The 72,089-nt window shown below is 37.2% G+C and overlaps 1 long non-coding RNA gene across 1 annotated transcript; it reads left to right on the plus strand.

Annotated features, from left to right (window-relative positions):
- Positions 1-19,885: 19,885 nt before the first annotated feature.
- On the plus strand, positions 19,886-33,493 carry LOC141959554 (uncharacterized). The gene is made up of 3 exons (XR_012633469.1): positions 19,886-19,979; positions 21,398-21,491; positions 32,730-33,493. It is a non-coding gene; the product is annotated as an uncharacterized LOC141959554 (long non-coding RNA).
- Positions 33,494-72,089: the final 38,596 nt, after the last annotated feature.

Below are 72,089 nucleotides of genomic sequence, written 5' to 3' on the forward strand. Positions count from 1 at the left end.
TCCTCCTTACCTTTTGAACAAAAGAAATCCAAAGTATTTTCTACAACTAATAATGTCATCTAAACAACATTGTCTCTTTTTATTTTTTTTTTTAATTCAGAAAAAAAAAAAAAAAAAGAAAACTAAGCACTTAAATAAAAAGGGCATAGTACCTTGAATTTGCCCTGTAGTTCTTAGATGCATTGGAGAAACCTGGAGAATGAAAAGACATGTTGGTCTGTTATTTAGAATAGGTGGAGTGACTTGCTATCCATAGTTTCTGTCCCTGCTTCTGCCAGAACCTGCCCGTGACCTTGGATAAAAGATTTCTTTCTATATTTCAGTATTCTGATCTGTAAAGCTAAAACCTCCCAGGTAGCAGGAACACAGAGAAATCAGCTAGGACTTAGGTGTCATTGCATTGACGTGAAATTGGATTCCTCAGGGGTTCCTGTCAATGGAAACAAGGTACAGCAGTTCATCCATTCTAAATTAAAATGTCATTGGTTTATCTTTATTAGTAGACTTTATTAACGGAAAGAAAATGCTCCCTAAGGAATAAAATATCATGTATTCTCCCTGAAGAGAAGTTATTAATCTTTTACTTTTTTATTGTGGAAACTGTGGTACTTAGCAGAGTGTGATCATGGTCTAGGTCTTGAATTTCCATGCACTGCGATAGCCACAAATATTAACAGTAATAACAACAGCATATTATACATGACATACCTTTTTTTTGTTGTTGTTGAGATTCCCTTCAGGTTATCATTTATTTCCTTATCCCATCATTATACCTTGGTGCACTGCCAGATTCAGAATCAGCACTACTAGAAAGAGACTAGGATTAAGTGCTAAATTATTTCACAGCCAGGTGAAATGTAGCCAACCTCTACAGCTTCAAACACAATAAAGGGTCAACATTAGCAGGCTCTACTCATGCAATTCTTTGTGGCCCCACATAAATCCTCTAGGTCCTTTGGGAAAAAAAAAAAAAAAAAAAAAAGGAAATTTTTGCATTCCTACAATCTTTTCTGAACTTGCATACCTTTTGGGTGTTGAAAAAACTGCCCAACATTTGGCAAGACCTTGTTCTATATGAACTACTGTTGTTTTTATTACTTCCATCTTCTGCAGGCAGAGGGCAAGGAACCCTTGTTGTCTTAGCTGCAGGGTCCAGAAGCGATCAATTTATGTATGGGAACCAAATCTCAAAAACTTCTTAGGACTGGGTGGGAAACTTTTTCCTGCTGGGACAGAGTTTACCATAAAAGCATACATAGTTCTGGCGTCTGCTTTCAAGTAACAGCAGTCTTTGTTTTTGCAATACTAGTCCAGAATGTCATTCTCTTAGACAAACTGAATTACTTGCCCTGCTTGCTGTGATCATAAATAGTTCTTTAGTTATCACAGTAATTCTCAGCCACTGAAGGTTGCTGTCTATTGCTAAATAAAAGGGGAATTTAAACATTCAGACTGTGATTGTCCACACTGCAGCATTAACAGCTCACTTCACCAGTTCTCAGTCTTCCTAGTTGCTCCCCAATCTGTTACAGATCAGGATGACTCTAAGAAATCTGTAGCACTTGGTTCCAAGGTGTGGATCAGTTCCTTTCCTTGTCATTATAAACTTCATCTGTGTGATCCCACAACACAGACGGTCATCTTGCTCTGCTTCCCCACAACTCAAGGATGACTTGCTCTTGCACTTGTGCACAGCAGCTCCACGGATGCTACAGAAGACACAAGAACGCCAGAGATTTCTTCCAAATATGAAATAATGTTGGAGGTGGACCCTAGAGAAAAGGGAACTTTTCATTAAATCTGTAGAAGTCTCTGTCATCTGATAAAAATCTTAATGTTTGAGGACGGGAATCTGTATTTGTACTATTTTAAATTGATGATATGGCTAGAGATGTCAATTTTTTTGGTGGGAAAGCAGATGATCTGAGTGATGCTGACATGTGCATCCCTCTTGTTTTCTGGAGGCCTTTATCTTTTAATTGACTATTTTTTGAAGTTGGAAGAATGGATGTCATAGAAAACTTTTTATCAAGTCACTGGATCTGGTGAGCTAAGGGAGGGATGATTTTTCTGTAGATTATATGTCCTGATATGGTAACCAAGGTGCCTTTGGTATGACTGAAGATTTTTTAGAAACTGGCATCAACTTGAGGCCAAATAAAAAGATACAGACTTCTATAATATGCCAAGAATACCGTTAAGTTCCTCACAAAGAAACATTTCAAATTGTTATTACGTATAGACAACATGATACTTAGGGGAAGTTTTTACCTTTCAGCCACCTTTGATAAATTTAACATGATGCCCTAAATTCTCAAGATCATCCATGGCCAAGCTGACTGTGGCTGCAGGAGAATGTTTAAATATTTGCAGTGCTTCAATGACCAGGTACTGTTTTTATAATACACGTATACTCAGGTCAATATGTTGGTTTATTATGCTGTTTCTTGTCTTGCTGATCCGTCATTTCATAATAAATTGCACACCAGGTGGTCTGGTTTTCCATGACACATATTTGCAGTACAATGCAGTAAACAGCTAAAAACTTATTTACCAAAAAAAAAATAAATAAATGTAGTTTCAGATTTAGTGAACCTGATTACATATTCCCAGTGAATTAATTTAATGTTTTCATCTTGGTAGCAGGGGAAGGGATGGAGGTGAGGAAATCAAAGGGGTTAATGTTACCACTTCTGAAATGAAAAGTTTTGAAGCACAGCACTTGCATTTGAAAGTTTATCTGGATTTGATTAAAATAATATGTAAGTATGCATGGAAAATATGAAAAATAGTAATTTCTTTCTGTACCACTCCTCCCCTTCTCTTCTGGTATTTAAACTAAAATCAGTTCTTTGAATAATCTTAATCTGAATGGAATGCTGCACTGTGGAATTAGCGAAAAGTATCACTCAGACTTTTGGAATGAAATCAGCCCTCGGCTCCCATCCCAGCCTGCACAGTGGCTCAGAACATAGTGGTGGTCAGGTTTCTTCTCAGCTCCACACCACTGAGAGCTCCCATTAAGGAAAGATACATGCTTGGCTTCTGTTGCCAGGCAAAAGCACCATCCACCAACCGCGGATGGGAATGAAGCCGCAGGTTCAATGTGTCCGTATCTTCTTACAAGTAATGCACAGTACCAGAATTATGGGATATTTTTGTCCCATCTTAATCTTCTGACAAGCATCTGCAGTGAAAATCAACATAACAATGGGTTTCCAGTGGTCAATTCCATGAAAGCTACAATCATGCCTTGTCCAAGGCTACACAAATTTAGGTTTGTATTCAGTCTAATTATCTGTGGGAGGTGACCCTGCTTAGCTGTTGAGATCTCATCTAGTCTCTGCTTGAATTACTCCTGGCTGTTTGTGTTGTGATTCTTTTAATATATATAGATATACATTTATTTTCTCCTGAGAAAAGACCTTGGGTAAGGGATTCACTACATACCTGCCAGCCTTGTGCTTCACTTCGTAACTATCCTATTGTGTATGACTTGACTTATTGCTGGACTTGACTGCTGCAGAAAATCAACCTGCATTTCTGATTATTCTGATTCCCAGTTTGTATAGTTACTGAATGTTGATTAAACAAGGGTATTTTTTGTATTTGTTTAGTACAAGGGAAATTATTCCCTGTAGACTGTAGCTACCCTTTCCTTCCACTTATAACTAGTAAAAGAACGGGTTATTCAGACCTTTTCTCTATCTACTTAATATATTAGAGATATTCATACACAGAAGTAAAACAATTCTTCAATATGTCTTTGTTAAAGCAATTGCTAGAATAGACTAAAAAGTTCTTCAGGCTGCTCTATGTGAGCCTACTGGTATGGGGCCAATAATTATTCATGAGGTAGGACACTGCATTGTGAGCAACATTTTCTGGAAATTTTTATCTGGAAGTCGTCATCTATCACTCATCAAACACATAAAACTTAATCTGTATTTGGCAGAAAATTAAGCAATTAATGGCAGGAGAAGGAAGAGAGAATTAAGCAAATGAATGACGACCCCTGAATTGAGTAAAGGTCCATCCAGGAACCTCTTCAACAGCACTTGCTATAAAGAAATGATCCTGATGGCGTTGTCCAAGAAAAAAATGTTTTCTCTGCTGTAATTAAGCATGTGGAAAGAAGTTCAACAACAAGCTGTTTACTCAGCATTGCAGTATGGTTAATTAACTCAATTTCATACAGTGCTGTGTTAAAGAGGTTCAGATCCAGTGTCATACACAACATGGTGGTCTTCCACCACTGGAGGACTGCAGAGTAACATTTTCAAAGAAAATGAGAATTGGATACTTGACCCAATTTGTGAGCTTTCAGAGTTTTCTGCCGTCTTTATAATCTTCTTACTCAAACATACAAATACAAAATGCATACTCTGCTGGTCAAAATCCAGATACGGGAATAAAATATTCTGGATTCTGTTCCCATTTTATTTTAACTTTTTATTGATCTTGCATAAATCATTCACTGTCTATATCCCATTTTCTCTGTCTCTAAAATGAGGAATATGATACTATAAGCTCTATGAAAGCTGCTGTTTAAAGGACACTTTTGGTTTTATTTGGTGCTACAGAATTCATTAAATACTCACATACACTTGAGCCATCTTGTGGCACCTTGTCTAGTAATGATTTATGACCATAGACATTAGAAATATTAGTCACGGTTCATAGGGGGAAGACAGAAGGAATCTTTACTATCGGATGGCTACTTCCATATCACCAGAGCAGTAGCATACTGAGTGTACCATATAGATCCCCTTGCATTTTTCTGAAATCCCACTTCAGTGGGGGCAGTCTGTACTTGGAGAACCTCAGAAAAAAAGGGACAGAAGATATAGAAGGAGAATCCTGTGAATTAATTCCTTCTGAAGGAGGATGACTTAAAATGGGTGGCTTCCTGTATATTTAATTGTAGCAAAGAGAAGCATGTGAAATAAAACTTGTACTTGGAAGTGGTGCCAGGCAGAAGAGAATTGAGAATGGTTTTAGCCATAAGTATTATACTTAGCAGAGGACAGAAGAGCTACTTTGGGGAATAGTTTTTCTTAGTTTATTCTAATAAAGTTGTTTATCATTAGGATAAAATTGCAGCCTGGACAAGAGAAGGATCTGAGGACACGTTTTTTGCACCCTTTCACAACCTAAAGAGGCCTACAGGACGACTGGGGAGGGACTTTTTACAAGGGCATATAGTGGTAGGACAAGAGATAATGGCTTTAAACCGAAAGAGGGTAGGTTCAGATTAAATGTAAGGAAAAACTTTTTTACTGTGAGGGGGGTGAGGCCCTGGCACAGGTTGCCCAGAGAAGCTGTGGCTGCCCCCTCCCTGGAAGGGTTCAAGGCCAGGCTGGACGGGGCTTTGGGCAACCTGGGCTAGTGGAAGGTGGCCCTGCCCGGGGCAGGAGAGTTGGAACTGGATGATCTTTAAGGTCCCTTCCAGCCCAAACCTTTCTATGGTTCTATGGTTCTTTTCCTCTTATCATATGGCACCTGATTCATGTGGGGGGAAAGATTTAGGGTTATTCAGTGCCTTGTCAGTGGGCTTCTGCTGATTTGGTACTTAAATTTCTCTTGAACCAAGTGGTGTCTTCCCATTAGTACTTACTGGACTTCTCTTGTAGCACCAACAATGAAACAGAAGTAACTTTGACAAAAGAAATTTAGAACGTTAAATGTCCAAAGTTAACTCTTACTTCTTCCTTCTCTTCTTCAGTTCCCACCATGTCACCTCCGTTTCTCTCCACATTTGCAGTTAGGGAAAACATTGTGCGCTCTCACATTTGATATTTTCCTGCCACTTTGCCTCGTGTCTCATCTCATGCTAGATAACAATACAAGGGGTTATAATTAACTACTCAGAAAAACATGAAAATCTAAAGAGGTAACTGTGGCATTTCTGCCTCTTAAATTACACCACCTTTTTCTGCTTGCAAAATATGGTTGAAATACAAAATATTTTACTTGTTTGTCAAGGGACAAGCGGCCATAAACGCGATAGCATAACTGAGAACAAACAGGACTCATTCTCTCCTTGTTATCTCTGCATGTGTTTCAATATTGGATAGGATTTATGATGTGCTGTGATTTCTCATTCACGAGGCTGTTTCAGGAGTAGGCCATAAGGCCAGATTTGTGATTTGTGTTTGTATGGAGGGTTGTGTTTGACTCAAATGGCAGCAACTGGAAAATCCCACTTCAACACATGTACTTTACTAGGCCTATTAAAAAAGGCTAATTTTTTTAAGTGTGCATGGTAGATGCAGAGCAGCAGACGTTACTCTTGCTGAGATATCTGTGATTATACGGAGCAAGGTGATAGTAAAGACGGTTCATTCAAACTCCATTGAGAACAACTCATCAGCTACATATCATCTAAAGTACTCTGTCTTCCCCATGAAAGTGGAAGGGATCCAAATAAGAGTGGGGGAGGCTCTGCTGAGATTTCTTTAATAACTTTATAGTAGAAGGAAGTAACATATGGAGCTAGAGTTTATTGCCAAGGAAGAAAAATAGCAGAAAAGAAAAATTCTGATGTCTTGAAGATCTTTGAAAATATACCAAAATACAGCCTTCAGGAACTCATTTTGTAGGTTAGAAATCATGGGCATGCACAGGATCCTGCCTTAGGACAGAAGGAAGGATTAACTGATCACCTGAGGTTCAGTTCAACCTTATCTTTTCCCTGTTGACAAGTCTTTATGTCAGTGGTGACTACTTCATGATGGTCAGGGGACCAGTGACTCGGAAGCTTCAAAAGGAGTATTGGTGGACAGATGGCCTCTGGCTTTAGCAGAAAGTTTCAAAGTTTTCACTAATAAGGGCTATTGGGATACAGACTTCATAGTCAGAAAAAAAGGACTGAGTTGAAACTGGAACAATGATCTGGACCATCACCTTGCCCCCAGCCAGGATGACCCGTAATCAGGTAGGGATGTATCAGTGGAGGCAAGGAAGGATATAAAGTGTCGAGGGTATGATTATTAAATATTAGGATTAAACATTTGAATTATCTGGGTTATCCGTCATATAACACAGACTGAACCCAGTATTGTCTAGACTTGATGTACTGGGAGGGGCAAGCCATATAATCTCTGCCTCAGTGTTCCTCTCTGTGAGGTAGGGATGAAATGACTTTCTTAATTACCCTTTTCTCAGAAAGTTAACTTTTACATATGTTGTTAAAAAACATAACAAAACAAACAGCTTACTAATAACCCTAGGCTGCACAGATTTATTGTGTGTCTAAAGAATTTGATGGGTGAAACTAAAAAACACCCCTAACAAATAATAGTGTTATTAATGGGGCTTCTCTAAGTATATTTTCTTGGCAATATAGGTATGCCAATAAAGGTTAATTAAAATAGCAATCATGATCGAATTAAATGGGGTGTATACTAATCTCATGCACTTGCATGAGAACCTAAAAAGCATATGACTTGAGGATGACAACCGAAAGCAGGGTATTTTTAGCTAGAATCAATAGAACTTTCTTCCACTCAATTAATTTCTGCATAATATGGAGATGAAACATTTGCTTTTCTTCCCATCATCTCTATAGGAGGAATGAGGCATAATAACAATATTTTTGGCACAAAAATATGTGTATGAAAATTTGAGGGTATTTCAGGAAAGCGAAATGCACCTGTGAAAGATACAGTGAAGTGTTAGTAATTTTTTTTTTTTTTAAATTTTATTCCCAGCGTCTTTCCAGCAGTATGTGTAGGATATACTGCATAAGCATATATATATATATATTTGCATGTCTGTGTGTGTGAACAGTGTACGTGTGTGTATGGACAGACACACTTGTAGTCCTTTTCAGAAGCAGGAAAACATATGAGGAATAATAATGGAAGATTGTTAAAACGGTCAGTGTTGCACTATATTCTGATCTTCTGTCCAACAATAAAAATAAGACTGCATTTGCTGTTTAAATCTTACTGAGTGTTACAAGAAATAATACAATGATGTGTAAGAATATACATTAAATAATCGTGCGTCATGCGTACCATCTGTGATGTGCACATTCTCCTTGGACGATATGAAAACTACCTTACAAAGAGCAGATTTGGCTGTACAATAGAAGCTCTTTTTGAAAGTATATGTTACATTTTCAGATGCTTCACTAGACAGCTGAGCATGACTTGTAGCAGCACAAGGTGCAGGATGGTATCCTTCTCCCTTGGACATCAGTGAGAGTTCACCCATTAATTTCATTGTGTGTAGAGCATCACTCATAGACATTTGGATGTCATTACACGTTTTTGGGGATGCAGGGCTATTGCTGACGTCTTTTACTAAACAAATTCAGGGTGAGACTTTTGTCATCTGCAGGTATCTCTTTTGGCAAAGAGGTGCTCAGAGTCTAAGGAGAGCAAAGAAAGGTGCAGAATAAAGATAGATAGATAGATAGATAGATAGATAGATAGATAGATAGATAGATAATCTGGTAAAGTGTGAAATGCTCGTCCTACTCACTCATCAAAACAAACAAACAAAGCCCCAAAAGAAAAGCTTTCAGCCCTCATCCTTGATGAAGAGAATGTAAGAACAATTCTAGAGAAGGGGAAAAATATATTCTTTTGTTATCAGATGATTCCACTCTTTGAAGACTGTTTATAATAATCCACTGAGAGTACTATATGGTTGTTAAGGATGTAAACTTATAACTTTAAATATCTGAAGTTCCAAACATTACAAATCTCTGAATAAGCACCCAATGCAAGGACCTTTTTCAGACATATTCTCCATATTCCAGCTGTACTGATAATAAATGAGCAGCATGTTTCAGATAGATTCAGATACTCCATCCCCACCTGTTGGCAGGAAATAACTATATCTGATATAAAATAACTTGAAGGCAAATGGTTAAGATGAGAAAACTTAGAGGATGCTTTTTGTGGCTTTTTTTTTTTTTAAATTATTTTTTTCCCTTGCTATAATAGTTTCCATGAGCTAAGTACTGATACCTCAAAATACCTGTGAACCTGCAGGGAAGGAAATGCAAATGAACTACCATGAAAACTGTTGTTTGCTCACATTAAGCTAACACAATATAAAGATGTGGTAGTATTTACTATAAAACATGGTTTGTTTTAATTTATAGACTTCTTTACATCCATACTCCTGTATCCCTAAGGGCCATAAAGCAAAACATGAACAGAAAATACAAAATGAATAAAATATATCTTGGCTTCATTTATGTCAAAATCACAATAAAATGAGGAGATATAATCAGCTTAGATGCTGTTTTGCTTTTATTTATAAAGTTTACAGTTTCAGTCTGTTTTAATTATCATCATAGTGGTTACTAAACGGTGGCAGCATGGATAAGGCTGTATCCCACCTTGACAGAGTAGTAACTAGTTCTAAATGGAGGACACTTATTTTAAAACTATTTCTATAAATCATTCCCAAAGTCTACCCTTTTTTGTGGCCTTGCTCATTATCTTTTTACAAATGCATTTCCCTTTAATTTCATGGGTCCTAGTGGATAATTCTTTGCAGCTGGATGAAAAGAACTGAAAATTTAATGTACGATGCTGTGTAAGGCCAACCAGTTTTGCTTCTATATGAATGGTCTAGAGAGCTGTGTCTTCCCTAGGGCAGACAAAATATGTTGAACTAGATTCAATTGTTGAAAAATGGTAACATTCATTTTTATCAACAAAATTGGTGCAGAATAGGAAAATGGAGAGGGAATATCACAAAGCACCCAAACCAATGCTGATATTACTGTTTTATCACTGCAACACATCTAAGACTTTTGCAATTTTTAGAAAAATCAGAAAACAAACAAACGAAAGTCTCTTCAGATTGGAATTGTTCTGTCTATAACTCTCTTAAGGACAATACAAATCTTGTTACAATTTGATTGAACGGCCATAGTTTGGTGCATTGTAATCTGCTCATAGGTTCACAGTATGTGGTTTATTGCTGCTTGCTGTGTTTCTGTGAAACAATGTCCAACAAAAAAAAAAAAAACACTACATCTTAATAACTTATATGTTGGAAGAAACTAAGCAGCATACTGAGATTTATACTGCTACAGAATGTAAAATGCTTTGTGATCAGGACAGAGTTGCACCTTCTCAGATAAAGTATTTAAAAAAAAAAAAAAAAAGGTATAAAAAGCCCTTTGATTCTTTAATTAACAAGCTAGACCTTGTGGTATGTAGGGGTGGTGGCAGAAGTTTTATCATTGTTTAACACTAGTTGAATGGATTAATAATAGATATACTAATAATGGACAGTACAATCTTATATTACTTATTGATTTTGGTCTTTCATAGCATAAACCTATTGAGGTTACTAAAGATGTTATTTTTGTTTGGTTTTTTGTTTGTTGGCTAATTATTAAGTTATTGCAGGCAAAGTAAATGACTATTCCTGGTCCCCAACCGTACTGTGTTTTCTTCCTTTAAAAATATTAACTAGGAAGCCAGTGTTAGTTCATAAGAATAGACAAATTTGATTAGTTATTCAAGGAAGAAATAATTTGATCACAAAAGTTTTTTCTATCAGTATAACAAACATACATGTTATCTACATGCTCTTTATAAGCATTTTGTGAAATATTAGGGGTTTACCCTTATTTGACAGATCATTACATATAAAAAAGAAGACAAATTGTTTCAGATAATTCAGGACAGACTAATTATCTGGACATACATAATAACCCACATCATTCGTGAAAAGATGTCTCTATTGCTAAAGTTCATCTGCTTGCCTTGGAACTGCTGGGTGAAGCTGGTGAAAGGGGAAACTGCCCAGATCTCTCCTTTGTCCCATGTACAGCATGGGCCTTGCAGTATCACAAACACAATGGCAAATTCAGTTATGTCAAGGCACTCAGTTTGCCCAGTTTTGGTTCGAAAAGAGTGAAGGTATGGATAAATTTAATTAGACTATTTTTTCAATTTTTAAGCCTAGTATTACTGTGCTGTACTGGTTTGGAGAATGTAATGTTTTTGGTTTTTTTTTTGTTTTTTTAATCATTTAACTGATCTAGTTCAGGGAATAAAAACCCCACTTTTTCTCATTGTCAGACCCAGCAGCCAACAACACAGAAGTCCTAATGCCTTATGTTTATAGATCAGCAAGCACAAAGAAGGAGAAATGTTCCATTCAAGTATACATCAGAAAGTTTGCTTAACAGAATGTTTTCCCTTCCTTGCATTATGTTTGGGTTCAGTGAGTAACCAAATATTTGCATTTGCATTGCTGATTTGGAGGAATTCAGTTCTAGCACGAAAGACTACGTTAAGAGCCTTTTTCAACAGTTCCATCACTAAATTTTTTTTTTTTTTTTTTTTTTAAACCTGACTGGTTTTGCGTAGTTGGACAGATTTTGAAACATCTAAACTTTACCCAGCAGTCTGTTGGACTAATAAGCTTACAGTTTTCTCATATGAAATATTTTACATGTGTTCAAGGACTTCAAATGACCTATAAGTTTTGCAGAAAGGTATTACAATATGCGGGATGGTGTGCTTCTGAATTTTTTTTTTTTTTTTTTTTTTTTGTAAGAGAGAGCATCAGAAATATCTGATTGTACAGTACAGATGTACGGCTAACATTTATCAATCTCTCTTTAATTAAGGGATTACTCAGCTCTTAGGAAAGGCCTAGTGAACCATCTCAAATCTCAGCTGGGCTGCACATAACAGTTTTAAGATAGCAAGGAAAATTTTAGAGGATCTCAAATATGCCTAGAACCATGAAAAGCCAAATGCATCTGATCCTGTATCAATATCTGTTCATGTTAGTTGAATTAGTTCACATTAGCTTTCAAAGCCATTTCATGTATCAACTCTGATCTCTTACAGACGAGAAATGAATAATAGTCCTTTGTGCTGTAAAATGCTCATTTCATATCTTTATTAGCTGTTATTTGCCACAGACTCACTTGGGGTCCTGTCCTTGATTATTACATTGATATATCAAATAGCTGGAATATGAAGTGGAATGACAGAAGTAAAAGCTTTCAGAATCATGAATTTGCTGTGGTTTTGTTTATACTTGATTCATAGTGTAAGAAATGAGGGTGTAAAAGCAGAGAGAAGGGTAAGAAGTTATGGAACTCCCTGCTTTAAAGCATTGTACCACAAAAGTTCAACAGGTCTAACCACTGAAAGGTAGGGATTAATTTTTTATAGGACAATTTTTTTTCTTATAATTATGATATTTAATAATACAAATAATATGATTGTAGAACAGAGCCCTAATATTTTTTTTTCTGGCACTGTTTACATTCTCTACATATAAAATAAATGATATTTGAAAAAGGCAAAATCTCCTTCATCTTGAAAAACCCTTCTTCCTCTAGAATTTAATAAAAATGAACCTTCAAAACCAAAACATCTAGAATTAACTTTTTAGATGAAGAGGCAAGACTTTAAGAAAACACGTCTCTTGACCTGAGACAATGTTTCTTTTTATACAGCCCAGGGTACTACTGGCTTTCTGGGCTGCAAGCACACATTTCTGTCTCATGTCCAATTTTTCATCTACCAACAACCCTGAGTCCTTCTCTGCAGGGCTGCTCTCAATCCATTCATCACCCAGTCCGTGCTGACACTGGCAATTGCCTCAATCCATGTGCAGGACCTTGCACTTGGCCTTGTTGAACCTCACAAGGTTCACAGAGGCCCACTTCTCCAGCCTGTCAAGGCCCCTCTGAAAGACATCCCTTCCCTCTAACGAGTCAAGTTCATCACTCAGCTTGGTGTCATCTACAAGCCTGTTGAGGGTGCACTCACTCCCTCTGTCTATGTCATTAACAAAGATATTGAACAGCACCAGTACAGACCCCTGAGGGACACCGCTTGTTAGTGACCTATTGCAGCCGTTGACTGCAACTCTTTGGGTTCAGCCATTCAGCCAATTCCTCATCCACCAAATAGTCCATCCATCAAACCCATATCTCTCCAATTTAGCAACAAGGATGTTGTGTAGAACCATGTCAAAGGCCTTGAAAGAGAACGAGATTTCAAATAAACACCCTGAGACATTTAGAGAGCTGGAAGGCTTAGAGAATTCAGGGGATTTTGGATATGTACCTGGGTTAAGAGTAGTTATAGGCGACTTCAGCCCAAAAATCTTAAAAAGCTTTCCTAGCATTAATGAAAGCATCCTTGCACGGTGTTGAAGGGAGTACATTTTCTTATATTTATTTTACAAATAGGGAAGACAAAAAGACTGATTGTAATTTTGCAATAAGCCAAGTATCCTCAACTCCCACTGATTTCAAGGGAGAAGACTGCAGAATTGAGCTTGAAGAATCAGAGGTACAAAAGACCTCTAGGCTGGATTTTTTTCAGGTGTTTATAGCCTTCCATTTATGAAGCACTTTTGAGTGTCTGTCCCCAGTTGTTAGTGATAAAACATTTTTAGAATGTCTCATTTAAAGGACTTGCCTACAGGAATGTGGCCAGCTTTTAATAAAGGGGAAACTGAAGCTGGATTTCTCAGTTGCTCCCTATGCTCCTAGCTTCAACAGCATCCTTTTTATGCTTTCTTTTTTTTTCCTCACCAAGTCAAACCTTTTGCATGACCCTAGAAAAATACCCATAGAGAGGTGATCAAAGAACAGTGAGAATAGCAGCATGTTTGGTTTTTTGTTTTTTTGTTTGTTTTTTTTTTTTTAATTCCATGTCTGCATGCTGGTTTGAAAACAATGTGAAAATGTGTCAACAGAATCTGTTTGATGGGAGCAATGAGTAGCATAAAATGGATTGAGAAGATATGTATTCATCAAAAGGCTGTTGAGAAGAATTTTTTGTTCCGTTGAGGAATCCTTATTTTCTGAAACTGAAAAATAAGGAGACACAACTGTTATTGATGGAGATTGCATTTCTGTCTTTAATTGAATGTTCTTGGTGGTTTTGTGGATATGAATTTTACTAGCCCAAAGAGATGCTAGAAGCTAAAATTATTTCTATAATACTTAAATAGCACTTAGTTGCATGTATTTGATGGGGTTTAAGTTTAGATTTAAGATTGTGCTTTAAACCTCACTATTCTGCAGTATTATGGGGTATGCAAAGTAAATAACTCTGGATCTCTAACACTTACCCACATCGTGTGTTTTAATTTATAAACTGATCAAATAATTCTACAGTCTGTATGCAGTTTTGACTTTATTCATGTCTTCTCCCAGTTGTTTGCATTGCCCCAGATGATGGATTAGTTTTAAATATTTATGATGTATTATGATGCTACTGAGAAGCCTGGCTGGGGTAAGATCCCCAGAGTCAGGTTTGTGTGCCATGTTCCTCTCTGCTGTGATTCTGTGACAAGGTGGTAGGCTCATTCACTTGGAGACCTCTCTGAGTGTGCAGATTAAATGACACTTAATGGATCTTAATAAAAAAATCAAAGCATGGGAAATTTTGCTTACAGTGATTAGTTTAGCTTACTCCCACTGAAGTACCTTGACATTTTTGCATGCTGCTGTGCATCCTGTAAGACTGAACAGCCACATTGGTAGCAATGAGATAGGTGCACTCAGTGCAGGAATTTCTCACACAGAAAGAATCCTGTGTATTGTGTTTGTGTGGCAAGGTTTTGATAGCAGGGGGGTGCAGGGGGTGCAGGGGTGGCTGCTGCGAGGAGGTGCTGAAGCTTCCCCCATGTCCGACAGAGCCAACGCCGGCCGGCTCCAGGATGGACCCAGCACTGGCCAAGGCCGAGCCCGTCAGCGAGGGTGGCAGCGCCTCCGGGAGAATGTATTTAAGGAAGATAAAGGGAAAACTGGAACAGTAACAGAGAGAGGAGTGCGAATGTGTGAGAGCAGCATCTCCGCAGCCCCGGTCAGTGCAGGAGGAGGGCAGGAGGTGCTCCAGGCCCGGAGCAGAGGTTCCCCTGCAGCCCGTGGGGCAGCCCATGGGGAGGCAGCTGTGCCCTGCGCCCAGGGAGGCCACGGGGGAGCAGAGACCCACCTGCAGCCCGGGGGGACCCCACGCTGGGGCAGGGGAGGAGTGTGAGGAGTCCTCCCCTCAGGAGGAAGGAGCGGCAGAGACAAGGGGTGATGAACTGACTTCAACATCCATTCCCCATCCCCATGCACTGCTGACGAGGACCAGGTAAAGAAATTGGGAGTAAAGTTGAACCTGAGAAGCAGGGAGGGGTGCAAGGAAGGTGTTTTAAGATATAGTTTTTATATCTCATATTCTACTCTGATTTGATTGGTAATAAATTGAAATAATTTCCCCTACTTGAGTTTGTTTTGCCTGTGACATAATTAATGAGTGATCTCTCCCTGTCCTTGTCTCGATCCACAAGTCTTTTGTTATATTTCCTCTCCCCTGTCCAGCTGAGGATGGGAATGATAGAGCAGCTTCGGTGAGCACCTGACATCCAGCCAGGGTCAAACCACCACATCATGTGATGTTTTTGCATAGTTTCCAGTTATATCTGCAACTCTGTTAGAGTAACTCAAAGTTGTAGATTTTTTTTTCATTTAGAAAGTTATTTTTTAATATTTCTAGCTAAATGATCTTCGTTTTCCTTGGTTTGTTTTTCATGACCTATTTCCATTTTATTTCGGTCACATGCTGAAGTAAATTTACTGTCAAAATATTATGTACCTTAAGTAACATTCCTCACTGTTGACTGGAAGTGGAAAATAATAATGCAAAATAGCAAGGTGAGAACAAAGAGTATGAATGTAAGAGGAAGGGGTCAAAGTTTTCGACGTTTCATTAACATAATATTGAATGTAGGCATGTTATGCAATAGTAGAGAAAAGAAAAACACTTTTGTTTTCCATGAAAATTAGTGATATCTTAAAACAAAACAAAACAACAAACCTTTCTTCACTGAGATGAAACAAGAACTTTAATGGTTTAACAGAAAAAAAAATGTACCATCCAAGATAAACTTATCTCTACACTGGATATTTATTTGTTCTAGAATAGATAGGTCCAATTTAGAATAAGTTTTGAAATGAAGTTTTCATAGCCCGTGATGTTAGCATGCAAAATACCGAATTACTGATTTGTTGGATTTCTTTGTTTCTTTTTCTCTATATAAATTTGTGTGAAAACATGTTGACACATTTATATCTAGGTATATAGATAAGAAATGAAGGCACTGGCTTGTATATATTATATATTTCTATGCATGAGTATATTTATATAGGCAATGAACATTTTGTCTAAAAAATTGTTTTTCAGCCTGAAACACTTTTCTTAAATAAAGTTCCATGGAAACTGCTATTTTCTTGTGAAACATTTTCTGCTTCTTAAAAGTATTGCAAAGAATTGTAAATGAGGGGTTTTTTTACCAAATTTATCTGAAAGACATGACCTAACTGTAAAAATTTGAAGAATACATAGCCAGGAGGCATAAGTACATGAGAAATAAGGCAGAAATTGACCTTGTCTGTGTAGACCTATGAATGATCAATAAGCAGTTAGGAAGGAAAAAAAAAAAAAAAAATCTAGTTAGAAACCAAATACCTTACAAGGGCTAAATCACTGTGCATTCCAACTCCAATTGTAATCTGTTCTTATGCAAATAATTTAGTGAGATATCATCTGCTGAGGGAGGACATCTGTGATGAAAGAGGTCTCAATATGAGAGAGCTTAAAACCAAAGGAAGTGTGAAGAACACTCGGTACCAAGAAGCTTGTAGTCACAATGATCTGATGACATGGAAGTGAAAAGCACATGCCTTTTCTGGAAGAGAATCATTATATTTATATTAAAATCCCCGTAACATGTAGAACTCATCGATCGGGTGCCTTATGGTGTTACAGAAGAAGGCAACTTAGTGTGAGGCTCATCAGGGACAAAATGCCGGTGGTCGGACACACCTGCCACTGAAAGCGTACATCATAGAGACAGTTGGCAGACAGGGATATATTCAAGTGTGGCATTCAGATTTTGGTCATTTAAGGCATATATACAGTCCGTGATGATAATATATTGACCAATGTTTGAATACCTCAAAGACAGTCAATGTAGACAGCAAGATCTCACTTATTCACTGAAAAAGATCTGGATGTTTCTGCTCTTGGTGGGTAGGTTGTTTTGGCCATCCTATGTGCTGTTGGAAACTCTCAATTTATTTCATCTGTTCTTTCTCCTGAAAGCTTTTTCTTGCCCTCAAGTCTCCCATTCCATCTTTTCATTCTGCATGTAACGCTCAGCCCAGAACCAGATTTGCAGCATCATTTTGGAGGACATGGGGAGATAATATATTATTCAAATATATAAAATGCATCAAATCTTGGTTTAGTATTAAAGGCACTTTATCTAATAAGAGGTGATCATTTCATCAGGCGATCAACTCTGACACATGAAAGTTTCCTACCTGCATGTTGGTTTATCAATTTTTACTGAAAGGTAAATATTTGAAAGGTCCTGGGGACTTGTTTTAATCAGCCACTTTGTTCCCTAGTCTTGTTCCTAATGTTTGGGTACAATATAGATATAACAGCCTTATCCAATTTCTTCTTCTTAGCTACAAAAACCCTTTTGTTTCTGGTTTTATTCTGGTATCACAGGGCTTAGACTGTAAATCTTGAACTACTGGGACGTAAGCTCCCAGGGCATGCTTGCAACTAGTAAAATCACGTTCTTTGTTAGCAACATAGTTTTCTTCTTGTAAGTATACTCAGAATATCTTTGACAGGGATTTTGTTTTCCCTTGATATTTTAAGTTTAAAAATTAATGGTTGCCAATACTTGCTCTGTATACAGAGAAGTCAGATGAGCCATGACTCATTATAAATATTTCTTTTGAGGTTAGCGTAAGTGAATTGCTTTTCAGGTGGAATTCATCAGGTCCCTGGAACGTGTCTACAGATTCTTCCTGTTGCATTGTATTGCTCTTCTTCAGAAGGTTAAATGTCTTGATTTGCATTTGCATGAGTTGATTGAAGCCTTGTTCTTGTTTGCATGCATAACAGTTGCATTTTATCCTCCCTTTTTTTCACTGTAGTTCTTAGTTCATGTCTCTTTCAGAGCCATTGTTATATGTGCTTAATTTTCAAATAATTTTACATATATTTTCCATAACATCTTTTTCTGTTGTCACTGTGAATTGTGATAAAAACGTTGGCTGCATTTTCTTCCCTGCCCATTTAATAGTCTGCTCACCTTTTGAAATCCAGTTGCATCTTCTGATGGAGGCTGAATGAAATGCTGTCTTCATTGAGAAAATTATTCCATGGAGTAGCTATGTCAAATTGCTTTTTCTAGGAAAAAAAAAAAAAAAAAAAAGAAACTCACATTTTTATCAAATCATCTTCTAAGCAAAATTTTCAATGGTACCATTATACTGATCTGTGTAGGAGTTTTCAGAATAAAGGGTCCTCATTTTTAGTAAAAGAGCTATTTTCTCTTCTCCACTATGCCATACTCCTTAGAAATGAGTGAAATTATTTAAATAGATACATTTTAGGAATAACTCATATTTTGATAAAGTATATCTCATCTATATTTTTCTTTATCAAATTGGAGATTTCGCTGTGCTGACTTGTTGAGATAAGTGACTAGAAGGTTTAAGCAATAAATGGGTGAAGACGCTTAGGTCCTTTCACCCACATGCATCCATATGCTTGTTTTATGGTAGAAAAATGAAGGTGGTTTGTTTGTTTGGTTTTTTGTTTGTTTTGTTTTGGTTTGGGTTTTTTTTTGGTGGGTAGTAAAATCACCATTCCAAACGCAGATAACTAAACCAAAACATCTTTTGGCTACTTGCCGATGTGATCTGATGTATTTTTTTTCTCCCGGAGATGTTAAGTGCTAACTACTGTTACTGATAATTCCCCTCTGAAAAGTAAACCAGGTCTTCAGGTGCTTAGTGCAAATACAATTGCAGATTTTGATATCCATTCGGAGTAAACACTGGGGATGTATGAACAGGTCTTCATACCATCTACCCCACCTGAACACGTTACAAACTAGGAGCATCACTATCTTACAAACACCAAATGCAGTCAGCAGATCAGTCACATCATAAGTGATGTGAACTGTGCCATGCAGGCACCACTTTTCTGACATCCACCATCTCAAAAAGCCTGTGGTGACTAATATCCTAACTTATTCCTTACACTTAGGGGTGGAGGGGAATTAGGACTATAATCATCAAGCTGACACCATATGAGTGAAACCTGGACTTGGAAGCACAGTGCAGAGATGATCAAGATGGCTCATTCCATTTTAGGCCTAGTCTGGAAGCAATACAATCACATTCAGGTGATGCTGTGCCAGACAAACATAGCTCTCTTTTGGACTGGGCTATGTTTGAGTGTTATCAACATCCGTGATTCATCGTTAAATGAATTCTGAATGTAAAAGTCAATGTCGAAACTACCTATGGTCCCAAAACTCTAGATCTTACCTGCTACTTCTCTGTACCACCTTACCTTTCTCTACCTTCCCTTTTATTTAGTGTGACTACAAAGCCAGAGGGAAGACAAATTACCTCCAGTGGCTTATATATCTGAGATACAGAGCCTTGTATAAAAATTATGGTGGATGTACACGTGATTGATTAGAGCATGTTGTTTGAATTGTATTTGGAAATGAAAATGTAGGAAGGCTGGAATTTCAATAGCAAAATGGAAATGGCTGTCATCAGGATTAATGTTAAATGATCATTCATGGCTGTCTTATCTTACACTAAGTTTTCTTTAGTGGAATTTTAATAACGTAGACTTTATTGTGCATTACAGTGATAAGATCCTGCCAATGTTTATTTCAGCTGGTTAATTTACAGTAGCTAATTTAAAAGGTAGCTATTGTATTAAGGAATCTGTCCTGTTGGATTAATAACCCAGCTTTTAGGATATTATTTCCACAGGAAACAGATCTTCATCTTTTCTCCTCATCTATGCCCCTTCTCTCCATCTTCTAATTCAAGTGTGAAGGGAATTTCCTTCGTCTGTAGGCACAAACACCTTCACCACACGATTTATGAGGCCATCTGTAAAGTGAACTTATTATTTTGTCTTGTAAGTATTTCTATAGAATTTTTCAATATATTAAGCTTGTATGAAGTTATAAATGTAAACTCTGTCTGATATAATCGTGTCTTGGAGAGAGATTTTTCCCCTGAAAATATTTAATGTATTTACTCACAAGTTTTACCATCAAATATGATCATTCAGCACACAACTCATGCATGCTTATAACACTTCACAAACACTTTTCTCACCACGGAAATTGAACCACTGAGTGTTGAATGTGGCAGCTATTTAACAACTCTCATCTGTGCAATGTGAGAGTTTAAACTGAAAATGGCCTTACTACTTTCCCAACTTTAATGAATATTCAAACATTTTCCATCAGCTGTCATTTAGTTTCATAAACTCCTTTGTGTGAGGAACTGACTGCCATCTCTGCTGTCACTCTGAACTGAACCCTGCTATCTTCTTGAAAGATTTTATTCTATACTGGCTTTCATATAGTTCTCAGCACTATAGTATTTAGCGAAGTTTCAAATAATCCATTGAAAAAATGTGGCTGACGAAATTAAATTATCTGGCTGGTTTCTGTAGCCAACTCTCATCTGTTCATCAGTCACAGGGAAAGATATAAGAAACATTTAGCAGTAAGGGGTTTCAAAGGCTCACACATCTTTTGCGCTCACTTTCTGCACACATCCAGACAATAAAGTTTTACTGGCATAAATGTTCACAGTGAATGAAACTCAAAGTCTCATATGAACGTCTGCAGAAGGTGAGATTTAAATCTGCCCAGGAAAACATCCTGTGGGAAGTTCTGTGTTCATCCATTCAAAGAACAGGAAGATAGGAAAGATGGCATATTTTCTAATCAAAAGTGATGAGCAACACATGTTGAATTTCAAGTATTTGCACTCAGTCCCCAGGGTAAAAAGCTAGAAGATGACAATGGTGAAATAAATTCATATGTCATCCAATCTAATACTCATTAAAATAAATGAAAAGACAGTTTGAAATCGGACTAGGCCTGTAGGTCCCAGTCTAGTCTCACGCACAAGCACGTGAGAAGTCTTATTGTCTTTAAATAAACTAAGCATGTTTTTAAAGTTATGCACATGTCTAAATGCCAAATTGCTTTGGGGCCAGAGTAAATTAAATTAAGGAAACTAACTTGCCCTCTGGAGAGAAAAAAAAAAAAAAAAAAAAAAATTGCTTGATACATTTTAAATATTTAACAAAATGTATCCTCCAGTTTAATAAAGATATTCAAAGAAAATTTTCTACAGAGTTTTCTCTGGCAGAATGTTAAATGGTTCATCTCTTTGAAGTGGCAGAATACTAGATGACATCAGATAATTTCTCAAAATCCTTTGTTTTGTTTGCGGATGGTGTTGTTCTCTATTACTCAAGTATGCCTTTGTGAAAAGATGAGAATTATAAACCTTGCTTTTCCTCTTTCCTCCTAGAAATGTAGAGTAAAGCACTTCAACAGAAGCCTACCAATCAAAGATCCTTAAACTTCATATTGTATAACTCTATGCTCTACGCTGGATTCTGAAGGTAAAACACATTCAGAATACATCCTTCAAATATTTTTATTTTTTTTTCCCTAGAGCCTTGTGGGTTTTTTTGGAAACAATTCTACTAAAATATTAACCAAATCTGTTACGTTTTGTTTCCATAAGTTAATCAGAGCTATGTGTTATGACTGTAGACAAATTTTGTTGTCCTTAGGTGAAATATGACTTTACTCTGAATACAATTCTAGTAATGAACAGCCAACATCAGTAGATATGATGTTGTTTGTACTGACTTTAGGAAGACAGATTATTTAAAAATATTTCAGAGGAGTTTTACATCCGAGGAGTATCAAAGCTAGGTTGAGTCTGGAATACATTGCTGAACTTATATTTTTAATTAGATAAACATGAGCAAAAAGTGCATATACAAAACCAAAATGAAAATGGAACTTTGCAGGTAATAACGTAAGGAATGGACAGAGCCAATGGACCATATTAATATTGTCATTTTAATTTGAAGTTCTTGTCTTCTCTGATTGCAAATCATTGCTTACTTTAGTACTTTAATGTATCTGCACATTAAATGTGCCAATTTCCAGGTTGTTCCTCAAAGAAATCACATTTATTCTCAGAAATGTGCAATGTACGTTATTGGAATGTTTCATTTTGCTTTGTTATCAACTTTGTCATGAAATGAAAGAAATTCAATTTCAGATTGTATTCAAAACAGAAATTACTGATACTTTATCTGCTCTTGTCATGACAGTTAAAGATCTTTCCATATTTCAATTCTGAAACCTTAAATTTGATACCTTACCTCTCAGACATTTAATAAAAACCAAATACTTAACAAACTTTAAGTTGAAAAACAACATCGTGAATCTCCGCTCATTAACTTTTCTCTAACGTACTTCCTTTGTAACTCATCACTTTGTGGATGTGCATATCCAAACATTATAAATCGAATTTCATACCTGCATAAAGCACTGTAATAAATGGGTTTATACTGGCGTAAATATCCAGTGATGAACTGGTCTCTGATCCTGCTTATTTTGTTCTCTTGGGAAATAGGAAAGGAAGACAAAGACAAGTAAAACATCAAGTAGAAGATCAAATGTGAGACAACATAAATGGCCTGAAATTGATTCCTTTTACTTTGGTGACATTTCATTAACTTCAGTGCAGTTTTGGAGGATTTTTATAGAAAGGCAAGTGAGAAGAGAATAGGCAAAAAGGGAAGAAACACTTTTCTTGCAGACCCCAATAGCCTGATTTGCCGAACTGTGATATTTTTTTTTTTTTTTTTATAGTGAACAGCAATACACTACCCTCACATCTCCAAAATAACCTTGTCTCTCATCTTTTTATTCACATGTGACTTTTCAGGACATTTGTATCCAGGATTTCTGGGGAATATTCTAGCCGTGCAGCTGTCCAGAAAAAAGGCTCACACATACAACTGCTAATCACAACTCTGGTATTTTTAAATGAAATTTCTCTTCAGCTTTCTTACTAGTCACAATAACAGGCTGTGACTACTTGATTATTCAGAAATGTTTCAGGAAGATGGTTCATCTAAGGAAGCCAAATATATTGTGTTTTCTATCTACTGGTGACTATTTTTTTAGTTACTTCAACCACAACAAAATGTACAGACACACAGCCACTGTGAAGTGAAGCTTCTTAATTAAGATTAAGCAAGGAATAGCAGTCTGTATTTGGAATATCCCCTGTTCCAAATATTCAGAAGGGAAAAATGAGCACTGAAACACTTCCTGACTTCAAAATCAATCTGCAACCAGAATTAGGCCAAAAATTCTTTTATTTTTATCATTGCATGGTTTAGTACTTCTGATTTAGGAAAAACATGAAAATTTGAGGTGGGAGACAGCTTTCAGATTCTGATATGTCTAAATGTAAGTGTCTACGCGTGAGAGTCTTGAGTCAGTTGCTGAAAGCCAGACATCTGGAGCCGCTGCAAACAGAATAGTAGACCTGTGACATCTCCACAAGTTAGGAAGGTGTGACATGTGGCCAGTGAAAGCACACAACCTGGACTGGCAGTTGCAAGCCAGGTAGGATGTCCTGGAGTGTCCCAAATGACACTTGTAGCTTTTGGCAAATGAACTGAACCCTAAGATCCCATGGTAGCCAGTGGAGTTCAGATGAAGAACTGTTCAGTAGACACCTTCACCAAATAGCTCTTAAGGCTCTGTTAAGTTCCCAGCCAGGACAGATCTAATCACTATTGTAATTACCTGCACATACAGAGGTAAATTCAGGTGTTCTATTCTGAGTACCGGACCCTACTCTTATTGGACAAACCAGCATCATGGCAGTCAAGAGAATCACTACGCATTGACAAATTTAGAATTTCTCCATGATTGTAGAACAGCTGATAACAAAACTTTAAGAAATCACTATGTCTTGAAAACAAACTAATAAAATGCCCTGTAACTAAGGCTTTGTACTGTGTTCTGCATTCAAGAACTTGTCTGATACAAGAGTTGCTGCTCTTGTTCTTTAAAATCTGTGAATTTTATTTTCTTTTTAATATACATTTTAAAACCTTTTCATGATAGTCAGTCAGTATCAGTATAAAAGCAAGTTTTATAGTCAACTAAAATCCATTAAAATCTGTATTCCTTATAGAAACATTGATGCAGCTGCTGATGTGAAGAGCAGTGCCCTAAGGTATGCCTATATTATTTTGAGAATGATGCATGCTGTGAAGGGTGGTTGAGCACAAAGCTGCCAGATGCTCTCTGTGAATTGCATATTTGTAGGTCATTTGTGCATTCTGATGTCTGAGGTGTAAATGATAAAATTATGGAACAAACAAAAAAAAAATCTGTATCAGGCCTGAAATTTGCCTTGTGACTGCAATGATACAGCATTAGATCAGCTTCTAATGTGATTAAATTTAATTCAGAAACAGCAGACTTGTGTCACGATTCCACCTGTTGTCAGCTGCTGATAATGCAGTTTTCTCTACCTTGTTTTCAAAGGTTGCAACTGTGAAGCAAATGTTGCTTACATGTATTTATCGATCTCATGAGTAACTTCCAGCTTCATTCATCCTGGAACGCTCTTGATTTGGTTTGTGAGACGAGTGACACGTGGAAAGGACCAAATTCTTCTTAGTCTTTATTAAAATGCAAATGTGAAGTTATCAATCATTGTGGTATTAGCTAGAGACCTCAACAAACTTTTAAGCCCATGTGCTCTTCTGTCAGTGTAAAGAGGAACTCCTAAAAGTCTTCTAGGATAAATTCACAGTCAAAAACATTGAGGTGGAAGGAAACACTGAGTTGGAGATGTTCACAGCAAATATTCCTGTATGATATGGAATATGTTAACCAATCATCTGGAGACAGATCTGAAATTAATCCTGATAGAATTCTGAGAGGATCCAAAAATCTGTGTTATATTAAATAGAAGGAGGGTGCACCAATCACACGAAGAAGTTTGTTTCACTTGATAACTTTGGATCTCTCAAACAAAGTCGTGTCAGCACAGATTAATAAAACATGCCAATCATGCAGAATGGGAGATGGTGTGCTGGAAATTTATAGGGAGGTATAAGGATTTAAATGTTACAAGAAAATCAAACTTTTTGTGCAATGATGTGACTGTGATTCCTGATGTACAGAGCAAGGATTAGTTCATTGAAAATGAAAGTTAACAGTAGCTTTCTTGTGGCATCTGTCAGCCCAGTATTAGAATATGGTGTACTCAGTGAGTGCCCAGTGATGTTAGCAGGATTTTAAAAAGATGTAACTTGCACAGACAGGAGTCACAAAAAAAGGGTTTTGAAGACTCGAGAAATGCCAGAGTGATAAATGTTTGTTTTTTTGCAAGGAGATTGAGAGCTGACTTCATTAGAGCACATAAATACTCTCACTGAAGAAAATGCCAAGTATGAAAGGATATTCACTCCAATGGGGTATAATGGTTGGGCTTTAGAACAGATTTATACAAATTCAAAACAAAGCACAAATCCTTAACACGGAAGAAAATTGGAGTAAACTACAAAAACAGTGATAGCTTCTCAGTCTCGTGAAATCCTCAAAATTGTACAAGCATATGGAGTAACAGATGTCAGTCGAAAGGTAATTCAATGACATTAAGTGATCTGTAGTATATAAGAATCTGACTGGGTGATCTATTAACTTGAAAGTTTTAAAGCTCTGAAAAGAGCTTGGGCAGGCTGGTAGGCTCTTCTGGGATAGTACGAAGTAGAGGAATCAGGAAGTCTGAACAAGAGGCATCTTGTGCTGAGAAATAGGGAAGAGGTCAGGGTAGACCAGAGAGAAAATTGGTAGCATAACCAAAGTTTGAGACAGGCTGAAACAAGCATGCAGATCCCTAAGAATAAAAAAAACAGCTTTGAACTTGATCTCAAAGCCAAAGACCTGCTCTATGAGGATTAGAAAGTGTTGCTGAATGCTCACACACGTTATGACTAAGACTATTGACCCTGCCAGGTTTTTTTTTGCTTTCGTTGTACATATCACTTCTAGCAATCTTAATTTGACTTTCTTTCAGGAGCAAAGATAGGCTCAAGAAAACAGAGTAGATGGTCCTCTAAGACTTAGATGACATTTATATAGCTTAAGCCATGCTTCTGTAAAAATACCAGGGGAGGAATACAGTTTCCATGTCCAAATACACTAGTCTGTTAGTATATATCAGAAATAAATACTTTCTAGAAACACTAAGTTAAAAAAAAAAAAAAAAAAAAAAAAAAAAACCACAAAAATGATATTAAATAGGGCATGGCAAAATATATTAGGAAACCAAAATCTGAAGCTCTCATGGGATAGCTTGTTGTCCTGGCTTCAGCTGGAATAAAGTTAATTTTCTTCTTAGTAGCTGATACAGTGCTGCATTTTGGATTTAGGGTGTGAATAATGTTGATAAGACACCGATGTTTTAGTTGTGGCTAAGCAGTTGTATTGCACATCAATTGTTTTGAAATTTCTCTCATTATTTTCCATTCCTTTTCTCTCCTGTTAAAATGTTTTTATCTCAGCCCATGAGTTTTACTTTTCTATTTTCTGATTTTCTCCCCCACCCCATTGCGGGGTGGGCGGAGTGAGCGAGCAGCTGTGTGGTGTTTAATTTCTGCCTGGGGTTAAACCACGACACTTGTTTATCATGTTTCCAACCCAGTTTATGGATCAGATAGTTAGGGATAGATTCAACTAGGCTCAAATGTTTTTGCGTGCTTGCATCAATAAACAGTCAAACCTTCTCAGATTTACTTACCTCATTAATCATAGTGAGGGATAGGCAAACGTGAAAAGCTACAGCCCACTCCTTCTGTCTGAGTGTATTCAAATATGTATTCAGATTAATTTTTGTTAATTTATCCTTATTTCTATAGCTTATGAGTACTTATTTACAAATTGTAAAAGACAGCATAGTGAGGAGACGTTAATGCAGTCTTTCCAAAGCAAAGACACCATTTAGGCAAATATTTGGCAAGAGCTACATAATATTTTATGCTTGCAATTAGCTTTTGGGGTCATTTTCCATTTCAGTGGGAGTCTTGTTTCACAAATCATCCGCTATCGTTAAGCCTTTTTTGTTATATTTATAGACTCTAAAGCCAGAATGTTCTGCTCATAACATTTTATCCAGTGATGCCTATATTAATTCTGTAAAAACTTCTGGTTAAAGTCTCTAATATCACTTTAAAAGCCTTGCTAATATCACTGAAATCTTGATTTGGAGACTTTAGCTGATGGAATTGATTATGTTCTTAGATAAACTTTTGAAATGGTTAATTAACCTTCTTAAAATGTGCAATTCATTTCTTATGTAAATTTGTCTATCTTTGGGCCCCAGAGATAACGTTTTGTTTGTTCAGTGGTTTCTATTGTCAATGTAGACATTTCCCCTTCATCCATATGGTGCATATCCATAAAACGTGATCAGACTGAGATCGCTCAGTGCTTCCCTGTAGGATATTTATATGTAGATGATAATCCTGCATGTGACCAGGGAATTGTAAGGCTTAATTCTTGTATTTAGGGCAAGTTTTTAATATTTTCTTAGTTGCTTCTGCACTATTACTGTTCACTATGGTAGCCGAGGTTATGATGATTTCTCATTATGAAAATTTTGCTTAAAAATCCCTTGCTTCATAAGCTTTCCTGTACAGTTTATGGTATTTCTTTTCAACCATAAATAGAAAAAAAAAGAGTTCAGCTTCCAGGTTTCATCCATTCTTTTCCCTTGTCAATAAATTTAAGAGTAAAGCTGTTGGAGGTAGATATTGCCTTAAGTATGGTATCATATTCCAATGTCCCCTGTACGTTTTTAATTAACCCAAGCTATATTATTTCTTGGGGTTTTTTTGGTGGTTGTTTTTTTGTTTTTGTTTTTGTTTTGTTTCAGATTCATCCCACAGTACCACAAGAGAACTCAAAATCTATCAATGACATGACTCCAGTCAATAAACCATAGCGATGTATGTAATAGGCTTTGGGTACCAGAAACTGAGGTCTTAATTTCTTACTACTTTTTGGCGAACACATTCTTAATTGTTAGGAAAACTGTTCCAAGTTAGTGGCACTTTAATTTTTATGCACTTTAGACATTCTTCTGGCAAGGAGACATGTCTTAGCTGACCACATGTGTGATGACGGGAGGATGTTTCTTCCTGTCCTTCCTGAAGATAAAGTGGTAGTCCTGACTCTTGTGCTTTTACACCAATGTGGGTCCAGGAGTTTGAATAAATATACTTTTGAACTTATGTTACACATATTTGTCTTTACTTATAAAAACATACAGGACTGCAGCATAGAATGTGAAATAGTAAGGATTTTTGCTTATGGTTCCACTACATTGCTTTAATTAGAGGAACAAAGCAGACTCACTGACAAAAAAAATGAAAGAGGAAAATATTTCAGGTCAGAAGAAAACTTTATGAATAAATTTGTGAATGCCACAAGCTAAGATATGTCCAATTCATCAGTCCATGCCTGTAGACTTCAAACTCCTCTTAGTTTACGTAAAATGTGAATTGTTTCTAAATAGATACATTTCAAATTATAAATGCCACAAACTCCAAGGCTAATTTCAATTGAACTACCTACCAAGGTTAACCCAAAACAATCAATTATTCATCTTTTTTAAAAGACTTTATCATTGTTTCTGTAACAAACGAACATGACACTGTACAGTGGACTGTTTGGAGGTGTTATTTTTAATTTCCCTTCAGAAATATCACTGAGAAGTCATATTTTGTTCATTTTCTTTTTCTCCTTTATTTGACTGTAACCTTAAAAATGTATGCCTCGATTCCCAGTTCCTCCTCTTATTGGGCTTATCTACCCCTGGAGACCAAGAAGGGACCCTCAGCTCCCAGCTGCCTTCCCAGATCACCCCTTGCTATGTCCCAGGACGACATGTAGGGATGTACTGTTACCACTCCTCTCTTCCCAATGGCTAATAGGCAAAAAGCGGCCTCTGTGATAAAGTCTGCAGACTACTGACTACAAAAAACCCTCACTTAATGGCTAGGAAGAAACCAAAAAGTCAGTCAAAATGGCAAATCTTGACTTGTTTTATTTGGATGATGGAAATTATAATTTTTTCTAAATGTTTTTTGTTCTTCTATCTGTAATAAATGACTCCACTTGTAAAATGAAGAGCAATTATCTTGAACTACTTCATGGCGATGGAAGTTATACAAGGATAGGAGGTATCAAACATTTCTTCTGTGTAGACCTTCTAGTGTCAATTTGTTTCTTTTAATTATTTTGACTCATAAAGTGGTTAATAATTTATACAGTACCTATTTACATGCAGAAATACACTTCCCGCAATTCCTAACTGCAAGATCTATTTAATTCTAGGATTAAAAATAATATTGGTGAATGATTTTATGTAAGTGTAGAATTAATTTGCATTGTTAAATTGATTCCTTTCCTACGAAAATAGAGAAAGGAATAAACCAGAACAAATAAAAATGAACAATAACTTATAATTCCATTAATGGATATTTACAAACTGCAGGGTTATGCCATTTCTCACAGAAAGATTATTGTTCTTTTTATAATTCAAATAAAAATAAAGAAGCCATTAGCTTTAAGCTTTATAAAATAAGTATCTTACTAATGCCTAAGCCATGAATTTTGGTTCTGGCCTTTTGCTGCATAATTTATTATATGTGTTTATTACATTCTTATGGAATCACATTTCTTTCATGTAGCAAAGACATTGTTAGCTATCTGGACTTTGTTACTTATCTGCTTGTGATAATTAGAAAATATCTAAGGAATCCTTCTTGTTTTCTGTAGAAAGATATAGGGTAAATTTAAAGAAAAAAATATTTTTATCTCAGTTCATACTGCGTGTCAGTTCATCTGCTCCCAGGGTCAGAAGGGTAGAAAGCAGAAGACTGTGAATAGAATGAATAGAGTAACATCGACTATATAGGTTGAATATTCATGTCAGTTAGGTCAGTGTTGTAGAATAAAGCAATAGTAAACATGTTGTTGGAGACAATTTAGTTTCCTGGAGGTAGGGGCAAGATTTTAGCTTTATATATGTTTCCTCGGCTTTTCTCTTTTATGCTTCTGGCAATAAAATAATCGATTGTGCAGAGATATGCTCCAGGATGTTGAAGAAAAATACTGAGTTTTTTAGGTCTTATGTTAAGAAATTATTGGTCTATCCATTGCTGATTGAAATGTTTCCAATATGCATACTCAGATCGTCAACGTTAAGATGGTTTAAATTACACTGAAAAAGATCAGTGCACCAGGAGACAAAAGGACCTGTCTCTCTCCATTCCTAAGAGCATCTTAGTTTAGTACCAAAAATCACAAGATACCTGTGAAAATCTAATTATTTTTACTACTATTTCATTTATTTCAAATCTTTTCTATTTTTCAGCATCGAATTTCTGTCCACAGTCTTTAAACATGCACAGAATTTCTCCTAATTCCACTCTAAAAAGCTTGCTTTGTTCAATATCTTCCTGCAAATTTTCGGTTTATTTCTATCAACCCTTTAATACCTCCTCTTCCTTTTACTCTTTTGGATAGGATGTGTATGAATAATACTATTCCCAGAATAGTATTTCTATCAACTTCAATCCTGATGGGTCATGTGAAAATACAAACACATTCCAAAAAGGCTGAATGTTATTTTCCCAGAAAATTTTGTAAAAATGTATTTGCAGTTTCTGCATGCAGTATTCACAGTGGCGAATTTTGTCTTGTTAAGTAATGACTCACTTTTTTTTTTTTTTGTTTTGTAGATTTAGTGAAATAATTACCCACAAACTGTAAAAATATAGGTACCCTCTTGATTATTAACAGTGTTTTATTATGCTCCTGTTTTTCATAGACAGAAAGTTATTTTGTCTGTTAGGCATTTTTACATTTTTATGGTGAAATGTTAAAACTTAAGGTGTTATCATCAGTAGATTCCTTTTAAATATCTTACACAAGCCTGGTAAATAAAATTAATAGGTAAAGTTAAAACTGTGGTTTTCTAACATAATCTGGACACATCTTTATCACACTGAGAAGCTGTTACCCAAAGCTTCTCCTAGATAACGTCACATATTATTATTATTGTTGTTGTTTTTCACTTTGTTCCTATTTCTGTGTACCTGGTCCAAGGTTCAGCATTCTCTAGGAGACAGGAATCTGTGCAGTGGGATGCAAATAGCTATCACCAATTACACGTTGAAGGTGACTTTATATTAAATTAATTGATCGTTCCTGATCAATGTCTGATAGATCCAAATTACCAGGAGAAAGATTGAGTGTAGAAAACTAGCTGCATACTTTGCCCTTACTAAGACCTTCCTAGGCCAGATCAAATGCCCAGTCATGGAGAAAAACTTGCACTTTTCCAGTCCTTGCATCATTTTCACAGACAACTTCTTCAGAACTGTCAGTCTGGTAGCTCTAACCAGGGTTTAACTGATTTAGAAGAAATAGTTTTTTAATTCATTATCCTACATTTCAGCTACGAGCTTTTAGACTGCTTCACTGTAGTAAGATTACTTCTTTTTCTTTCTAATAATCTCACTTTCCCAGGTATTCACCCACTGCCAGTTTAATTTCTTTATAATGCCATAGGTGAGCTGTTTTCAGCTACAGTGTTCTTAAGAATGTGAGTTTGCAAAAGGCTCCTTGCAAGTCAGAATTATACTGACAAAAAAAGAAGTTAGAAGCACTTATAGGAAGAAGAGATTACACTAGATGTCTTCATACTGACACTTAAATGGAATGTGACATTCTTAAAATATTAGCGGAACGTGGGACATCTAGAAAATAGTGAAATATTTGTGTTCTATTAACAAAAGAAGATGTGTAGATGCATAAAGGAAGATTCAAAACCAGACATGACAGGGTGGGTTAGGGGAAAAAAAAAATCTACTAAGTCAGTAATACTATCATGTGGAGAAAACAGTGTTGTACTTTCTACCAGATGAAAGCTTCTGTCTATTGTATCAAAGTGATAAAATAGAAAAGCAATAAATACTGCATAATCCAACCTCATTGTTCAAGCCACACACTGCTCATTCCCTGGCAGTAGTCCAAGGAGAAACATCAGTGGTATGTATGTAAAGGCTTCTTGCATCAATATTTAAAATATACTGAGTCAGTGCAGTAAATAATGCAATTTATTAAAATAAATAGAATATGTGAATTAAAGTCACTTGCTAGCACAAAGAATAGAGGCATCAATCTAATCCTGCCCAACCCTAGGATCAGCAGACTCAGTTTTTTCCCACTCAAAGAAACATTGACTGGAATATGTAAAGAGAAAGCAGTTCAAGCCTGTGGTCCTGTCATGTACTTCTGCTTCAATAATAATTTACAGGGGCAACTAAAAAACAAGGTAAACCAAAAAATCCTTCCCAAAATAGGCAGTTCCACATTTGGTCCTAAGGTGTTTCTTGTCATGTTTAAGGAATACTGAAAATATGTCTGTGACATATAAAGATCTTAGCAGATATGTAACCAAATAAAGCAAAAGGTATTGCTTATCTTTTGTGATACACGAGCTGAATTCAGCAATTTTTAATGTTTTCCTACCTTGATGAAAATGCACATGGTCTTGAAAATGGGGAAATCTACTACAGATAGGGTTTAATAGTCCTTTTTTTGATGGAAACTCTGGGATTTCTTTAGCATTGGTTAGTATCTCGGTGCAGAAGTAGAGAGAATGTTAGAAAGAATAAATGTCAGGATAAGTATTTTATTTGATACACATGAATTTTCTTCTGTGCATTACTTCACAGACTGCAAATGAAGATGTTGCATGCTGAGATTATTCAAATGTTCCACACAAAGATGAGCAGGTCTTCAGAGGAAGAGAATTTCACCAACCATTCTTGGAGAAAAAAATCCACTTTTTCAAAGTGATTCTGCTGGAACGATATCCACATGCCTTAATTTTAATTACTGCAGATGACGTTTACCATATTTACTAACGTCCCTACCTCCCAAACCTATCTTACAAGCTAGTTACTCTCACCTGGAAACAAAAAATACATCCTCTAAGGTTTGTGTATCAACATCACCAGTACTAAAGATCAGTTGCTATTTTTGGTGTCACGGAACAGTGCTCCTACAGATCCCTTACCCCAGCTCCTTAATTTAACTACCAATGATGAAATATCTTCAATAGAATTAGCCCTTCTTCTGTTGCTGTATTAATTATAGGGAGTAAGGAAAAAAAAAAAAAAAAAAAAGGGCTGTTGTTCTCATCACTATAATAAGCAGAATATACAAGGGAAAAAAAAAAATCATTTGATTAGTAACGGGATACTCTATCTATGAACAGAGCTCTAACAGATACTCCACATCTACCTACTTTTTTTTCCTCCCCACCAGAGTGATTCTTGTACCAAGCTCATAACAATTTGTAAGTGTACTAATGAGTTTCTTTTAGAAAATGACTGATTCCAAAATGTCAGGTGATGAAATATCCACTGTTCTCCTAAGTATAATGTTCCAGTGGTTAATTACACTCATCCTTAAAGACGTTTTCCTTATTTCTGTTCTGAATATATCTACCTTCAGCTTCCAGCCACAGCATCTCGTTATGCTTTTGTCTGCTAGATCAAAGAGGTCTCTTCCCTCAGAAATCTTTTTGTGTTAATACTGATTATCCATGATTCTTTAAGTTGAATTTTGAGGGTATTGAAGTTTATTTGATTTGTCATCACCTTTTTGACTCTTGCCCTAGATGAATACAGGAATGTAAAGTCGAGATGCTTGATGTATTTCATGTTGCTTTATTTTACTTTGTATCTAAAAATCTGAGTAACTATTGAAAGTTTGGGGGATTTGTAAGTGTCCTTGTCAGAACAGTTGCTTTTCTAAAATGTTTTTCAAAATCTGCAAGACTCTGGAAACTTTTTTTTTTTTCTTTTTTATTTATTATTGCCATAGCCAATGATCTAGTTATGGGATAATGTTTAAAATCATCCTTATTCTGCCTGAAGTGATATTACACTCTGAGGAAGGGATGCACTTTGGAAAAATAAAAGTCAGTCCTTGAGACTTAGTACATAACAGGGTATAGAAATACTTTAAAGTTAAATCATGTTATGAAATTTAGCTAGTCAGTGTAATTTTAATTTTAAGAAACTGCTTTAGAGCAACCTCACTGTGACCTACTTTTTTGTTGTCATTTCTTCAATAAAAACTGGTAACACATTCTTGTCCTTGCAGAATCACTGTATTGACAGAAGAAATTTAACTTCATGCATGATTAATGATCAAGGTAGCACTCTATTAAACATGCAACATGCATTGGGATATTCGCTGCATCTGACAGCCCAAGAATGATTATCCTTTGGAAGAATGGAAAGCAGACCGTGACAAAATTGCAGTTGCCAGTGCATCCTGCCGCATCAATAAAATGGCACACCACAACAAATGGGACTCTTGACCTCATCACTTACAGTGGAGCAGATCATTTGTATAAACAAGTTATTTAGGTGCTTAGACAGTTTTCTTTAATGCACTTTGTGGTTGATTAATAATGCCTCCCTCTGCCTTTTGCACAACAGATGTTAAAGAGTGTTTGAGACGGGAGGAAAGCAAAGCATAGTCTTGGGGAAAAAAAGCAACACACTGGAAATTTCAATTCTGGGCAGAACTTTTCTACAGATCTTTAGTTCTAAATTGGGCAAATGACATATTTGATAAGGCTTCAGTTCAAGAAAGTCTCATGCATGAATATGCCTGTAGGTACCATGTTTAAACACAGAAATAGCCCAGAAACACCAACTCCATTTTCATGGCAGACCTTTTGTATGTGTTATCATGAGAGTTGTGCCAAGCAGTATATCATCCTAATTTTCGAACCAACACAGCTGGTACTGTCTCGCCTAACTACAGATATCTGTTCTTCTTGCAAACTATTAAACAGTGTTCATCCTACTTCAGGTAATTTTTCTCTTTTCTGCAACTTATTATGGAATATGAAAACATAAGAGAAAACAGAGCAGTTTCTGTTACAGCCAGAGAGCTTGTCTGGAATGTTATGCTGTGTATATTCATTGGAAAATGAGGATTCACTATAAAGCTAATGTTTTATCGAAGCATTGATTTAAATGAATGTTTTCCAAAACAGCAAGTTTTCTACACCCATCTGTTGAACTTGTAAGGAATGAATTTTCAAAGGTATTCTAGTATTTCAAGTTGTCATTGTTTTCTGAACAATAACACAGGGAGATGGTTCAAATGCAGAGCTGCCTGATTTCTAGGTTAGTTCTGTTGTTCAGGGAAAGTCTCTAACTCCAGAGGACTCTATATGAGCTAGTTATAGAGCGACCATGCATCAGCCTGTGTCCATTTCTTTTCCTGAGAATAACAAAGCCTTGAATTTATTTTACTTTTCTAAAGAAATTTTTAGTTTTTGTTTGTTTGGGGTGTTTTAGAAACGTTGAGTCTATGTTTCTATTAAGAATTTATTAAGACCAAATCTATTTAAATAATTTCTGATTTGTCTATAGAAAGAAATACAGCATTAATGAGGTAGATAAGACATTACAGTCTTTATTTCTGTCTTTTTCTTTAGTCTTGAGTTTCAGAAAGTCTGGTTAATTCTCTTGCTTTTGTCTTTCTTATTGTTTCTTGGCATCATTCAAAGTCAAAAGAGAGTCAGACATTGCTGAAGAAAACAATAAAATCTGTGTTTAAACTTCAGTTCCAGATAGAGAGAGACAGATCTTAGAAATCTGTCAGGAATATCTGTTCTTCTCCATTTAAAAAAAAAAAAAAAAAAAAAAAAAAAATCAGATAATTTACCTAGAAAATCTAAGGCATTTTGGAGGTTCTTTAGATCCACATCTCATCTTTAGAGCTGTAAGAACAAGTAGACTATATTCTGTGGTCATATATTAAGTATTATTTCATACATTTTCTTCCATTTTACTTATTTTAATTTTTTTTTCTTCATTAGTAATTATATTAAAGCAAGAGTGAAACACTTTGCATTGTTGCCTTCTTCACGATTGTTAGATCATATGTAAGAAATACTGATCTACAATTTAAGCTACTCCAGGTCTTCTGGACTTTCTTATTCTCCTCCAGTACTTTACCTTTCCTTCCACAAACCATACAGTGTGTTACATATCCCCCAGCAAAAATTCTCACTCCACTCCCCCAGTGTGTAATTTTCAAGGAAACATCTTCTCACTCAATAGAAATCTTATGATTAAACAATCAACCAAACTAACTGGAATTTATTCAGTGCTTCACAGCAACACAGGAGGAGAAAATAAAGATGCTGCTCTTAGTTGAAGGAAGAAAAACATCACTTCTGGGAAAGGCTGTCCATTTAGCCGTATACTTCTCTCCATTAAAGTCTGTCCATATTTCCCCACTGGGACAAAGGAAAGCTCTCTTTCCTCCTAAGAGCATAAGATATCTTTCATCTACAGCTAATGGGCTCACGAGGATTTTACTTTAGAGGCCAATGAAACAGGGGAAGAAAAACGAAGCAGCGTTGGGCTGCTCAGTGTTGCACTTTTGCTGCAGCCCATCCACCAGCTCTAGGATGAGGAGAGTGTGTGACTGATGTGTGGCTAGCATTGGGCAGGACTGACCAACAGAGACTCTCTTTTGCTGCTCCTAGCTTTTTTTCTCTATAGCTGTTGACACAACCTATGCCTGACACTGGACTAAACAATGTTGACCTTTAGTGTTTTGCATAAACACGCAGGTCTGTATTAAACTCTTGGAGACTTACGTATTGATCTTCACATCATCACAAATGGCTATGTTTAATCAAGCAGTAAAAATCATCTGCTTAGTATAGCTCTTTGTCTTTCCTGATAGTCACGTTTCCTCACTGTGTTGCAGCTATATCAGTACAGAATCTAAATATTATGATTGCTATTTGTTTGATTGATATTCATTTGCACAGTCAATATTCGTCATACTATTGGAGTCACGGGTCAGTACTGTGGCCCCTGCCTTATGCAGCTTTCAGCACAGGAGGGATGTTGTTTTCCCGGAATTGTCATTATTCTTTTCTGTAATCTTCTCATCAAGAAACTGCTGTGTTTCATATGTTCCTAGTGGTGTAAGCAGAGGGGAGCTCGGACCAATGTCTAGATGAAAAGACAGCTTGATACTGCAGTTAATAATATAACTGGGACTGAAACCAGAAGCTTGTACTGTCTTTAACCCTAATCCTTGCTCTGTCTTTAGGTAGATCTCTGTATTACAGAGTGAGTAAATCTGTTAATTCAGTTGCTACAGAGAGCAGGAAACAGATGATTTACTGCAGTACCCACCCATTTTAACTAAGAATGTATAAATTAATATTTCTGATTCAGTTATGCAATCTTTGGTGACAAGTGCTGTCTCCTCTGCGATAAGTGTTGTGACGCCTCCCTTGAAAAAGGAGTAGCTTTCTAAGCAGGGATGTAATAAACATAATCTTGTTATCTGGATGTAGTTTAAAAAGATATGAGTGATTCACTGTGACTACAGGTAAAGGAGAGAGAGCTATCAATACTACACTAAAATTATTTTCATCTAAAGTATAGTCTTTTCATCCTCCTCACAGACACAGAGAACAATTAGTTTATAACACAGCCGTAAAGGTTTGTTGGCAGTATTGTGTGCTTTGATATAGAAGTTTCAGCTGCACTGGAACTACCTTCACGGTCAGAAATGTACAGGTTTTTCTGCTGGAAAAGGAAAGAGAGAAAAAGTCCAGCAGTCTTTCAAAATCTTGCAGGGGATTTTCAGTATGTATTGTGCTGCCAAGCATCTTAGTGGTTTGCCACTAAATTGGTATTGTGCTGTTTAGAGAAGCTTCTTGGTGAAATCATTCCTAAAGATGGGGTGAAATGTCATTTCTACCCTGTGATACACGACTATATGTTTCTTGCCCTGGAGAACCTGCAGCTGCTTTTGTGCTGTGGGGGAATGATTGATACTTGTACCAGTGTCAGATGTCATGACCATGTCATCCTAAACCCTGAAAGTCAAGTGATAAAACTTGTTTCTCCATCATGACCCTGCATTTGTGACAATTTCCTCTTGCTGAACCTTCATTTTTTTTCCAGAGATGAGGACACATAGTGTTTTTGTGAGGTCATGACCACTGGGCTCAATAATTGTTTTTTCTCTCTGGCCTATTTCCGCAGTTTTCTCATTCGATTTCATTAACCTGGTAATGAGGGGAAGAAGGAAGACAGGTTTGTATATACCAACAAGTTCAGGGTAAGGCAGACAATTTTATTTCTAACTCAACTCCACGTGTAACATCTTGCATTACAGAGCTCATGTGACTTGAGTTACATGGAGGAATTTGTTGTGCCACAACAAATTCTGTGCAGCACTGTAGATGAGGAGTTAGAAAGGTAAATCAAGAAAAAAAAAAAAAAAAACCAAACAAACAACCAAAAAACCAAAACCCAACAAAAACCCTAAGGAACAAAATTGGAAAATTCATTCTGTGAACATTTTCAACGCTACTTGCTTTTACAGGGACTGTGAGCAAACAAAATTTTAATTTGAAAAAAAAGGAAAAGCTAAACATTAGGGATGAATGCACAAATTGGTGCTTTATTCTGTATTCACATAGAAAGTGTTGCAGACACTCTGAGATCTCACAGCACTTTGGGAACTAGCAGCAGCAAGGAAGAAGAGATTTGGCATATGATAAGGGTGAAAAAAACTCGGATGGAGAAATAAATTGATGATTGTAGTAAAGTCATAAAACCCAAGTAAGCAGACAGATGAGAATCACACACTGTGTTTTTTCATGTTGACTAAGAGGCACATCTTACACTGGAAATTTTGACATCTAAATGCCAAAGAAGTCAATAAAAGTATTCCTCAAAGATGCAGAAGAAAAGGGAGACTTGCCCTGGGCTCAGGTCTCTCTGAAGCCACCTTTTAGATATTTACAGTACTTATTCATAGTTTGGTGTTGCTTATAGAACACAGCCATCACAGAACACCCTGATAAGGGGGTTATTCAGCAAAGATAAAAGAAATTATCTTTTCTATCTCCTTGAATAGGACAAGTGCAACATATTTAATATACAGCAAGGAAAATTCAGATTAACTACAAGGAGCAAAAAGACTGTGAGGGCTGTGATACGCAGGGATATATTGACTGGGCAAGCCATGGACTTACCAGCATAGGAGATCGTTATGAACAGGTTATACAAATATTTCTTAGGAATGACAGGAAACACTGAACCTAATTTAAAGCAGGCAGAAAAAATATGCTTTTTGGCCCTTCAGCCATACAGTTCTATATTTCTGGGTGATTTGGGATAAAATAGGAAGCCATCTAAGAACTAAAAGAAAAAAAAAAAAAAGGTCAGCAAGAGTAATATTTTATTCTCAAGTACTTTCCTTCCCTGTGTCTTGTATTTATCCTTAGCTGCCAGCCAAACTCCTTCACAGTCCAGGACCATCTCCTTTAGCAGTCCATTTTCATGAAGAGCCTCTCTCTGCCTCATTTCCTGCTGAGGAGGAAAACATTAAAAGAGAAGATCTGTTCTCAAGTGTTCCTACAAAAGAAACACACAGTCCATACAACTATGAGGCTTCTGGCATCCGCCTACTGGCCTGGCGTTTTGCCAATTCTCTTTTTCTTAGCGTAGAGGTGTCGTTATTTTTTTGGTTGCTGTTCAAAGTTTGAAAGTTATACGCCCCGTACCATGAGTTCATTTGCTAACCATTTTCCTTCAGTGTTATACGTTCATTTTTCGCCTGTGTGAGAGAAGATTCCTTTTTCCAAGGTAGTTTTTTGAATCTTGGTCACTCTACATTAGCAAATCTTCGGTGTTCTGCGTTGCAGTATTCCCCTCATAGTCTCTCTCTCTTGATTAACTGCATAGGGAATGTAGGATATAAACTTTTGTACTTTGCAATATATTCAATTTAACAATCTGTAGTATATGGTGTGATCAGTAGTCTGGTTAAGTATATATTAGAGAATCAACAACTGACATAGTTTTGGAGGGTTTTTTTAAAGATTTTTAGCTGTGGATTTAAGCCCCTACTGTGAAGAGACGGACTTACTTTTGAAAGTATTGGACATGCCAGTTACACTTTCCAGTTCGATATGTTTATGCTCCCCAGAACACTCCTTGTTTAATGTTATTATTGTCTTCCATGGGACTACCTGAACAAGTAAAACTTTCTCACATGAGCCAGTTCTGTGTCCCAGATGGTATTCAGCCAGACCTGCAGCCTTCAGAGTTTTCTAATTATTCTCCTGGCAGTATTGCTGGACTTCACTATTTCCATTGCGTGTTTTCAAAGGCAAAAAGAGTGGGACTGTCATTTGGCAGTTCTCAATTCTCTAACCATCTCTGTCCCAGTCTTGTTCTATGGCTTCAGGGAAGATTTGCTCCTCAGTTTCTGCTTCTGTACAACAGTGACAATAGTATTGATGTAGAACAGTTTTATGGTAAAAATACAGCTATAAAATATTTTTCAACCTTAAGATGTCAGACACTAGATCAAGTCTAAGTCACTAACTATAGGCAAGCTAGAAACCAAAGATTCATTTCACGTGAGTTGTTTCTAATTGAATTCACTCTCCGCATTGGGTATATGAGGAGAGAAGGAAAGCAAGAGAGTTTCTGTCCAGAAATGTGAAAAAAAAAGTGGCGTTTTTCTCCCCCCAAAACATTGAGGACTTCTACCTTTATTGATTCAGATTTACTGCAGTGGTTAGAAGCAGTGCACAATCTTTAAAACACACTTAGTGTTCACAAACTGCCTGAGTGTATGGTATATCATGCCAACACTTACACTCTTTTATTGCAGCGCTTTAAGGCCAGGACCTAGCTATATTTCAGAGGAGTAAAAAAAAAAAAAAAAAAAGGCTTGTGATTTCATCACTCTTCATGTAATATGGTAGTACTGCAATACTCATAGGGGGGACATTGACTCAGTACTTACTGGTATTCAGCCCTAAATCACTACCTGTATGACTGATAAGGGAACAATACCTGTGGGCTGTATTGTAAGGAAATGGGACGCTTGACTGCACATCGCTAAACATAGGAATTCAGTGCATAGAGTCTGGAGATTTTACCACTAATTCGGAAGGACAACAATCTACAGAAGGAGTTCAGGCTTGAAGGTGGGCAGCTGCCTGATCAGTTTGTAAAAAATCACAAATAGGCAAAGAGAATATTACTTTTGTTTTCAGGCTATTTTGTTTGGATTTGTTTTCATTTTACCTGCTGTATATACCAGCAAATCTGTTCTAATGGCATTCTTTCTCTGAAGCTATTCTTCCTTGCAAACACTCTCTATCTGACTACTTGCAGATTTTTTGTGAACAATTCATCGCGGAAAAAAAATGTCAAATGAATGTGACTTTGCAACTGAAGCTGTTTGAAAGTCAGCAGGTTTTGTTCAACGGGACGTGTGCATGCACTGTATTTTGGGTTTGGTTTGCATGGATTCATGCCTTCTGAGCTACAGGTTCAGACAAGTCATCAAAACCCACTCCAAATCTTTCAATTTATTCTGGCTTCATGCTGAAACCACCGTAAACACTCGGCTCCTATATTTGAAAATAAAAAGGCATGACTCAACCCTACTTTCTTCCAGCTTTATGGCATTTCTATCTCCACTGATTTCAGTGTTGGCCTGATTTCAGAGAAGTTAAACTGACATAAACTTAAAATGATACAACACTGAATCAGATCCCTCAGGCTTAAAAGATGTATTGCAATGATATCTGTTCACTGACCTTTGTGAAATGAATATGGAGATTTCAGTTCAGTTCCTATTTGCAGCACACAGTCAGCACTGAAGCCATCATCATTAATACATCTTTTCTCTGCGCTGCAAGATCTCTGCAGAAATATAGTCCTTTTCTCCATTAGGACAAGTGTAAGAGACAGTGTCATTTATCTTAGGAAGAAAGGGCATCTCGGGTCAAACAACACTGCATCCTGCATCCATATCACACACAAACAAAATATTATGCATTGAAACTTTTCTCTTAAAGAGGTGTTTTTTTGTTCCTTCTCCTTGCTTGACAATAATCCTTTTCAGCTACCAGACTGGTCAGTGAAAACGCTTCTGCCAGGACCTTAGTGAGAGGTTTTCTTTTGCCTTTTTTTTGTTTGTTTGTTTGGGGTTTTTTTGTTTTGTTTTGTTTTTTTAAAAAAATCTTTCAGCTACCTGACATAGAATAACACTCAGACTTTAAATAAAGAAACAGTATGTCACAAATTGCAGGATAACCCTGCCACTAGAACTGACCATGTGTTGGGAGCTACATGAGCATCTAAGAACTGAGGCAATTTTGCCTCTTCAGTAGAGTCCTTTAGAAATTTTATTCCCCTCTAACGCACGAGACCTGATGGTGACCTTGCTTTATCCTCTCTAAGCAGTTCTGTGACCTGGGCATTCCTCTCCTCTCTTTCCCTACATTAATCACTGTGATCTGCAGTCAGAGAATACTTATACATGTAAAGCCCCTAATTACAACAATATATTGATTACTTAAACAAACAAACAAGTTATTTCCATATAATGCTGTTGGATGAATAACAATTTTAAAGAAGTAGCAAACAAACTGCAAATTCCTCCTCAGACAATGTTTCAGGCAATTCTGATGTCTGTGCCAACACAAAGCATTGTAACGTATAAAACTGAGATGTAATGTATAAAACTGGTTTGTACTTTCTGTGAAAAAAATCTACTTGATGTCTTTGTGGTAATCAAATTGTTTTATTTTTCCTTCTTACGCAAAACCTGATGAAAACTGAAAACGTGTTTTAGCTGGAGTTTTTCCAAACCTTTTTAAGATTACCTGTTTTGAAAATAATTTGTAGTTTACTGATGAAAAGCACACTAGGTAGTAGCTGAATATTATTATAAACACATCAGACAGGAGATCTGAAAAACTTTTATTATAATTTCCTGACTTGTTCTTATGGTGAAGAACACCACAGATTTCTGTTTTCATTTATCTTCTATTGTTTGAAAATGTAAAATCACAGTTAATAGTGAAAATGTGCAGTTTAATAGTTTCCTTACCTATATATTTATCTTGGCAGACCACAGAGAACCTTGATTATATTCACTGCCTCTAGCCCATGAAAATTGTCACCTTTTTTCTTTGATTTACACACAGGACTCTAATCATAAACCATCTTAAAAAGAAAATGCATGAGGCTGTCTGCCAGAGTTTTCAGAAGCAGCTTGTCATAACTCAGCAGCCATTCCAAAAGTAATTTCCAAAAACTTAATTTTGTTGGCCTTATAAGATATTTGTACTTTAAAACTTAACTATTAGTTCCACATCCACATTCTTGAAGGGAAAAAAAAAAAATCATAGTATACGCTTTCTGTAATAAACTTACTCTTCTTCAGAAAAGAAAAAAAATTAACTTTTAATGTTTCTTTCACATGCTAATTCTAATGAAAAGTACCTAACGGCAATTTAATTGAGCAGTAAACCGTGGAATATTATGGCTGAAAAATTATTCTGTAGGGAAAATGAGTGTGAATGGGATTATGTAGTAAAAATAGGATTATAGACAGGAAACGCTATTATATATTTCTTATCCAATACCTTTTAATCACTAGATAATAAAAATACATTACCTATATTTTTATATGTCTATGCATGCAACCATACACATATATATGTACATATGTGTGTACACATACATATATCAAATGTACACATGTGGATTTAGATAGAACTGTGTTTACAAAAGTAATATCTAACTTTAAAGGTATGAAGCAGATTAATTATTCCGTGGCAGCTTTGAAGAATCCATAATATGCCATCATAATGCAGGTAAAGTACATTTCAACTTTGCAAGTTTATTAGGCAATAATTTTTTCTTTCAAAATAGATTCACTCACTAGGCAAGGACATGTGTTTTCAGAAACTCTTAGTTGAGAAATCATATCTCCCTTATGTCCCAAATTTTATTCACAAGTATGTCGCTACTTATACTTTCTTTATTTTCTCACCTTTCCCTGACTGACGTTTGGTCCAGAATAGCTGAAGACATACCCAGGGCTTGGTCTTATCCAAGCCATCTTTAAAATTAGTTCAAGAAGTATCAGACTATCAGTAAAGAAACTTTCCTTGTATACTTAGTGTTGACATTAAGTCACAGAATCATCTCTGATGGAAAGGATCTTGAAGCTCCTGCAGTCCAACCATGACCCTCCCCCTGACCGTTCCCAACTCCCCCAGATCCCTCAGCGCTGGCTCAGCCCGACTCTTCAACCCCTCCAGGGATCCCGGGGACTCCCCCCTGCCCTGGGCAGCCCATTCCAACGCCCAACAGCCCTTTCTGCACAGAAATGCTTCTTACTATCTAGTCTAAACCTTCCCTGGTGTAACTTGAGGCCATTCCCTATTGTCCTATTGCTTATTACTTGGTTAAAGAGCACCCTCCTGTCAGGGAGCTGTAGAGGGGGATGAGGTCTCCCCTCAGCCTCCTCTTCTCCAGACTGAACCCCCCCAGTTCCCCCAGCCGCTCTCCAGCAGACCTGTGCTCCAGACCCTGCCCCAGCTCCGTTGCCCTTCTCTGGCCACGCTCGAGTCATTCAATGGCCTTTTTGGGGTGAGGGGCCCAAAACTGAACCCACTCCCCGAGGGGCGGCCTCACCAGTGCTGAGCCCAGGGCTCAGATCCCTTCCCTGTCCCTGCTGGCCACGCCAGTGCTGACACAAGCCAGGATGCCATTGGCCTTCTTGGCCCCCTGGGCACACTGCTGGCTCCTGTCCAGCCGGCTGTCAATCACCCCCCAGGTCCCTCTCTGACTGGCAGCTCTCCAGCCACTCCTCCCCAAGCCTGTAGCGCTGCTGGGGGTTGTTGTGGCCCAAGGGCAGCCCCCGGCATTTGCCCTCAGTGAAACTCCCCCAGTTGGGCTCAGCCAAGTCATCAGAGTTATTTTTTGCAAAGGGGGAATTTTTGTCCTTACAGATCTCATGAAAGTTCTACTGATATTAGAGCTTCTTTGATAATAACTATAATCACATGTAATCTATGTATTTCTTTGCAGTAGCCAATGAGGTTTTAGTTTTCAAGAGAACAACAAATTGATAGAATGATCACTACTTTAATGCTACAAATAAATACTGAGGTGAAATAAGTCAGTATTTTAGGAAGTTGTTGCTGGAATTGTGCCACTTGGTAATTCAAAAGAGGTTAAAATATTCCCTTCCTTCCCATAGGAATTAATGGGAGTAATTAAATATTGAGCAAGTAAAAGATGGAAAGGTGTATATGCACTTCATATCTTGAATTTACTGAAGTAAATTATTTGTTCATGACCATTGCATTAAGAGAATGAGACAACACAAACAAGGGGTATAGGACCTATTCAGATTCCCAAAGTGAACCAGATGTCCTAACAGCTGGGCAACACTTGTTTGTTTAAATTTAATATAAGGCCTGGACAGTAAATCATGAGATTTATGTCTTCAACTCACAGAATAATTTGTGTTGGAAAGGATTCTTCACCTGCCTACCTAGACATGGCTTCCAGGAGTTTTTATTCTGAAAGGATTTTCTCTTTTATAGATGTCTAGCTTTCTTCCCTGACAGATAGGGAATCAACCAAAAATCTTGCAGAATTTAAGATTTAAATTTCTAAAGACTCTTTGTAACGACAAGCTTTTTCAGACTTTTTCCACCAGATGGTGAGGGCCTGAGAGAATATATCTGATTAATCCTTACCAGTGGATTATGCAAAGCTCTTTGAAGTCAGTGGAACTTCCATTCACTTACACCACCACAAAGTAATATTGTTCAACCACGGTGTCAGTGTATATATATGGGTATATATGACATTACCTCAGCCTGGTTAAACGGCATAACTTCAGCGTGGGTGATTCGGTCTCAGTGTCCAAGTTCAGTTTCTGATGTTAGGTAGGATTTAAAATAGCAAGAAAGAAGTTTGGCAGTTCCACTGGACATTTTTCACACACCCACATCCGCTTACCTATCATTCACACTTAGGATGGGTGCATGTCCTTGAGCCACCTGTCTCCAGTAATTTTTCCACAGGGAGTTCTTAGCAGTACCTCAGACTAAACTCTTGACATTTGGGTAAAATGAAGCTAGGTATCAGTGACCTCAGTTTTACAGATATTGACAGTAATTTTATCTTTTTGAACAGCTTTTTTTTAATATAAACTCATCTGGAAATCCCAAAGAACATGAATTAGTCATTTAGTATTTTATGGATAGGCTGTTAACTGATCTTTAGAAAACCAAAATTCTTGTTCTGCCACAGATTTGTTTTGTGACACTAGAAAATGTAATTAATTTCTGTTATCAATAGGAATAAAGCCCCTACATTGCTCTTGGCTGTGCTGTATCTTTTTAGAATATATGAATGGAACTGTGTTTGTTCAGAGTTTAACACAGTGGATTTTGACAGTCGTCACAGCCTTAAAGCATTACTGTGGGGTTATCAATTAACTGTGCATTCCAGTTCACTCTTCGGGGTTGTGTCACAAGCTGTTTCAGCTGTATTTCTGTTCTGTCCCTCTGACCTCTATTCGGATCTTCTTGCAATCACATAATCACAGAATAGTTCGGGGCAAAAGGGATATCTTCAACCTGACTGAGTGTTTCCAGGGATGGGTCACCTACCACCTCTCTTTTATCAATGTTACACCAGCCTCATTGTAAAAAAATTCTTATTTATATCTAGTATGAATCTACCCTCTTTAGTTTAAAACCTTTACTCCTTGTCCGATTATAACCAGCCCTGATAAAAAGTCTGTCTCCATCTTTCCCATCTGTTCTCATTTGGAGATATGCTTCTCCAAATTAAAGTTTTACTTTGTCATTTTTCTTGGAGTAAAATCCCACCTTCTGCCCCTTCAAAACAATGATTTTAAACTGCACATGTCTTCAAATTACAATAATTTTTTTTTTTTTTTTTTTTTGTCTACTGGTTTTAATTTAGGGGGAACCTTGCATTAGATTCTGCTATCTAGGGAACAACCAGATCTAACAAGAGACTTGGGTAATGACATGCTCAAAACAAAAATATTTCAGAGAGGATATATCAGAAGGAAATGCATGTAAAAGGAACACATCTGACTGCTGGCAACATGAAATTACATCACCCATCCAGTCCACTGAAATGTTAAGTTGTCACAATCCTTGTCTTATCTTGGGTTAAGACTTCACTCAGCCTCAGGTCAGGACTGGCATTTGAAAGAGTTTCAAAACTTTTGTATTCGTAGTCCTTTCAAAGCAGGTTAGACTATTTTGTTTTATCCTCAGTGCTTTTAGATGCTACATTTATTATCCTCAACAGAGGAGCCACAAGTACAGTCACTAACCATATCACAGAAATACATATCCCATTTTGAACTTTGATAAAATTATGAAGACGGCAGTATTTCATAGTCTTTGACACATGAATCTGAAGCCTTTGCAGAATACTTACACTTCCAGTTACTGCTGTTCTAATTAACAATCCTTCCCTTTTAAAAAAATCCATTCAGTATAAGCTGGCTAAATGTTATTTATCTAAAAGCCTCTGGCAGCTGAAGTCTGGATTAATCTTCTAGCCCAAATCAAATCATGTCAACTCAGATCAGCTCCCTTGTATAATCAGATTTTTGTGGGAAAGTCAGCATCTCTCCCTGTATGTGGCCTATGACTGCAATGTGAAGAAGGAAATGTGGCATCTCTGTGTGAGGCAGATCCTGACACGGTGAAATCCAGCACAGATTTCTTCCTTTTCCTAGAATTTTATCAATTTAAATCACCTGAAGATATGGGTTGAACTCTTTAATATATTTCATGGACCATGAATTTGGAAAGTAATAAGTCCAAAAACTTATCTTCCTGTTTTATTGCTTTGTCTTCTAGTAAAGTTTGAGTGTGTCTATTCAAAAATCTTAGCTACCCTGCATAATTTTAAGTATGGCAACATCAATTCTCATACTTGTTCTCCATATGTATATTCTTATATTTAGCTATCCTGTTAGCCTCTATGATGTTTTACAGCATTTATTTCGCAAACTTTATGCGTAAGAAAAATCTATGCATGTCTCCATTTAAAAATGAAGACGCCTGTGGAAATTACAGTAAACAGCAAATGTTCCTGCAGATAGATATTGACTTTACAGTGTGATTACATTATATTCATCTCCTCTTTCTTTCTGTCATACTTTTGAACTAGACTTCAGTCACTTCGGTTTAAATTCCCATTTCCAGAGTAATGCTCTTTAGCAGTGACAATTGCTGATGATAATTTTATACTCTAAGCAGGTTAATGTATTAATTTTTTTCTTAAGCAAGTTGCCAAGTATTGTACATCCAGTGGCAATTTACATTTTGATTCTAGTTTGGCTTCTGTAAGTCTGTTCTTAACCTTAATAATTTTGTTATTCTGAACACAGAATTTCTGATCTGATCTACGTTCTGGCCTACAGACTCAAGGTCAATGATATTGGAATGTCATTAGAGTAAACTGCAGCCACGAAAAAAAAGCATCCATGACAAAACACACGCCACATAAAAATATTCAGATTTCTCCAAAATATCCAAAAATCCCAAATAGAGGACTGAAGGATGGGAGAATCACAGATAGGGGAGAATTTTGATGACTTTTTTTTTTTTTTTTAATTCTGAAGGACAGTGTTAATTCCAAACCAGTGATAAACTAGCTGTAAGTTACTTCACTGCTGGCATTAATTTCATGTCATATGTTATGGTCTTTCTGGCAGGAAGCTAAATTAGCTTTTTTAGTATAAGTGAACATTTTTTATCTCTTTTTTTTTTTTTTTTCTTTTAATGTATTCAGCATCTTTGACAAGGAGAGATAGTCCCGTCTGTAGATTACTACCTGCGTGCTATGTCAAATTCGCTGCACTGCAACAGGATTCCTGTGAGCAGAACAGCTTAATCATAAAAGGGAGTTATTTAGGGTTGAATCCATAAAGGAAATTAAAGTGTCAAGTCTGACTCTTGCATTTGAGACATAAACCCCAAACTGAGATATCCACATCTCCCTATGACATTTTTCTCCTGTATTTCCTAAACGGAAGATCTGCAGGCAACATGACTTGTGATGCAGAGGTTCCCCAGAAATCTCAGATTTCCTTTGGAGTATTTCCAAAACCATCTTATTCTTGATAAAACTGATATTTTGCGTCTGTCAGATGCCTAATCCCGCTCAGAATCACAAACTGAGTTTTGATGTACCTGTCATTAGTGCCAGGAATGACAGGAATGAAATCTCATGCAGGATGTGTATTTATTGATTTTTGATTGCCCGGGGGACTTCAATGCCATAACTCCTAACACCTTCACGTTTCTTATAATCATTAGTAAATGAGCTAGTCCTGTGTGTCAGGAGGTAAATATCTTTGAATTTCCTTTAATGAACTACCTTGACTTTGTGCAGAATAATTTCTTTAAGTTATCAAGCAAACGGTATTAGCATGACAGTGTAGCCTAATGGCTAAGATACCTAGTTTGGAAAGGAAGATTTAAGTGATGCACTGCATTCCAGTGCCCTATAAGTTATATTATCTAATGTATATTGGAAGAATTACTATAAAATAGAGTTTTCAAATCTTTTGATGTGATTAAGATGACACTTTAGGACTAATATTCTTACTGGAAAGAATCTATTAACTGACATATTATCCATATATTCTTGAACACCAACAAAAGATTCTGAACAAGATCTCCACGATCTCTTTCAAATACCAGTTATGAAAATAAAAGTTAAAATTTCAAAAATAACAGAGTGATATCTGTTCACTTTTGCAGGGACACGGGCCTTTGGAGCTTATGTTACTTGACATCAAAACTGAGGAATAGGTGGCAGTAATACTGTCCTTCAACACTTTCCTCTGTCCTCTACAATGCTAAAGTGCCTTTTAAACTCATGCGTAACTTTTCTCTTTTTTTCTTTTTTAATATTTTAAGATCTCACATATTAAAGATCCCAGATAATAAAGCGTAGCATCAAATTCCTTGGATTATTCTACTGTGAGACAGGTGAGCTGTCAAAGCTGGAAATTACACTAACACGAGACACTGAAATCCCAGTGTAAGCATCTAAGTTCTTCTGTTCTGGCTCACTTGTCCTCTGGGAAATTTTAGCTGGAGCTGTGAATCTATGAAAATAATGTCTCCACCTCAGAGAACAGTCTGTACGTACTCAGTTTAGCCATTAGTTTCCCTGGAAACTTAGCAGAGACACCAGAACAAAGTGCTTTCTCTAGGAAGTACTGCTCAGGAGCTGAAATCCTGCTGTCTGCACAGTTCTTACCATCTGTAGGTTAGTACTAGGTTTCCTTTGGAAGCTCCATCTGCTCTTACTTCTTTCCATGACTCATAACTACACAATACTTTTTTTAACATTAAGGTTTCCATATTGTGATCACTGACTGAAGTAAACAAAAAAAAAAGAAGTGGTGGTATACGTGGAAAATACATACATTACAGATTTATAAAGACAACACGGCAAAGAACTGGTGAGCTACTTAAGGAAGAAGAGCAACCATTACTTTGCTCAACACTTCTGATCTGCCATCATTCCCAATTTGTCTTCCTGTTTACCATATTCCTGAATCTTCCTCTCTTTCTGTCTCAAGCAATTGATACCTACTTTCCCCTTACCTGCAGGGCTTCTGGTTTTTCATTTTAGATTTCTTCTACTGTGTTGCTTTCTACAATAGCTTATAGCATTACTATCAGTATCACCTCATATGACAACCTTTTATAATAATTTCTGTTGTTCCTTTTCGAGACTTTGATTTGTTAATCTATCCAGATTTAATTTTGATCTTCCTCAGGTATAATCAGTTGCTGATATCAGGAAAAATCTTGTGTAACACTGAGATCATGGAAAGAAAAGTAATAAAGCTGATCCAAAATGAAGTTATCAAGATACTCTTCTTCCAATTTTAAAAAGTGCCTATAGACTTACATGGGTCAGAACTAAAGAAAGACATGTAGGCAAATTGGTCCACAAGAAATCCCTGGAATGTTAGCTTAGTTTTTTTTCTTGTACATCTGTAAAAAAGGGAATAGTTCCCACTGAAACCTAGAGTGAAAATATCTGCATTTAATAATAACAAAAATAATGATAATAAATTTAAAACTCCAAGAAACACAGAAAACTATTTCTTAACCTTCTTCAAGTTTCTACCACAGCTATGGTTATTTCTGTTTTATTTACAGGTGGAAGGAATTGAATCCCCTCTTATTAGTCTTTGTAATTATTCGCCTCTTCAAACCTGGTGGAGTATCTGATGAAGCATCACATATTCTACACAAATGTGAAGTGACCGGCGTGAAGAGGTCTGGCTGGAACCTGATGAGAGATATAACCCCAGAAAAAAAAAAACAATCTATATAAATTAATGCAATTAAGGCTCATTGAACGCTCCTCCGGACCCACTGTCAAAGCAGATAAGCAACCATCCAGTAGTGCATGAATGCGTAATCAGATAGACTCGGGAATTCACTGAGATATGTGGTTATGCTTTGGACACAATGTCAAAATCATTATTTTGCCTTAGACTCTTCTCTTTCTTATACCTCTGCCTCCAGCTCAATAATTTATCTATCGCACATTTAGAAGAACACAAGATAAACAGAAAAAAAATAGCACATAGAAAGTAGCACAGCTCTACACAATGGGAATTTAAACACCAAAATAAAATAAACTGTATTTAAAAGCTGGTAGGAAATAAAACAGTAATTCAGTTGGACAAATATTATTAACTTAATGGAATATTAATAGGATATTCCATTCATATCTCCTGTTCTGTCTCAAAGTCTCCTGAGAGATTTTCCAATGAGTTTTTAAAGATAATATAAAATACAGATACTTCTGGGATAAATATCCATCAGAAATTAGCAACAAATCCATCATTTAAAAGCTGAGTAAGAAGAATGTGCCACCTAATTCCCTAAACGGGAATACAGCAAGAACACCAGGCATATTTCTAAACCTTCACAATGCAGTCATTCAAAATTCACACAATATGGCAAAAGCACAAAATGTAAGGTTATATTATAGAATCATAGAATTGTTTAGGTTGGAAAAGACTTTTAAGATCATCAAGTCCAACTGTAAATCTAACAGTGACAAGGCCACCACTAAACCATGTTCCTAAGCGCTACATCTACATGTCTTTAAAATAATTTCAGAAATGGTGACTCAACCACTCCCCTGGGCAGCCTGTTCCAATGCTTGACAACCTGTTCAGTGAAGATATTTTCCCTAATATCCAATCTAAACCTCCCCTGGAGCAACTTGAGGCCATGTTCTCTAGTCCTACCATTTATTACCTCGGAGAAGCGACTGACCTCCACCTTGCTACAACCTCCTTTCAGGGACTTGTAGAGAGCAAGGTCTCCCCTCAGACTCCTTTTCTCCAGACTATTATCTATTTCATCTTGTCTTCTCGTCGTTATTCTTTTTCTCATTCTAACTTAAACTCAGAGCAAAAAGTTTCATAGTTTATAGCTATGTAATATAAGAGGGAAGGAAGTATTTCTCTCCCCTCTGCTCACCTTTTACTCTTCTGGTATGCTTTCTTTCACTAATCAACCAGTTTTCCTGAGCTCTGTGAGGAAACATGATAGAAAAACATAAAGTAGTAGGGCAGGGAAGAGGATATTTCAGGTTTTTTTGGGGGGCATTTTAGAAAGGATAAAGCATTTCTTTCACTTTTACATCCCTTTGAACATCCTTTTAGCCTGCATTACTAACAAGCCTTGTTGCTTCTTGTTTAGAAATGCCAGAGAAAAGCGTAAATTTATTAGGGGTTAAACTGACAGGCTCTAGGGACTTCAAGGTGGTCTGTTGACTGTAGGACATAAATTCAAATTTGTTTTTGCCTTTTTAAAATATGCAGATACGAACCTACTGGATGTAGTACATTACATTATTGAATTTAGCTACTAAACACAGTGTGTCTTCTAATGATCTAAACCTGTTCTCATAATTGCAGTAAAAATAATGTCATATTGATCTAAATCAGATGATCTGTTAAGGTTTGATTTGAAACACTGGGACTTCATATTCCTTTCCTTCTCTACCTCCCACTTCTTAAAAATTTTCAACGAGTTTTAAAGCATGTAAAGGAAGTCCATGAAGCAAGGGGAAGAATAGCCTTACTGGCTTTTTTTGCAATAGCAATAAATGTGATTTTTTTAAGGACTTGACTGTGGTTTACTAAAATTGCCAAAGCTTTTTCCTGTTTCTCTTAGAATAACTAGAAGAGCATACAGAACCTCTTTCAAAGGTATCAGCAGATCATAGAATCACGGAATGGTTTGGGTTTGAAGGGACCTTAAAGATCATCCATAGTTCCAACCCCCCCCTGCCATGGTCAGGGACACCTTCCACTAGACCAGGTTGCTCAAAGCCCCGTCCAACCTGGCCTTGAACCCTTCCAGGAACAGGGCATCCTCAACTTCTCTGGGAACCTGTTTCAGTGTCTCGTTACCCTCATAGTAAAGAATTTATTCCTTATATCTAACCTAAATATATCCTCTTTCAGTTTAAAAACATTACTCCTTGTCATATCACTACAGATCACAGTAAAAAAGTATTTCTTCACTTTTCTTATAAGCCCTCTTTAAGTATTAATAGGCCACAAAAAGATCTCTCCAGAACTTTCTCTTTTCCAGGCTGAACAGCCACAACCCTCTCACCTTTTCTTCATAGAAAAGCTATTCCAGCCCTCTGTCCAGTTTTGTGGCTCTCTTATCGACCCACTGTAACAAGTCCATCTCCTGCTTGTGCTGGATGCCCCAGAGGTGGATGCAGGACTCCAGGTGGCATCTCAACAGAGAGGAAGGAACACCTACCTCGCCTTGCTGGCCACGCTTCTCTTGATGCAGCCCAGGATACAGTTGGCTTTCTGGGCTGCAAGAATACTCTGCTGGGTCAGGTCCAAGTTTTCATCTACCAATATCCCCAAGTCCTTCTCCACAGGTCTGCTCTCAATCCATTCACGCCCCAGTCTGTGCTGATACTGGGGATTGCCCCCACGCAGGTGCAAGAACTTGCACTTGGCCTTGTTGAAATGCATGAGGTCCACATGGGCCCAATTCTCCAGCCTGTCAAGGTCCTTCTGGATGACACCCCTTCCATCAAGTGTAGCAACTCAGCTTAGTTACTTCCACAAACTTGCTGAGGGTGCACTCAAACCCACTGTCTATGTAATTACTAAAAATATTGAATAAAACTGGTCCCTTACTTCCAGTAAGGGCCACCACTTGTTACTCATTTCCATTTGGATATTATTGATATTCATTTGGACACTGATCTCTATTTGGACAGATATAATGAGATACGTGGACATTACCACAAAAATCAATAAATATTAGAGTCTGCTTGTGAAATGAAGCTTCTTGTATACTCAGAAGAGATGACACTGGAAAAGGCAGTGGTGGCAGAGTGGATGCATTTGAAATCAATTGCAAGAGGTGCAGTGGCAAAAAGGACATGTACTTAATTATAAAAAGGATGAAAGCAAGGAAAGAAATTAGAGTAAAGAAACTAATTACATTCTTTTAGATATCTGCAAGTAGTGAGTGCCACAGTGCTTTGGAAGAAGAGACTGGAAAACATATGCAAAAGTAAAACTTCCAGATAGAGTTCCCCTCAGCAACCTTCCCTTGCCTTTAGCCTTAAAACATCGTGTGATGGTTTAGTCCTGGGAAGGCTATCAAATTGATAGTCCTGGAGATTAAAGTCCTCGTTTAGTCTGTAAGGTTGGTAGACAATAAGTCAGATCTACAAAACCAGTTCAATTTATTCTGTGAAGGCCTTCCCAAAGAATTAGGAGCTAATATCAACTAGATGACATATCAGTAGATTCTGCCAACAAGGAGTTCAAGATAATTCTGGTGTGATAGTTTTCTTGTGTAAAGCCTTCTGCATTACAATCTGTGGACTCTATGATTTATCTTATACACACCATAGTTTTATTCAGGTCTTCAGGTTATTATTTTCTGTTTAAATATTTCTAATCAGGTTCTGCACATTTCTGAATGACATGTCATTTCACAGTAAAAACAAGATGTTAAAACAAACTACCATATATGTTTAAATTTTCTATCAGACTCAGTTTCTTCTCCCTTCCCACTCCCTAAACTAAAAATATTTTGCAAATTAACAATTTCTGATTAATAAAAGCTGTGCTCACAAAACTTTGCCCCCACACTGCTGATAGATCAATGGTTGTCTGCCATTCATGTAACTGCCCTGAAAGATGTTTGGGTTTTTTTTTATTCATTATAAAACTAGAAGTGACCTGTTTTCTTAGTAGGAGACATAGTTGATGTTCAAAACAAAACGAGAGCTGAGCCAAGGGGACCACAGTGTGATAGATAATATTGTTTTTCTCCTGATACAGAAGGCAGGTAAAAGGGTCAGATCCCTATCATGTGATTATTGTAGCAGAACATGATGTTTCTGTGGCAGTTTTTCCCATTTTTTTGATGGTGTCTTCATGGGTTTTTATGTATTGAATCAGTGTCACTTTACTGAACCACATCCTCTGCTCTGTGGTGCTGCTGGAAGTGTCATCTTTTGTATGAGGTGTAAAACTGGGGTAGTGATGGTAGCGATTAACAAGATCTATCTGGGATCTAGTTTGTTGGGGTGAAAGGCATATATCCAGCTCATTATTATAATTTATTTCTATACTATTATTGCACAAGTAATCAGACACCTGTCCTTATACTGACATATTGTGACTGCTGAAGACCACCAAGAAGCACGCAGAATACACTCAGTCTCCTGAACAAGTTGCATTTTGTTCATTTAGCTATATGTAAATAAGTTCCCCTGTAATGCAGCATAACGTAACAGAAAAATACACAAACATATCTTTCCCAGATGGAAACCCAAAAAGCTTTACAAAAGCACAGCCAATGATATCAAAGCCAAATTGCACTGAGAAATTATCACTACTTTCTTCCCAAAGTGACAATTCTGTCAGATATCAAAGCATACAGTTGACTGGGCTTTATAGAAAGTAAAAAATGGGGGGGTTATTATTGAGGTTTTTACATTTTTTAATGTACATCTGGCTTAAAAAAAAAAAAAAATCGCCAAAACCTTCTCAAAGACAGACCTTTCTGCTCAAAAAATTTCCAGAAAGTTCCTTGCTATTATGTATGGAAATTTGGTGCAAAACAATAAAGTTTTACAAAGTTATGCGTAAGTATCAGAAGACATCCTTACTTAAATTATTATTAATAGTATTACTATGGCTAATTTATTGAGATCCATCATGGATGTTTCCGCTATCTTCTTGTTCCACGCAATTTAGAAACATGTAAAAGAAGGCCAACACGGATCCAAAATGTTCACAGCTAAACCATCAGAACAAATTTGCCCCAAACTTTGGAGCCAGAATTGTTCTTTCTACAGTAAATATCTCTCTGCATTTTAGCAGACAAACGAGTAAGATGTCACTGAAGACAGGTCTTTGTGAGGTCATGTTCTACTTTTGTATTTTATGTTTTATTTTAACAAATCTGGTTTTGTTTTTGTTTTTTTTTTTTTTTTAATTTATTTTAAAGGACACTGTTAGCTATATAATCCAAACACTACAGTCCCCTTGTCTTTTATATAACACTGTACCTTAAAAATTTAAGTTCTATTTAAAATGCATTTGCAGAATACTGAATAACAAGAGATAATTAGCCGAGTGTGTTTCAGCTCTGTCAGAGCTGAAGATACTGAATTGTGTAAATTAGGAGTTACAGTTAAATCTGATCCAGACTTAGACTGTCTGATGTTATTCTTTAATTAAAACTTTCATTACAAAGCTAGCAAAGGGCTATGATGATGTATCATCTTAACGCATGTCTCTTTAGCGACCTTGTGCCAGATGATTTTAAAGGGGTGCACACGTGAATAATGTATACTGTAAAACAGTTCTTTTCATAACACAAACCATTTCTCACCATTTCTCACTTGACCACTGAGAATTAATACAATAATAACAATAATCTTCCAGTCTTGCAGAAAAATTATTTTTCATATTGTCATTTCCTACTTCTAGGGTAAATTATGATATTTGAAGTGAAATATAGCTCTTTTTATGGGAGCAGACTGGAAAAAAAAATGTCATATATGATAGGCAACAGGATTATGTAGAGGCCAGCTACAAAGAAAGGGGATATGTGTTATTTGCCCAGATGTTTTGTGTCTTTTGTATATATGGTTACTCTGGGTTTCCCTGTTGGGGATGTAAACGATAAAGGAATCAGAAGAAAATCTAAGTGAGGATTTATATACAACATTATTAACATTAACAACTTTACTACAGATTAAAAAAAGATCATACATGTTTCTCTGAATGGCAGATCATATAATAAAAGATATGATTAGGGGAAAAATTACCCATTCTGTCTTCTGGCCCTTGAAAAGCTGTTTCCTAAGTACATTCCTGACCACTTTCAGAAATACATTTTTCAATTTCCATGTACTATTCTGCGCCTTTCCAGGGTTTCTTCTGGCAGACTGCTGGAACCCTGTCACCGTACTTCCCATGGGTCGTGGAGCACTCAGGTCTGAGAGGCATGCAAAGCCTGGCTCTAAGCAGTCATGTTTGGCTCATATAATTCGGTTTGTATTGAGGCTGTGGCACAAACCCACTGAGTTCCTTGATTCTGCTTTCAGCGAGATTCCTGCAGGAATCTGAAAAGATGACAGCAGTGAGCGCCAGATAGTAAGAAGACAGAGTTCTCAAAAGTAACCAGCATTTGTTGGACACTTAATTTTTTCAGTGAAAAACTTCAGAAAACTTTAATCAAGAAATTTAATTTCTCAGAAGGTTCGGTGGTTTTTGAATTAGACACATGCTTTTTTAATTTCCCCAAAATCATGAGTCATTTGAAAAACTTGGCTAGAATCATAGAATATCTCAAGTGGGATGGGACCCGTAAGGATCATTGAGTCCAACTCCCTGCAGGACTATCTAAAATTAAATTATATGACTAAGAGTGTTGTCCAGACACTTGAGATCTCTGTGCCCTGCATTATGAGCAAATGGGTAATGTTCAATACTTATTTTGGATACATTCAGGAATCTGAGGTTAGGAAAGGTATAACTGTGGAAATGAGATACACTGATCATTATTTAAGTCATCAATAAGAAGCATAACTATGCATCCTAACAGAACCTTGCATTCTGAGGTTGACCAAAACTTTATCTTCTCGGACTGAATTCAGGGATCAAATGCTAATGACAAACAAAAGCACCAAAATCTTAACCAAGCAGCACCAAAAATTGAATGTTTCAAGATTTGAAAATGCAAATTTATGTTAGCCTCGAAAGGTCTCTAATAGTCAGTAATCTTTTGGAAATACAGATTCATATGCCATTTACTCTGGTGCAAATTAGGAGTAAATTATTGAAATCTCTGTTAGACAAGAGGCCAGCTTTCATGATTCTGGTCCAAAGGGCAAGAATTTCAATCCCTACCACTAGCTTTGTGGTCAATACCCGAAGTCTGTCAGTGCTTAAGAGGCATTTGGACAATGCCCTTAACAACATGCTTTATCTTTTGATCATCCCAGAATTGGTCAGTCAGTTGGACTAGATGATCATTGTAGGTCCCTTCCAACAAAAATATTCTACTCTATATCTTCATTCTCCCATTCTGCCTTGAGCTTCAGGGGGTTGAGAGATGTGAGAAGAGAGATTACTGTTGAAATCTCTGATGAACAGATTTCTCCTGACAAAGCTGTGTTCCTACACATAATACCATGTTAGACTGAAAATTCATATTGATCCCTACCGAATGCCATCTAGTGAACTGGTAACCGTTACTCTCATAGAACATAAATATTAATTGGATTAAACACATTTTGACATATGAGGCTTGTTGAGATCAAGTCATCTATCATAGAGTGAAAGGATCCAAACAACAGTTCAAGGGTACTATTGGTCATGAAGAGAACCTTGAAGGTGAACAGCTTATTATATGCAACGGTTTGCAATTTCGTTGTTTCCACATGTTAAGTCTGGAAACTTGCTGTAATTCGTTGGAGACAATGGGGTCAACTTCTAAAGCTGAGACACAATTATATCTTCCTGGGATTTCACAATCCATTCTTTTGAATGCGGAATACGTCTTTAAATAAACAAGCAAGCTCAGAAAAAGATTTTACCTTCTATTCAGAAAATACAAAACTAAGAGAGCTTAGTCTTTCCAGCATGTAGATATTTTAATGGTGTCAAGGGAAGTGTGTGTGTTCAGCTTTGCTGAAGAGGAAGAAATGATACATGTCAAATAGATACTCAGTGCTTCTTGCAGAGCGGATTGGGTAGTGAATGGTAATGCTGGAATTCACAGCACTGCATTCACTTCAAGGGAAGCTGACAGATAAAACGCGAGTAACTTTAAATTAAACCTATTAAACTGAGTCATAAAACAATGTTATCATTTGGGAAATTGATTCTGAAATGGGCACAGCTTTGCAGGAGGTTAAGGATGCTTGGATCTCAAAATTCAAAATGTGAAATTCTAAGCTCTCTAGGTATCCATGAAAACTCAGTCTGCATGTATCAAAAAGTGACAATTCACTTAATAATTAAAAACTGATGGCACATTTGTGCCCAAGATGAGTCCGTTGCAATCCTACTTCACGCTCCTTTGAGTATCTTCCCTGAGACATTACAGGCATGTCCAAGCATTATGAGTTTTTCCCTTGCCAAAAAAAACATAGATCATGCCTGGCAGTATCTTTGTTTTTCTTTTCATGCTTGTCACTAGCCACAGGCAAATTGTTTTTTTTTTTTCACTTTTATGAGAAAAATACCTCTGTTCTTAACATATGAAGATAAGCCAAGGAATGATTGTCTATCTATGATGACTTCTATGCTGACTTATTTGATATTTTTCTTTTCGCAGAAGAGCTGTGAGTGTGAAATGCACCTGACTCCAAACATTGTGTAATCATAAAGTACAAAGTGAATGGGGTTTATTGAAAAAAAGAAAAAAAAAAAAAAAAAAAAAAAAAAAAGGGAGATTACAGTTTTGTTTATAAAGTTGGAAACACATTTACATAAGAAACACATAAAACCAAATGTTCTGTGCATACTGATATGGTAGTCTACTTATAGCTGTGTTTTTAGATTTTTTTTCTGGTGTGTCTCGCAGGAAGTTAAAGCTCCTGCTTGGTAGGCCTTTACCACCAAATAAAATGAGCAGGTTTTTTCAGGGTAATTTTCAACCTCTGACTTTCCATCCCTGGGTTTTGTTTCATATTTTTACTTTTACCTTGTCTGCTGCCAGATGTAAATTAAACTTCAGAGCATGTCTCTCATTTTTGTATGAATAACAGGGACCTTTCTTACTGGGATCTTTTTGTTGTTGTGTAGTATCTAACAGAATCATAAATGAAAACTCTAGAACTTATCTGGGAGTGAACTTCTTACAGTAGAGAGAGACCTTAAAGCACTTCTTGTACACTTCATTTCATTCTTCTTTCAAAACAAGATGTTGACTTATACTTTAACGCTGTGATTCAGCATAAGCCTTTTTGTGCAAATAAGTTCGTTTTGCACACCATAATCTTCATAAGATTTTTTGGTGTCATACAACACTTTGTCTTTTGGTTTAATAGAACCTTATATGTGACTATACCTGCCACTTAACCACACCTTTTGCATTTACAAGATTTTATTCATTCAGAGAGTAGACTGTGTCCATCCGATCCCAGCACAGACAAATATTCTCTATCAGTTATTTTGCATCTACTGTACACATGTATACACCTGAACTTGGCACACTACAGAGAAGCCTTCAGGCTGCTGTAACTGATGTTTACGAACAGATGGGTGCTGGGTTGGGACCAAAATTAAATTAGTACACTACAGGTGGTAACACAACTAATTATAGTTAGTGATATTAGTGCAGAAATCTAGTGAGCACTGAAGGCAATTCAAATGGAAGTCCATGTTTCCAGCAATATTATGTGTAGTTAGCTGACAAAAATTGCTAAATATAATGATTAAAAGTTGAACTTGAAATATTCTGTCATTGGATTTTTCTTGAACACAGTCCTTGAGCTATAGATAACTACGCCATCATTTTTTAGAGAAACTTGCAAAACTCTCTCAAGATGATCCTGAACTGCACTTGTGCAGTATTTCCTCTTTCATGGTTGCGACACACTTGTCAAAAGAGATTTGGAGGGTGGCACAGATGCCTAGGACAAGGGATCTGGTGCCATTTTTAATGTCTCTGAACAAAAATATCTGCACGGGGCCAGCTAGCAATATGACAGAGGAGCTGTGGGAGAACCAAGATGCCTGGCTTTCTCCCCCCACATCATTGTATGGTAGTGTTCACATGGAGTTTTTGGTGAGAAATGTCTGAGAGACACAAAAGAATATGGGGAGCTGGCACTGGGAAGGTGAAGCTGAGGGACAAATGGACAGAAATACGTTGGGACTACCTGCTGGGGTATATTGCTTTAGGGGAAGCAGACAGCAAAATTTGCCCAAGGGCTTGCACTTGTGAACTTGCTGGGGATAAGACATCAAAACCGAATTCACATTATTTTTCCCTCAGTGAATCTTTTCTACATGGTAGAACTGAGACAAATTTGCATTTTTCATTAGTTCAGTGTCATGTAGTACTGTGTACATAGGAATGACCTTCAAGTATAATATTCTCTATCCTGGTCATTTCACTAAGATAAAAAACACTGCTGGCAGAAAACCTGAGCAGTATACATTTTCAGTCCTGTGTCTTTTTTATAGAAGAACAATTTCATTGTTCCTGTTTTTGAAGCTTCTGCACTGAGAACACATGCAGGAGAGCCCTCATGATGTTAGGAACTTTGATAAAATTACTTTCCTCAACATGTGTCATCCTTGCCAAAGTTTTAGATAAAATTCTTTGAGAACTATTATTTAGCCCCATGCCTTTATGTAAAGTTAATAGAACATAGCTGCAAGAGACCCAGAAAGAGGGGCCTCTGTGTCTGTGACTGCTGAGGTTGTGCAGACAAGAAGTTGGTGGAAAATTTTGAGGTTCCTGTCCTAGTCCAAAGTCAGGCTTGCCTCATGCTCTTTCTGTTTCTTTTCTAATTAAATGAAATGTAGTCTGAAGAAATTATTTCTTGGTGTATAATTCTTCCTGAGTGGAGGTCACATTTTAATATATGTTTTGGGGAAGCAAGCGCACAAATGGATAAAATTGCTCGTTTGGCTATGGGACCACTTCAAGCTCCATGTCTCTGCAGAGCTCCAATTGTAAAAGACTGACTTATGCTGGGATAAGATAAAATGAGGAAAAAAAAGTGAATATAAACATTTTGCAAATTGAACTCCAGAGTAATTGTTTTTCTTTAATCCCCACAGCCCATTACATTGAAAAAAACATATCTTTAAAAGCATTTAGGGGATGAAATGAAATGCGTAGCAAACACCTCCTCATATCATTACTTAAAAACTCTTCCTGATAAACAACATTTGTGTTGCCATATTTTAATATCAAAATAGCTTCATGCAGAACTATGTCAGTGTCAGAACTCTTTTATCATCTAAATAATTTAATTACGTCCCATACAGAAAATTTTTTAGGTTTGTTATTTTAAATACACACTTCCTATGTGTTTTTTTTCCCCCCTATGTGTTCTTTTTCCTTTAAGGGTTCCATGGTATTTTAAATGCAAGCTTTTCATTGAAATCGTCTTAAGGGCTTCTGGTGAAGAGTGAGGAAATCTGGGTATTAAGCTGATGTGAGCTCTATTCTCTTCAGTGGAAGCTCTTACTATTTTAAAGTAAAGACCACTATGTCAAGACCAGAATTTACACTGACTACAGTTGACCTCAATGGGATTTTGGTCAAGTTCTAAAAGAACCCTGGGCATGGAGACTTTAGTAAATCATTATAATCCTACTAAAACTAGAATTTTTACATTAGTTACCCTGCATGTGCCCCCTTCTTTGACATCTAGCTTTTTCATACTGTAGATAACTTAGTAGAGGAAAAATCTTCTATGGACATGTTAATACTAAAATTTGATGTTTTACAGAAGCTCCATAAAACATAAAACAAAGCTCAAAACTGCTCTGTGTACCATTAAAGAAGGAACATGGGACTGAGAAAGGTCCCCTGAGTTATTAAAGACAATCCTTTCCCATTATATTCAATGAACCATGTCTCTAAAGACCCTGTACTCAAAGCACAGGACAAGAGAACTAGAAGATCAGAAAGATGGAGACCACAAATAAACAACCAGAAAATGCTCATCAGGGTATATGACCATTATGTCAGCACACTGTCAGTGTACTAGTAGTGGTTTTTTTATTATAGTTACCACAGCAAAATGTTTCTCATGACCCAGCCACAGGAAGTAGGAACGATCTTGCCTTTGCCTCTGATGTGATTGGGCTGCCTTTTACATAACTGTTAAGACTAATTTTTGTATTCTTTTGAACCATTATGTATCGACATCTGAAAATTTTACTGCAGTGGGTCTAGTTATCTGATCTGGGATACCACGTTGCACATTACAGAGGTTCAAACCAAATGCGGCCAATGAGATTCTAAGTATATTAGAAATAAAATCACCACCAAAAAAATTCCATGTTCATCATTATAAAATCATCTGTCAAGCTCCCTTATTCAACGTTTAATAAAGCAGAACAGAGTTTAGCAATTAATGTCACTATCTGTTATTTTCTTTGTAAATGATGTGGTTTTTTCTTCAAATAGTCCCTGATTTGAACTAATCTACTCCAGTGATACCTAAATCCCTTTCCATTGGGATAAAGTTCAATTCAAGTCCTTTGAGTGTTAAGAAATGTCATGAATATGTCCTGCACCTCATAACAAGAGAAGAGCACACCAAGCTGCTTTCATCACAATTTCACATAAAACTACACCTGTGCATGTAAATTAAACTAGTATCCTTTATTAAAAAGGCATGAGATGCTCTGACAGGGGCCATGTTCACCTGGCTTAATTTAGTTGTCTGAAGCATAGCCTAATTTCTTTCTCTAAGCTGTCTCTACTATCAATATGCATCTCCAAAGCTACTTTTCTTTCTATTCCTGACAAAATAAATAGAAACTTCGTCATTCTATTCAATCACTTGAACGTGATTTTTATTTGTTTATGGAATGCCTTGCTATGTGGAGAAAGGATACAGCTCAACTAAGCAGTCATCATGTACAATGACAGAGGGTACACTGCACTCTAGTGAGACAGTTTGCAGTTTAAAAATATCTAATCGTAACTTCTTACTGTTTTGTCTGTCCGAGCTTTTCTTCACCCTTCAAAAAAGACATGTTTTAATGACTCGATAATAATGTGGCCATCTAAGTAACCTGGAGGTGCACAAATCCACGGGCCCTGATGAGATGCATCTGAGGATCTTGAAGGAACTGACACCTGAAGTGGTTAAACCACTCTCCATCATATTTGAGAAGTCATGGCAGTCTGGTGAAGTTCCCACTGACTGGAAAAGGGGAAATATAACCTCCTTTTTTAGAAAAGAAAAAAAAGGAATACCTGGAGAACTAAAGGCCAGTCTTACCTCTCTGCCTGTCAAGATCATGGAGTGGACACTCCTGGAAACTCTGCTAGGCCACATGGAAAATAAGAAGGTGACTGATGACAACCAACATGCCTTCACTAAGGGCATATCATGCCTGACAAATTTGGTGGCCTACTGCGATGGGGTTATAGCACTGGTGGGTAAGGGAAGAGCAACTGACATAATCTACCTGGATTTGTGCAAAGCATTGGACACTGTCCCGCATGACATCCTTGTCTCTGGATGGATGGACCACTCAGTGGTGTGAGAGACTGAAATGTCCTATGACTGTCTCAAAGCTTGCTTGTGTCTGTGCAAACCTCCAAGAGAAGCTGCTGTGGCCTGTGAATTGCTCTGGGGGATGCTGCCCAGAGAAGCAGGAGTGTATTGAAGGATGCACCCCCCACTTCTTTGTGGTTGCATTGTCCGGACTCCTTAGACAAGCCTCAAAGGTGCGGAGGTGAGCTGAGCTGGCCCCATCCCGTAGCCATCCGTGGCCCTAGTGTGTAGGCCAGACCCCATCCCTGCATTGCTAATGAACTGACAAGAGGCAAACAAACCTTCCTGACCCGAAGCCAGATGCAACAAAACCTGTGGGACCAGAGAAAAAAAAAAAAAAAAAAAAGTGGGCACGTATGCTAATCAGTGGGTACCATGAACTTCAAAAGGCAGCAGAAAGTTTTGCTCAGTGTGCACCCACCATCGAAGCCAGATCCGTGTCTGCCCACCACCGAAGAACTGAAGGCTGAGGACCAACGGGATGCCGCTGCATCCATGGTGGTGACTATACTTGCAGCCCTGTTCTTCATCCTTGCTTTATTTCTGTCTTTTCCTTCCATTCTCTCCTATTGGTACCCCTCTTCACATTTTTTGTTTGTTTGTTTTAATAATAAAAACCTGATTTGGGTGTACGGTATTTGACCTCGTTTGTGTGTTAATCTTGCTCTTGGGATCATATGGAAACCTCCCCCAACATTGGATCAGGACAAGTGGATAAGGAATTGGCTGGAAGGTCCACAGACACCTTCTAGCAGCCTTCTAGTACATAAAGGGGGCTACAGGAAAGATGGGGAGGGACTCTTCATTGGGGAGTGTAGTAATAGGATAAGGAGTAACAGTTTTAAACTGAAAGAGGGGAGATTTAGATCAGATTTAAGGAAGAAATTCTTCCCTGAGCAGTGAGACACTGGACCAGGATCCCCAGAGCAGCTGTGGCTGCCCCCTCCCTGGAAGGGTTCAAGGCCAGGTTGGACGGGGCTTTGGGCAACCTGGGCTAGTGGAAGGTGGCCCTGCTGGGGCAGGGGAGTTGGAACTAGATGATCTTCAAGGTCCCTTCCAAACCAAACCATTCTATGGTTCTATGACTGTATGAAAAGCACTGATGAAAACCTTAATTATCAATTTCTGAGAAGACTAATTCCATCTTTCCTTTATCCTTGCAGTGCTGAGTTTCTAAACTCAGGCTAATTCACTCTTTTCCATAGAAGTGCAGTTGTACTGCTGAACATATATCTTGCAAGAAACTGTTGCTGTGTTGAAACAGAGGTGATCTGCTATACAGAACCCTCTTTGAGGATCAAGGATGGTTGATGAGATAGGATCCACCCAACAAAGTAGGGCAAAGGGATCTTTGCCACTGGCTGCCCAGACTAGTGAGAGGAGATTTAAACTAGGAACAATGGGGGAGGCCGATGATGACCATACGTATGTGAGGTCAAGAGGCAAAGTTGGAAAGCAGAGGATGTAGGAGGACTGGAACAGGAGATACCTCAGGAAGGACAAAATAGGACATAAGGAGATCCTCCAGAAGCGTAAGTAAACAAAGACACATGGCCTCAGAAACAAGCAGGAAGATCCAGAGCTTCAACTGTGATCTCCAAGATATAATATTTTTCAACTGACTGAAATGCAATGGAATGTTTGCACAAAGGTTTCAATAGGTGAATACGAGCTCTTCAAGTCAGGCAAGGAAGATGTGAATGATGCCTATACTGAGCTCTTCTTTGGGACAGATGAGAGTTTTGTTGAGAATTGGTAGGTCCGGATCAAAAGCCTTACTTCTAAAAATCTCAAGAAATGCTCTAGATCACAGAACCTTTTTCCCATGAGGGAGACCTTAACCTCCCTGACATCTGTTGGAAGGATAACACAACAGGACATAAGCGGTCAAGAAGATTTCTGGGTAGAGCTAAGGATATCTTCCTAACACTGGTACTGAAAGGGCCAGGAGGGATGCACAGCTGGATCTGCTATTAACTCAGATGGAAAAACTGGGTGAGGATGAAGTATCTTTGGCAGCTACCCATGTGGTAGCTTTGGCATGAATAAGACCTATGAAGAGAGACTGGCATGTTCAGCCTAGAGAAGACAAGAATCTAGGGAGACTTAATATCAGCCTTCCAGTAGCAGCGGATAGTTTATTGAGAAGGTACAGTGGGAGGATGTGAGACAACAGACATAAGATGAAACAAGAAAGGCTCAGACTGAAGGAGGAGGTTGGACTAAAGACATCCTGATGTTCCTTCCAACCAGAATCACCCTATGACGCTGTAGCGAAGGACAAAGAATTAGAGATTGCTAAATTTCAGGGTAAAGACACAGATGTTGTTTTCAATAAGAAGACAAGTCAGTGTTTCAACACATATGGCTTCATTGCTGTATGTGTTCTGCAACTGAATGCAAATGTTCTCCAGGCTATCCAAAGAGACTTGTAAAATAGACACACTGTCTTCCAAGGTGCGAGAATTTCATTTGGGTAAGGGAGTTTTCATGAACATGCATGGCTTACGATACAGCCAACTGCCTTTATATTGTTTTATTCAAGATATGTCTGCCAGATGTGTCAAGTTGCTGATTAAGATGGTATGTACATCTACAAATGGATAATTTTAACTCGTGATGATTAAGCTGGAGAACTTAATCAGAATGTAATCTATGGCTATTTCATCTCAGTATATGGTGGGGATTGAACTGAATGGCAGTTAGAACTTTAGAGAGAGAAAAGTGGAAATAACACAGCAAATGAGAGGGAACAATCAAATACGAAATGAGGATTTCACCTATTTCTGATCAAAAATAGGAATAAGTATTATCTCCTGCATGTATTGAAATTCCATCTATGTTAGATGTTCATCTAGTTACCAGGAGGGCTGTTTTATTTTTCTTTTTAAAACTAGAAGATTGTGACAATGTTCTTGTACTGTAGTGTGTTCTGCATATAATGTCTCAGATCTCAAATTACTTTAGAAACCAAAACTACAGCAAACTGCATGTCAGCTTTCTTCCTAAAAGTCTCAAGGAGTCTGCCTGTTTCAGAAAATCCTTTTCTCTGTATCATAGTATAATTAACAAAGCAGCTCATTATGAAATCTCTCATGGTTGCAAGTAAAAGGTGTTAAATGGTGAGATGTTTTCTACATGTCGAATAGCTCTTTTTTCATCATAGCATTCCTCACATTTTTGGCCAAGGAACGTGATGGGTTTGGCTTTTGAAAGCTATGATGTACAGTTATGATAAGGAGTATCCTCTCAGGATGGTCCTTTCTTGCTGACTTTGTGTATCAATTGCCTTGATTTTCTGATTTAACTAATGCACTGAAAGCCTTTTTGTTAGTATTCCATTAAGATCAGGAAGGTCCACGGTGATTATCTAAGCTGACATTCTATGCAGCACTGATCTTTGCACACAATTATTGTTTGCACACAATTATTCTTTTGCACACAATTATTTACTTAAATATTTGCAAATTTAAGTAAAATATGAACAGGTATAGAACATACCAGTTTGAGAACTACATTAATAAATTCACCTGACTTTGGACTGCACTTCCTCAGGACCGTTATCTGTTATAGATCTAGAGACCTGTACATATGGAAACATAGAAAAACCATCTCCACTTACCAGGAACTCATCTGCTGAGTAGAGTTTGAAGATCATAAGTCTGATAGGGCTGCACTCAACATATGACTCGAAGTGCACAGTACCAAGCCGGCTCATTCCCTGTTACATGCTGATTGTATAACCTGAACCATATCCATGATGTCCAGTCCCATGGGAATAACTGAAACCATAATTAACATTATTGGAGGCTACAATCCGAAGAGGTCTTCGGGCTAGGGAAAATTAGACTGGCAATTCAGCTCCTGTTCTTGTCTCACTAGAGGCACCTGTATAGGATCGTTATCCAACCCCCTTAACTTCCAAGCTGCAAATGAATGTCATTATCACAGTAAACTCCTTATTATCAAAGACTGGGAACTGTTTATGCAAGCTAAGTTACTGTTACTCTGCTGTCCAGGCTGCTCTAATCTGCTGCCTTGAAAGTAGAAGCTGGGAGCAGAGGGCATGGCTAGAAACAATCAAGGCATTACTCTGTAAATACATGGCAAATAAGACACTACTCCTCACACATGTTTCTCCCTCTCTCCAAGCACGGAGTCAGCACCAGCTGTAACCCAATTAAACTCAATAGTTCACAGGTGTTCAGTGGAATGATTATAACATAAAACCACTTTTCTCTTTAGGCTTCCTTACCATTTTTACTGCTATTTAAATTTCATGCATTAAAAAAAAAAAAAAAAAACCAACAAAAAAAAAAAAACCAAAACCAACAAACCCAAAAAACAAACCATTACCCCAACCTAAACTCACCAAAAACTTCTCTGGGACTAAAGCTTAAAATTGTACAAAAAGAAAAAATGCTTCCAGATACAGTTTGGAGTTAATTAAAGCAACTCTGCAAACTGACCCATACATCCTGCTGTGCTACCCTACAACTCTTACAATTTAAAGTGGCGAATGTATTTCACAAAAGAACCATGGAATTTCATCAAAAAGTGTCACGGTAATTCAAAAGATTCCTCTGTCATATGATAACTTTCTCCTTCTAATAGCCAGCCTGTGCTAGAATGACTGCAGATGCTGGAGTGCCTTTCCTGCCATTCCTCTCTTAAAACTATTCAAGCAAACACAAACTTTTCTGTGGATTCTTCTTTACTTGTTGCTTAGCTGGCTGTATGCGTACATGTATTAGACAGCTACCCGCTTACTGAATTTTGAACCTCATATATTGAATGTATTCCCTCACCCTTATGTGGTGTCATCTGCTGGTTGTTTCCATGCCGTGGTCAGTTTTGGAATATGACAGTATGGAGTCTGCAAATTATTGTGGGATGATTTTGAATAGCATATTATCTGTGTGGGTGCGTAAGCCTGGTCGCGAACCTTCTGCGTCACTGACAATGTAAAAGTATCATCAACATTTGGGTTAGAAGATTAACGACGTCTAAATTAATGACACACTTGTGTTAGAAGACTAACGGCGTCTAGATTAACGACTAAAAGAAAAAGAATTTGTGCTTGTTAGGGAAGAAACAGATAAGAGGGGATTCCTTAAAATAACAAAGCAGAAACTTATCTACCGGCTGTGCGCGGTTAGTAGTCCTTATCGATAGTACTGAGAGGAACTAGTTTCTGAAATGAGCATGCGCCAGAGCAACACACGGATTTGCTGTAATTTTTGGAATGTACAAGAATATATAAGGCCTTGTTTTTCTAATAAACTTTGGAGCTTGACTGTTAACCACATGGTGTGTGTCTTGTCTCACAACCTCGTCCTGCAACATATCTGTGAGCCTTGGGTCTGGGAGATGGGAAGGGTGAGACTTTTAAGGATTGGGATCATATTATGGCTCCAGTTCCTGGTCTGCAAATAGAAAGGGATTTGGGAGAGACTGCCTTGTAAAGCACAACTGCTGGCAGTCATTGGGTTGGAAAATGTTCATCTGGTTATGAAGCAGTAGCTTGACTTTTTTATCTCAGTGTCTGGCCAGCCTTTGAGAACATTACAACTGCATCCTAATGTGCCACCCTGGGAAGGTTTAAGTAGTATAGGACAGTGCAGGAAAGAAAATTTGGGTTTCCTTTACAGCTCTGACAAAGCTTCTACCTGTGATCTTCAGAAAGCATTCAAGTGAGAAGAGATGGGATGACCTTTCCACCTCGCATATCTTAGGGACGGGGTTACCCTTCAGAATTCATTATCCCATTTCAGTCAATGGAGGGGGATAATCAATTACCTTGCCATGGACGCAGAGGACAAAAAAATCATATTTGCAGGGATGCATTTCACACAATTTAGTTGTCTAGAAAAACGCATACTTCTGGGATGATTTGTTCCTTCTAGCCTAGACAGCTATTTTCAAATATCTGAACTTCACTGATTGTAAGAGGGAGACTATATTTGTGTAGCTTACACTAGATGCCTTATTGACAGCTTAAATTAGAATACAGGCTTTTCAGAATTTTTTTTATAGTACAGAGTATCTTTCCACAGATGTTCTCATTTAACCCTGAGTCTTTGGAATCAGTACAGGATTCTCTCACTGGAAGAAATGTTTTGGCCAACATAGAAAGGTCAGTCTAGATGGTCATGACAGTACCTATACCTTCTTTAGCTTTAAAGTTTACGAAGATATGGAAGAATCTGCTCTATGTCTCAAAATAGCCATTGAGTCATGGACGGTAATTATAAAATACATGACAGTAAAGAGAATTTATGGACTTTATCAGCAAAGTTTTTTGCATACATTAAGATTTTACATATTACATGAGTATTACAAGAAATCCCCTACTAGATACAGACTTTAACTACCTCTGGAAATAGTGATGCCTTCAAATAAATTGCAGATGAACATGATCTGTGTTATCTCGGAGCACAGAATGCTCTTTTGTCTTACATTTGGACTGCACTTTGCACAGTGAGAATCCTGGGTGGTACTAGAACACAAAAGAACTACAGATGATAGCATATGAACAATATGAATTTTTCAGCCTTCTGTTTTTGCATGTCAGCACTCATGTCAATTCAGTTATGTAAATCAATTATGATACCATGTTGACTTATTCTACTGTTTTATTTCATATTGTTCCCAACGTCCTGTATAGTATTGTGCTATTTATCCTTCTTAATACCTAAGAAGGAAAATTGTGCTTTTAAATTTCTGAAAATATAAACTTTTGCAAAATATGTTAGACTCACTGGAAAGGGAATGGGGGGAGAGGAAGTAACAAAGGAAGAAAACACTTTAGAATAAATTTTCAGGAGATCTATGTGCTAACTTGTTTCTTGGCAGTGTAGACATTTGACGAGAAGCTTTCTTTTAAAGAAAACAGTGGGTTTTGTTGCTCATGTGAATCAAGATAATGATCCAGAACCATGTATAGATTATATATTAATAAGAATCCTGATAAATAACACAAAATATTTTAAAGATTTATAAATTTACTTTAGGCAGAGCTTTGCCAACAGGTGATGGGGGATGATCCTTCCCTTCTACTAAGCACTGGTGAGATACACCTGGATTGCTGTGTCCAGTGCTGGGCTTCCCAGTCCCAGTGCAAGAGAGGCATGGGCATACTGGATTAAATCCAATAAAGTTCCATGAAAATTATTAAAGGATGGTTAGTCTCACCACACAGGGAAATCTACCAAAAAACCCACAATTCATAGGAGAGTAATCTGAAAGACTGAAATATTGTTTTCAGGTTTGTTTCTAATAATGAGTAAATGTTCTACTGTCTATGCAGTATTT

This window comes from Athene noctua, chromosome 4 (genome assembly GCF_965140245.1).
Source record: "Athene noctua chromosome 4, bAthNoc1.hap1.1, whole genome shotgun sequence".
Lineage (NCBI taxonomy): Eukaryota > Metazoa > Chordata > Aves > Strigiformes > Strigidae > Athene > Athene noctua.